The sequence below is a fragment of the Phragmites australis genome, chromosome 1, assembly GCF_958298935.1.
Source record: "Phragmites australis chromosome 1, lpPhrAust1.1, whole genome shotgun sequence".
Lineage (NCBI taxonomy): Eukaryota > Viridiplantae > Streptophyta > Magnoliopsida > Poales > Poaceae > Phragmites > Phragmites australis.
Window position 1 is genome coordinate 17,208,650 of NC_084921.1, and position 72,089 is coordinate 17,280,738.

The 72,089-nt window shown below is 41.9% G+C and overlaps 2 protein-coding genes and 2 long non-coding RNA genes across 6 annotated transcripts in view; 1 reads left to right on the plus strand and 3 right to left on the minus strand.

The window, feature by feature from the left end:
• Positions 1 to 2,324: 2,324 nt before the first annotated feature.
• On the minus strand, positions 2,325 to 3,240 carry LOC133888138 (uncharacterized). The gene is made up of 3 exons (XR_009903715.1): positions 2,993 to 3,240; positions 2,491 to 2,908; positions 2,325 to 2,424 (listed from the first exon to the last, which is right to left on the minus strand). It is a non-coding gene; the product is annotated as an uncharacterized LOC133888138 (long non-coding RNA).
• Positions 3,241 to 3,727: 487 nt separating this feature from the next.
• On the minus strand, positions 3,728 to 4,768 carry LOC133888143 (uncharacterized). The gene is made up of 3 exons (XR_009903716.1): positions 4,631 to 4,768; positions 4,186 to 4,561; positions 3,728 to 4,108 (listed from the first exon to the last, which is right to left on the minus strand). It is a non-coding gene; the product is annotated as an uncharacterized LOC133888143 (long non-coding RNA).
• Positions 4,769 to 9,091: 4,323 nt separating this feature from the next.
• Positions 9,092 to 28,930, minus strand: LOC133911653 (uncharacterized). 2 transcript variants are annotated; one of them, XM_062353993.1, is made up of 25 exons: positions 28,606 to 28,930; positions 25,013 to 25,093; positions 24,219 to 24,318; positions 24,051 to 24,135; positions 23,909 to 23,958; positions 23,767 to 23,832; positions 23,111 to 23,190; positions 22,429 to 22,488; positions 21,227 to 21,326; positions 21,074 to 21,151; positions 20,873 to 20,940; positions 20,725 to 20,793; positions 20,536 to 20,613; positions 20,356 to 20,451; positions 19,604 to 19,674; positions 16,237 to 16,314; positions 16,051 to 16,144; positions 15,478 to 15,576; positions 14,638 to 14,852; positions 14,432 to 14,546; positions 13,678 to 13,809; positions 13,473 to 13,580; positions 13,174 to 13,283; positions 12,939 to 13,031; positions 9,092 to 10,114 (listed from the first exon to the last, which is right to left on the minus strand). In XM_062353993.1, exons 1-25 carry the CDS (start codon positions 28,693 to 28,695, stop codon positions 9,631 to 9,633), a joined length of 2,700 nt encoding a protein of 899 aa, XP_062209977.1. In that variant the 5' UTR covers positions 28,696 to 28,930; the 3' UTR covers positions 9,092 to 9,630. The 2 variants fall into 2 exon arrangements, 1 of the variants encoding a protein (XP_062209977.1); XR_009908680.1 differs by lacking the exons at positions 9,092 to 10,114; positions 12,939 to 13,031; positions 13,174 to 13,283 and having other exon boundaries at positions 14,427 to 14,546.
• A 33,965-nt stretch (positions 28,931 to 62,895) lies between these two features.
• The window catches only part of LOC133911664 (dihydrolipoyl dehydrogenase 1, chloroplastic-like), a 14,877-nt gene continuing 5,683 nt past the window's right edge, over positions 62,896 to 72,089 (plus strand). The window contains exons 1-7 of one of the 2 annotated variants that reach the window (XM_062354008.1): positions 62,896 to 63,347; positions 64,591 to 64,737; positions 65,228 to 65,362; positions 65,910 to 66,027; positions 66,729 to 66,853; positions 69,484 to 69,609; positions 69,701 to 69,781. In XM_062354008.1, the coding sequence (XP_062209992.1) occupies positions 63,054 to 63,347; positions 64,591 to 64,737; positions 65,228 to 65,362; positions 65,910 to 66,027; positions 66,729 to 66,853; positions 69,484 to 69,609; positions 69,701 to 69,781 (1,026 nt within the window). In that variant the 5' untranslated portion in view covers positions 62,896 to 63,053. The remainder of the gene's footprint in view (positions 63,348 to 64,590; positions 64,738 to 65,227; positions 65,363 to 65,909; positions 66,028 to 66,728; positions 66,854 to 69,483; positions 69,610 to 69,700; positions 69,782 to 72,089) is intronic. The other variant, XM_062354018.1, reaches the window with a different exon arrangement.

Sequence of the window (72,089 nt, forward strand, 5' to 3'; positions counted from 1 at the left end):
CCGGCAACGGTAACATATTCTTGTAATTTATAAAACGGACGTGTAATCTTGCAAATATTGAAAAAAGAAAATATATAAATAAAAAAATTTATGGAAAGCTCCCGTTGTAACGTTGGTGACATCCACCCAGGCTTCATCCCAGAGCAGCAAAATTTCCCCCTAGGCCACGGAGCGCACTAAGCGGGCCGATGTGCAAAGGCAGAGAGTCTATTACCGCCAGTGGACCGAATTATATCATCATCCATAGCATGGAGCTTGGTTTCTGAACTTGAGTTTTTTTATTTTTATATTTTTTTTATTAAAAATTTAAATAAATAGATTCCTTACAGGAGAATTTGCAAAACTAGGCGCCTGCAGCCCTCTGAGATGGCGGTTAGAGGAGCTAACCGCCCCCTGAAAGGGCGGCAAGGGGGGCTAACCGCCCCCTTAGGCCCAGAGAGGGTGGTTAGCCACCTTGCCGCCCTCTGAGGGGGCGGTTAGGGCATTTTTTCCTCTAAAAATGTAATTTTTTGTGTAATTGAAGAAATAAAAATGAAGGGGTGTAAGAAAATTAAGAATTTAAATTTGGAGTAGGTTATGTAATAGTCGGAGAATAAAAAATCAGTAATTAGCAGTCGCAGCATTTTACGTGGGTATGGGGTGCGAACGAGGACAAACATAGTATTAAACATAGGGTGAAAATATTACAACACACTGTAACCGCGACGACATGATGAGGAAACAAAGTGGCATGTACGGCTCGCACTAAGACCTACTTATTAGTGCGCCGATCCTAATCATAACATGTCTTAGGGAGGGAAAGTATGTCGGGTTACATTAGGTACTCTCTACTGAGTGCATCTAGGATATTTTCCCTTTCGGAGAGCATCCGGACCTGCCGCCTTAGCACGGCGGACTCTCTCCCGCTTCCTTTCCCTCTCAGCCTCCCGAGCCTGAGCCACGGTACGGTCGTGCGCCGCCTTCCTCATGCGCTCTTCTTCCTCCCGCTTGAGGCAAAGTTCCTCTTGTTGTTGCTCGTACTCCCGACGTGCGTACGCTTCCCTTCTCCACCTCATGTTCATGTCAACCCACTGCTTCTGTGAGTCATTTTGCTCATTGTCGAGCCACTGAATAAAATCACAGAGCGGTAGAGGGGACTGAACAAATGGAACAAGATGAGCGGTTAGTAAAAGAGGGTGCGAAATCGGAAGAGATGAGGCGGATATCTGTTACCGTACCAGTCGATAACCAGTTGTTGCATGTCGAGGCTTGTCATACTCGTAGTTAGCACACATGAAGAAGCGTAGCCCATAGGTGTATGAGATGTCCTGCGACTCGCGGAGCTTACAAAGGTCACCACAGAAGCACATTGGTTGTTCGAGACCTTCAGGTATGGTAGTCCCCCAATGTTTCTTTGGTGGGTTTGATGGAGCTGAGAAAGAAATTGCACTTGAGAGATATGAGAAATGAGTGATGCTTCAACGTAAGGAGGTTCGGCTATTTATAGTTGGGGGAGGCAGGAGCATTGGATTCGCTCGTGAAGAAAGGAGTGAGGGCAGGGGCGTAGCTGGTGGCAGGAGCATAGGATTCCATCTTGAAGAATGGGAAAGTTATGTCATTCATTATGGTCAGAGATTCCACATTTATTGGTACCCGTGTTGTCATTTATTGTTTGAAAAAAGCTAGGTAGTGTTGTCACGTCTTGTTTAAAGCCTGCGCCAGGAGGTATGTGTTATCAAGTCATGGTTAAAGTTTAGTAGTGTGGTCACTTCTTCATTGAACGTGTCTGAATACGAAATGCATTTATGACATGCTAAGTCAACCGTACAAAGTAAACGTGTCTGAATACATAGGAGTACATCACGAAGCGAATATGCATATGTAAGTTACATAAAATGTAAAATGCTACTGCTGCCTCCCTCGTTGCCGTCGCCCGTGCGCCCCATCGTGGTCCCGATGCCGCTGGTTAACCCTCACGTGACCCCTGGAGTAGGTGAGGGGGTCGGGTGGACCGACGTGTCTGGTAGGCCTAGTAGGGACCACCGATGTCGAGGCCTCGTCCTGCGTGGGCTGTGTCCGAAGGGGAGCACTGGAAACCTAGGACCGCTGGAGGACATCGTAGTCAGGTGTGCCCCCGAAGAAGTCACGAACGAGGTCGTATGCGGCGTCGGGGCCAGCCTCATCCTCCTGACTAGGGTAGGAGGACTGTGAAGGCTCCACAGGCGTCCATGTGTACTGGCTGGAGGGGCCTACGAACAAATAATCACGTTAGATACGAACAATATGGTATTGGAAGTAGTAGTAAAAATTGTATAATTGTACCTCCGTGGTACGACGGTGCAGCAGAAGAAGGCCACGCTGTCGTGCCGTAGTATGGCTCGTACGTTGCGGGTGGGGTCGGTCGTGGGGCCGCCGAAGACGGACCGGCCTCGTCACCGAAGTAACCTGAGCACAATATTAACTTATTTTGCTGAAAGTATTACAAACTAGGATGAAGGGTGCCGCCAGTACCTGAGGGTGGACGCACAGGGCTCGATCTACGAGGCTACGTCGAGACTTGTGCAGACGGACCTAATGAAAGTTTAATAATAAGTAAAGGATATTGTTCAATATTATTCAAAAGTATAATTCGTACCAAGTTGCTCCGAGCCTCCATGACCTGGTAGAAGGGGTCGTGTGGGTGCCGACACGGATGAACGACGGTGCAAGTCTGACGGCCGAGACGACTCGGCATGGACACCACTGGACCTGGGAGGCGCCCTGCTACATCTGTGGTAGATCGGCAGGAGGTAAGCTTCAAGGCGCGCGCTGTCTTGTCGAAAACGCGCTTAATGAAGCTCGCAACATCCGACGCACTTAGGTGGTGCCCTTGCCGAAGGCGGTCCATGGCACCAGCTGCATCCCTATGTACATCATAAACGATATCTGTCTGCGGATACGAACAGAAGTAAACAATTACAGTATACGGTTATGTTCGTTCAATATGGACTACTGACTTCAAAAAATAACTTACTGCTAATGCGGCGTCCTCGTCCCAATGCACCGGGTATGCCTTCGTTGTCGACGCGATGTGGGGCCGGACACCCTCTGAGGTGTAGGTGACATGTGTGCGCGTACGTGGAACGTACCACCGTAGGTACTCATTGAAGTTCCGCTCGGTGTGGGGACGAGCCTCCTCCACGACATCCTGTAGCGCTTGGGCCCATGTTGCCACATAAGGGTCCAAGCGCTCTGCCCAGAGATTGCTAGCTGGCTGGCCTTTCCGCGTGTACCTGCATTTGAACCACGGTAAATGTAAGTCACAGTGAAACGAAGGTTGCAAAAACTGTAATTTTGCATATGTACCTGTGGACTTGCACGGGGACGTTACGGATGTGGACGAGAGGGAATGCCTGGTGATGGCCAAACTGCCGCATGACGCGGTGCGATGAGTACTCTTCGACGTAGATGTCGAAGACAAGGGGCGCCTTCGTGAGCCAGTACTCCTCGTCGCGGGTACACAACGGTGACAAACTCAATCCTGCACACGCCTGCACGGCCAAGATGCTGTATGGCTCCCATACCACGTCGTCCGGACGTAGCCTGTCGAACTGGGTACGAAAATGCTCGTACGCGTTGCGAGGCTGCTCGTGCGCCCAGTGTGGCTGCGTGACAAACATCAATACAAATCTTTAGAGGGAAAAAAACACGAAGGAAATTGTTAATGTAAAATACGTACCCGACGACGGCACCACATCGATGCCATAGTAGGCGCGTCCTCGTCCGGCTCGCCGTACCATTCCTCTGGGTACGGGGAGCGGTCCACCACCGGCCTGCCTATGGAGAAATGCTCGTATGACCACAGCTATAGAAGAAGTGGACACCCGGCAAAAGTGGATAGTGGCTCTTTCTTCGTTCATGCGTCGCAGAGCGCCCGATACGTCGCAGCAAGAACAGCAAATGCCCAACTGAACTATGGTACGTCCTCCGCATCAGCGTCTGCTATCGACCAGGCGTACAGCACAAGTGTCCTGTTAACCAGGTGACCTTGGCCACTAGTGAACATTACCCACCCAAACAACCAAAGTAGGAAGACCTCAAAATGCATGGAGATCGCGTATGCATTGGCATGTGGGTGTATGTACGCCGGCTGCAAATATGACTGGTGTCAAAAATGAGCATTACTACATACTATACTAGTATTTGATAGGTTGTATGGTACCGTACCTGGAACTGTAGGATCCACTTCTTCGTTGGCCCTCGTGCATCGGACAAGAACTCAGGCACGTAGGGGGGTGCGTCCGTCTTTCGCTCCACCGGGCCAAAGCGCTGATGAATGTCGTTGATCCAGTCAGCCTGCATATCGATGACTCCAACCACAGCTCCCGCGCAAGGAAGGCCTAAGAGGTAGGCTACGTCCTGCAAGGTCGGGGTCATCTCGCCGCACGGGAGATGGAACGTATGTGTCTCCGGCCTCTATCGATCGACCAGTGCTGCTATCAGCGACCGATCAAAGTAGAAACGACGGGCCACAACCTCGGGGTTCTCCGTCGATCGGGCCTCGACCAACCGGCAAAGCGGTAGGAGTCCGGCCACTGCCAACCTATAAGTGTTGCAGTATATCAATAATATGGAACAACATCAGTGATATGGCAATTTTGTATCAAAGTACCTATGCTTCCATCGCTCGTCTATCGTCAGCAGCTCTCCAGGGCTCCGTGGTTGAAACACTCCTAGCTCTGTCTGGTGCTCGGCGGATAAGAAGCTGCGATGCTTCTTGCCACAGCAGGGTCTAAAAGCTCGGGGGTCGCAGGGTCAGCCATATCTGCATTTGAAAGACATGTACATTAATACATTGTTAAATAAATACAGTAACAATATATTTTGAATGCAAATTAACTATATCACTATATGCAACATTAACGAATATTAAAATGGTACAAAACGAGCACAACACACATAAAACTCACCTAGACAACAGGTGCATCACCTGGTGCATTTTTGGGACAATACTTGTACGTGTGACCTATTTCATTGCACTGACTGCATCGCTTCATCCTAGGGCTAGCCTCGGATTCATCCATATCGTTGCGAATCCGACGAGTTTGTCTTCGGCTCGGTGCGTTCTTCATCTTTTCCAAATCAGGCACATATATTCTTGCAGGCCCTGGATTACTTGTAAAAGTGTCAACAATGCCGTAACCATACAGTTCCTGGTTCCAGGTGTTCAGTATTTGATCCTTCATAAAATACTTTGACACATATTGCCTGGGAAGCATATGGTGCTCCGCACACGCAGCTATGACGTGTGTACAAGGTTTGTGGAGTAATTGTGGCTTCTGACAACTATATATGCATGTCCCACTCCTTAACACACACTCTTGAACATACCGCTCACGTCTACCCCCCTCCGACCCTTATCCCGACACGGGACACTGAACCTGTGCTCCGTAGTGCCCTCTTGATTTGCGCGATGCATGTGGACCTTCTTATTAGCCTTCTCCATATACTCACATAGCATCCGTCCGTAAAGCATACAATTGTCCTCCATTACAACTTTAGCAGCTGTATACCGATCAATAAAGTACTTACAGATCCCATACAAAATGCCTTCTACAATTCCAACTAGTGGTAGGGACCGCATTCCTCGCATGACCCAGTTATAAACCTCTGCAAGATTTATAGTCATTACTCCGTACCTTGCACCACCACTATCGTACAACAGAGCCCATTTTTCATTTGGCTCATTACGTATCTACTGTGAGAAGCTCCTAATAGAAGAGCCTGATCTCTTTACAATCTACGGAGTATCGGTTGGAAGAGGTCCGAGAGCTATTGGTTCATCACCGTTAGGTGCAGCCTCCGCAGTTTGTTTTAGAGTCAGTTCATCAAGTCTTGCCCATAATGCATTGAACTTATGTTGCTGGTTTTGACTGCACAACTTCTTGAAAAGCTTCATTAACTCTTTGTTTTTAAACTGTCTGTAGAAGTTCGCACCCATATGGCGCATGCACCACCTGCTTTTGAGATCGGGCCACTGTGCTGCTACACCCTGTCGCACGCTACCATGTTGCATATCCAGCAAAGCCTGCAACAATCCTGCATGTCTATCATGAATGAGACACACATCTGGTCGGTCAAGAACGAATTGCATGTTTAACCCGCTTTAGGAACCAATACCAGCTATCCCCGTTCTCACTCTCCACGAAAGCAAACCCTAGTGGCAGGACTTGGTTGTTATCGTCGACCCCAATTGCAGACAAAATCTGCCCTTTGTACTTCCCAGTCAGGAATGTTCCATCTAGGCATATGATGGGTCGGCAATATCGAAATGCTTTGATAGTTGCAGTGAATGCAAAGAAAGCACGCTGCAACACTCTTTTTCCGCTGTACTCCACATCAGTAGAGGGGTAATGCTTGATATCATAGTAGCTGCCTGGATTTCTTCCACAAATTATGGCTAATTGACAAGGTAGATTGTGATATGAATCTTCATATGTTCCGAACCTCATCTCAATAGCCTTTTGTTTCGCCCTCCATGCCTTCGCATAGTTTATTGTGTACTGGAACCTTTGCTCAATAGCACGGATTATTGATCGTGGCTTATACCTTTGGTTGTCCACAATCTCTCCGTACATAACATTTGCAATGAAAGCAGAAGACAGGTTCTGGTGGACGAACTCTATTTACTCAATGTGATAATTATGTTCCTTAACTATTGAGCATTGCCAGTAGTCTACCCATTTTTCTCTGAATGTGTGCACCCGCCAAGGGCACTGAGGCACTAAGCACTTCACATCGTACTCTCTTTTACTTGATTTAACAACCTTGAATTGCCTACGAAGAGACAACGACCAGAATTTCACTGCATCAATAACTGCCTCTTTTGTATGGTACATAGCACCCTGTGACACCTCATTCTCATGGTACTGCCATGGTGTCCGGTCAGCCTCGCTAACCACCAACTTCGAAAATTCATGATCCCTCCACTCTGTAGGAACTGGAGCATTACCCTCCTCGTCAGACGAATCCCCATCGGCAAGGCCTTCCTCCAACTCTTCATCCTCCAAATCCATATCTTCAATGATGCTAGGGATGTGCTCCCCTTCATCAGCTACACCCATCGGTTGCAGCTCTGGAACATCACCAACTTCCTCCTTGGACCCTACATTAGCCGCCTCTGATTCATCTTCCACTGCCTCACTTGGTCCTGCTACTGCTTCCGCAGAGTTCACCTCATTTTGATCTTTCAGGTACGCCTCAGCTAACAAAACAAGCGGTAGGCCACATTCATAACATATATCTACATACTGCCTCCAAGTTGATGTGGCTTCGATGGGAACAAGCTCACCAAAATATCCATGACTAGCATGGCTGAGGACAACTTTCAACTTCAGCTCATGTTGCTGCGGATCCAGTTGGAAAAACCGCATGAGCTATTTGCACACACCCACAATGGTCCTCTATTAGCTTTACTAAACCCCTTCATGATATGACGAAATCCAGACAGATCTATACCGTTAGGACCGTACCTAATTTCACCCTCACCATAATATATCTAAAAAAATTAATTTATCTACCATCCCTGGAAACACCCGCAAACATAACCAATGTTAAGACAACAAACTATATTTCTAATTATCGGATAAAATAATTTCTAAATGCTATCCTAGGTTCGCAAATTATCATATACTGTTACATCCTACGTCCACAGGTACAACCCTAATATAGTAAAAATAATATTCTACATTGCACTGCTATCGTACCATTTTCTAAATAAATTTGACAATTTTCTAAACCCTAGGTCATAAATGTCTAAAACCTATGTCATATACTACTACTGCACTAATTAACAACAATAAAAAGGAAAAAAAGATTTACCCGAAATTTTTCTTCAAATCCGCGGCCCAAATGCAGCAGGGCTTTGCCGACCTCTCTTCCTCCCCTCTCCTCTCCTCTCTTCTCCTCCCTCTTCTCAACTTTTTCTTTTTTCGGATTTTAATGAATTTTTGGCCTATTTTTCAGTCTTTTTATAGGAGAGGGCGGCCGGGCGGGCAGCGCGGTGCGGCGGATGGGGAGGCCCCTTACCGCCTCCTGAGAGGGCGGTAAGGACCTCTACCCGCCCCCTCAGGGGGCGGTAAGGGACCGGCTCGGGCGGGCAGGCCGTACCCGCCCTCTGAGGGGGCGGTTAGGTCTACCGCCCTCTCAGGGGGCGATTAGAGGTCCTAACCGCCCTCTGAGAGGGCTGCAGCCGTCTAGTTTTACAAATTCTCCTGCAGGGAATTTATTTATTTAAATTTTTAATAAAAAATATTTAAAAAAAACTCTCTGAACTTGGCGTTGGCCAGCGCCGGCTTGCAGGTCCGGCCAGTACACCACTGGCATGGCCGGCTCTCGGTTCTGAAGGGGTGCACGGAGCCCAGGAAGAGGAAGATGACCACGGCGAAGATCGCACCGTGAAGGCAGCCAGGTACTTGTATTGCGTGAAAATGAACGAGTTGACTCCTGGATAAAAGATGTATTATTTCATCGAATTTCGGACATGAACCGCAGACAATTGGATTGGCAAACAAAAATTAGGATAAAATAATGTCACTTCTGTGTTTTCTTAGTTCTCAAGACCTAAACTTCTGCCATACTTTCATTTTCCTGCTCTATTAGCTTATCTTCCGGACTTGCACCCATGGTATTAACAGGAAGAGTCAAGAGATTACAATCATAATATTGCTAGAGTAAAAAAAAAATATTCAACCAACCTAATTCAGATGGTATTATAAATAAGAAGAATAAAGATCTAAATTCACATCATACAGATTCGTCCATCTGTAATGGAGATCATAGAAGACTCAAACCTGAGTAGTCTAAACTTACATTCACCCCCCTAACTGAGCTAAACTCAATTCATATTGCTAGAGTAAAAGAAAACAGTTGCAGACGACTCAAATCTCAACCTGCTTCGTAAGCAGCGAGATATCATTGCAATTCTCGCACAGAATCAGTCTCAAGCATACATCCAACCATAACCCAGATCCCAGGACACGGCACTTGATTCACTTAGAAAATGTTACCTTACTAGAGATCCCGAATAAATTGTGCTAGCCATGCACAAGCACATTTCTTTTCAAATAAGACATTCTGCATAAATCATTCTATCACGTGAATAGATTATTTATCCAAGACTGTCCAGCTAAAACATGAATCAACAAATTACAATTGTATAGGGTAAGTTAGCACAAACTCTTGCGAAACGCTGCTCACCTGAAACTATCCTTTCCTACTTGTTTTACAACCGTAACATATCAGTCAATGATTGTAGAGAGAAATAGTGGAAAAAAGGGCACATATTCACTGCTCCTCCAGAATCTCAAAAACAGATACAATAAGCTACCATGGCAGCAGGGGCAGCAGGAGCGCGGCCCATTCAATGCTGAACCGACAGGCGTCCCAATTCTCAGTTTATCTTTCCTTGCGGAAAGTTAACTTTACAGGGTCACAAGTCGTAGCTGGAATTTTACTCAAGTTAAAGGGAGGCACGACCTATGTCACCTCCAATCATGCTTCCAGCTTGAGACAAATGGATTCGGCCTTTGGAGCCAAACACGTTCATTCCTATCTGCTGACAAGCGTTGACGGATTGGGTACAGGGACAAACCAGTTGTGGAAAAGGAGTTGTCATCTCACTGAATAAGGCTCTGAATCGCTAGTTTTTGCGGTATTTACAGTCTTCTCAGTAGACATGCTGCCCACATCTTTTATACAATCACCTCCAGATTGTCGTGAAGTTTCTGTGTTCTCTGGGGAATGTTGATTTTCCTCGGAATTTGTGCCATGCTCCCCCAAAATACCATTGGCTTCAGTACTTGGAATGCTTGAGGTAGGCGAGAGAGGGGCATGCTTGTTCTGTAAATCTGTGTGTTTACTAGCCGTACTAGTGACAGCGGCAATTTTAGCACAACTAATTCTGGTTTCTATCTTTTGCTTCTTGCGAACCTCCCCATCTGCATGTTTTCCATCCACCGTGTTCACTAACTTCCGCTTCACTGTGGATATCTTTAAGGGCTCATCATCCTCTGAGGGCCTATCAGGTTCCTTCGGTGGCGGATTGAAATCCTCGTCGTCATCGTCATCATAGTCTACAAGTCCAGCTGATTTAGGTCTGGAAAGGCAGGGATCAAAAAATTGAGACCAGAAGAGGTGGGGATCAAAACATCAGTGAGGCAAGCAACATAAATAAATTCAACTATAGCTTTCGGAATTCTGAATGTGAGCTTGCCATTAAATGTAACAAGGGAAAGCAATAGAACAAGCACATATATCATATCCCACTGTGTCGATTACGGTTTTGACATTTGCCATCGCTTTTGTAATATTTAGACTCATGACACTTGTTCCAAAACTTGTTAGATTCATGCCAGTCCCGTCAGAATCTGTCACCTTCCCTTAAATTTTTTATGAGCTGGCAACCAAAAACATTCCAAAATCTCCATACTACACCAGCCTCTTCTCCCAAATCTCTCTCTCCAGCCGAGCCCCATGTCCTCTCCCCCCAGGTGCTGCAGCCCCAAGCCCGTGTGACGAGCCAGAACAGCGGCCTCAGTGGTGCTCTTCCTGGCTGGGTCCCGGATCTCGGCCAAGAAGGCACCCATGGCTGCCGGAGGTGAGGCCATGCCCACACCCATGGCGGCACCATGCGCGGACGGTCGACGATGGAATTGTAGCGGGCGAAGGATGAGAGGAAGAACAGGCGCAACGCGATCACTGAGGACAGCCCGGACAGGTTCTTGCCCACCGAACCAAAGCTGTTGCGGCCGCCGTCATGGGACGAACTGCTGGCTTTTCGTGCAGCGAGCTGAGGAGGATGAGCACAGGGAGCTACTAACGAGGAGGACGAGCACGGTGAGCTGCTGGCTTTTCTTGCAGCGAGCTGACGAGGACGATCTCTATTCGTCCACACGGCCCGCACAGATTAATCCCACAGCTACAAGAACTAAAAATGCACGAATTCACACAGATTAATCCCACAACTCGCACAAATTCGATGTAATGAACAGAGGAAGGAAAGGGTGCAGCCGTTGATCAATCAATCCAATCGGCATATGGCCAGATCTTCAGTGGGCATGGGCCACCAGCTTGAAGGAGGTGGGCTGGCGACCTGCTCGTACACAAGTTTCACGTTACCGACCGAAGCTCGGTAACCGAGCTGTTGCGGTAACCGAAAAACCGTGGTAACCGCGATAACCGCTTGAATTTTCAAAAAAATTCGGACAAAATTCGTTTGATAAAATTTAAAATTTGGGGAAAAATTCGTGAAATTGACCTCTCAGTAACCGGTCGAATTGGACCGGTTACCGAGCGATTTTCTCGATTTATCAAGCGGTTTTCTCGAATTTTCGGCATTGTCGGTAACCGCTCGGCTTTCTCGATTTATCGAGCGGTTTTCTTGATTTTCAGTGAAGTTCAACAAAAAAACCCAAAAATTATCTCAATCTTGTAAAATCAATAACTAATTCATCTGAGCTTCAAATCAAGTGAAACAAATTTTGTTAGTTTCCTTGTAACATGATCTACATGATAAAAGTATTTATACTCATAAAAACGTTCAAAATTTTCTGTGAGAAATTGTATTTGTTAAACCAAGTTAAATGCATAGTTTACTCTTTGCTAATCCAAAAATCATGAAACTAATTTTGTTAGTCTTCTTACATGATCCTATCTCTTTTAAAAATACATGAACTCATGAATTAGTTATTGTAACATGCAGAATTGTGTAAATGTGTTGCGACTAGATTAATTCATAACTGACCTATCACACCTCAAAAATTAGTGAAACCACTTTTATTAGTTTATTTATACTATTATTTATGTAGAAAAAATAATAGTAGACATGAAAAAGTTAATTACAGTGCCGTTTCTTAACAGATTCACTTTATGCTTGTGAACTTTGTAAAAATCATAGAGAAATTAATAAAACTCTAAATAAAGTGAAATCAATTTTAAAGATCCTATTAAGATACGTTCTACACAAGAAAAATATGTGTTTGCATGTTAAGCTTGTCCTTAACATGAGTTAATAACTGAGCCACACGCTTCAACTTTTTTCATTTTTTTCAAACTTCCTTGTTATAGAATATGATGCAAACAACATTATTTGAAATTGTTTTTCACAGAAGGCCTTAGAATTGTGTCTAGTGTTTTTTAGGATTTTTTTTGGAATTTTTTTATTTTTTTGAATTCAAATTTGGTTACCGAGCCGGACCAAGATGGCCGGTTATCGCGCATTTTGGTCGGTTACCGATGAGTTTTTGAACCATGCTCGTACACGACAGCCACGTACTGCGCGCTCTAGGATGCATGTGTCGCCCAAGTCCGGGATGGGGCTCCACCCGCCCATCCGAGCTTTCTCCACCAGCAACACCCTCCAAGCCACCACCATCCCCACGCTTACCAGCCACACCCAGAACTAGAGTGCCTCTCCCGCTCGCCGCAGTCTCTGCCCTCCTCGCTTGGCACCGGTGCCTGCCTAGGCCTAGGCCGCCACATGGCCCTCCTCCTCTCCCCTTTGGCCTGAACTTCTTCTTGGCAACTCCGCCTTCCTCCCGTGTGCAGCTTGCCTGCCTACCTAGGGGGGGGGGAGAGAGAGAGGCGGCCTGATCTGGTCCTTGCCGGATCCATGCGGGACGAAGAAGAGGGGTGGTGGGGCCTGTCTAGAGGTGAGAGAGTAAGGGCTAGAGAAAAAAGAAGGGGGTAGTATAGTCATTTGGTTTGGTCAAACGGTTTGACTAGACGCCGTTTGGGCTCCAATGGCATTAATCAAACAAGTTTTAGAACCAGTGTCATAAGCCTAAATATTACAAAAGCGATGGCAAATGCCAAAACCGTAATTGACAGTGGCAAAAACCTAAATTTCCCTATATCATAAACACACTGGGAACTCAAAATGATCTGAAATTGTATGTGAAGAAAGAATAAAGACAGAATACCTATCAGCTTCGCTTCCATTGGCAACCTTAGCCTTACTATGTTGGTTCTGTGCATGTTTAGCCCGCCGGCCAGAGCCTGAATCTTCTTCATCACTAAAAACAACAGATGGCGCGTCACTTGCAAATTCACAGTACTACTTCTGAACACAATAGTGCCCTAAAAAGTCTAGTTGACAGGGTCGCCATCCTATATGGCCAATACAATGAAGCAATCAATGACCAAAATATAGCAAACCTGTCCTCGTTGAAATAGTCTTCCTCTTCCTTCTCAAGACCTCTTTCTTCTGCCTTCTTTCTTGTGTCAGGCACGCTAGCACTTAGCCTTGTTTCAGCAGTCTCCAAGTACTTGCCAGAAGAAGGAAGAAACAAAAGATAGGCTATCTCATTCAGTAATATGCATAATAATGGCAAAATGGTAGGCACAAATTAAGATTCTATCTTAGTAGTATGACGATATTATTATCTTTCTTCATCATAAGTTCCACTTCAAAGATATTAACACGGGATGCAATAGTACACAAGTAAAGGTCCAACCTGCTGATACTTGAGTTTGAAGGCTTGAATACTCCCGAAGTGTTCAAATTTTGCAAGTAGATCCCAGAAAGACTCAATTACATAGATAACAAGAGATTTTAGATTTTCCTGCAGGAAGTATCCTATGAGTAAGCCAGAATTCATAGTAGTAACCAAGTAAAAGCCATTTTTATTGTAGTAACCAAGTTGTTCTGAACATATGTACCTTCCGTATGTATTCCAACAATTCAAGTACTCCTGAGTGTAGCATGTTGTATCTATCCCCATTTTCAACAAAGGCGTCAATTATTGGTTTCAACAGGTTGAACTTTACAACATGGCGAATAAGATGCTCATCCTAAAAAACATACAAAATATCAACTGGGATTCAAATATGACAAGGTGCTAATACTAATTTTATCACTTTAAATTGTAATGAGCATTAGTTTACTATCCATTTCAATGGCTGGTGGCAACCAGAAGTGAAGAATTATATGCCCAGCCAATTTTGCTGAGAATCCAGCAAATAAAGTTATAAAACAGTGGCAAATATTGGGATTTAGTTTGACTCAGGAATGAGCTGTAAGTTCAGGCTAAGGTGGCATGCCCAGATTAAAGCAGAAGAGCTAGTATGCTGCAGATACCACCTATTAGCAGTTCTGCTCAGGGAACAGTATGCATAAAGCCAAATTGCAATAGATTGGAAGCATATAATAGCACATCATTGGTATAATCTTAAACCATAAAATGAGATCAGTCAGATTTATGGTACATTGAGGAACATCCAGACATGAAAAATGAGATCTCTAAGAAACCATAAGAGGATTGATCGAGGAAACAATACAGAAGTAATTGAATACTATCAAAAGCCTTCCACTATGTCATGGATTTCAACTGTGCCAACAGTGCATGATTTTAAGGGAACTACCAATTTTCCAATAATATAAAAAAGGAAATTTATAAATTCAATAGTACCCTACATTTCTGGAGATAATAGTACGCATAAACCTAACAGCTGCCACAACCAAAAACTTCTCCCTCCGTCGAGTCAACGTAAGGATTTTCTCTATAGCATTGTTCATAAGAAAGTTGCACCTACAAAATTATTTGATGAACATTTAGCACATGCATAGAAACAGAACAGAAATTTGATAGTATAGCGGAAGAAATTTGCATGGAGCAGTACCTAATTCTGTAGGGATGATGAACTACACAAAAGCACAGCAGTTCACAAACATTTAACAAAATCTCAGGCTTGATTCGATGTACTTCAGCATTTCTATCAACACCAAATGAGTTAGATGTTTTTAGGGAAATGCTCCTCGGAGAACAAGAGAATGCTATTACATCAACCAAATAGTCAAGATGCCTTTCGTAGAAGATCTCAATAATGGTGTCTCTCTGCAGCATGGGAGAGAAGAGTTAGTAGAGCTGAATCTGATCAAAAACAGGTGTGAAATTTCACATATTTGGAACTGACTTCAACACAGTGGGATACAGTAGAATGACCACGATCTACCACTCAGAAAAATAACGAAAATTATGGCAAAATATCCATCAAAAAAAGACAAGTGGCACTGTGGCAGCGATGATTAATGATTATGCCTGAACAGAGACAGTCAGGATAATGTTTGATAGCTCAGATAGCATTATTACTAATTGAAATAGTCGACATATTTTTACTTCTGGTATGAAGACAGCAGAGGTAAATGCAGAAATAATCAATGCAGATGTGCAAAACTTTAAACAGAGTCCACATCATAGGACTTCTATTGTGTTAAAAGTTGGAAACTTAGAGAGGCGAATTACCGTAAGATTGTATAGTAGTGGAGGACTTGAAAATGATTTATATAAATTAATTAAAGAGTACAGAACACCAGAAATGTAGCCCAAATTTGTAAGACTGAATAAAAAAGAGGGCTATTTGTAATTTCAGAAAATATCGCACCCTTATACTCTAACATAGCTCATCAATGGAAGACAACATATAATTTTCCAACTTATTTTGGTAGAAAAGATTACTTACATGTGCACCAGGCACGGTGAAAGAATCCATCAGTATGCGTAGGATTTCTTGAAACTGACAACGCATTTCCTCACCAAAGTCAGCTACCATGCCCTTAACCTGAAATTTTAGTGATTGTAAGCATACATTTGATATGATAGTTGTTACGTGGATCATAACATAGTGATGTTAGAATATAAATTTAGCATCGATATTATGATATGAAACATGGCTAGGAAAAGAAAAAATGATGGTGACGTTGAGAAAAAAAATTGCAAAATCGGTCATCTTTCAATCTTTTGTCAATTACAACCATGTGTAAAGGAACTCCCTGGGGACAGATGAGCACAATCCTTGCATTTAATTAGTATATCACTAGAAGAATGCAGTAAGTTTTACTAAATAAACTATATTTTGGTCATATCCTAAGCCATGTCGTTTTTTCTTGTTTATATAGGGATAAGACATGCACAGTTTGCACTCCACTCCAGCTAAACTCTGAGCAAATGCAGATACTCAAAATGCTACAAAGAAGGGAACATAATTACTGGATGCAAAGCTAACTGCAGACTTAGCAAACCTCTGCTAACTTACCAGAAGTCCAAGAAGAGAATTTCCGTCTTGCTGGACAATATATGACCTCAATAGGTTAGGGTCCTGATTAAGAAAAAGTATAAGGATATCTGTCCTGCATTCATCAAATAAAATACAGTTAGCAGTTAAAGCAAATTGTGCTGCAACAACAAAGGCAGTAATTTAACAGCATTCTTCAACAAGTACCCAGCTGAAACAATTTTTCTGTCTTGAATCTGCAACACATCGGAAATTATTTCAAAAACACCTTCACCCGAAAGATCCCTGAAGGAAAATAGGCGGTTAGCTCATGACGTGCTACTAAGACCTACAATCAGAGTTAACAGTTATCTGGAAACAGCAACAGATTTGTCTTCAAAATCATACAGTAAATTGGATCAGTTGTATGCATTCTATTAGAGGTCATGACCACACAGCTCATGACGAAACAAGGTTACAGGCAATAGACATGATATCCTTGGAAAATATGAAGTTAAATGATAGTGAGGCAAAGCATGGGACTGGGACTGCCAGGCAGTGAAAAATGGCATCACCACCTCAGGCACACCAGTATCATAGGTTCTAGTTCAAAATGCGAGAGGACAAGAGGGTTAAAACACAAACAGCTAAGTTACAGTGAAAGTGCATTGCTTAGAAGGGTATTTTACTCACGAATTAAGCCAACGTTTTGGCGAAAACCATGCATTATTAAATGCAGCAAAATGCTTACAGCCAAAAATGCATATTAACTAGCTTATTTTAAACAATAATAATCTAAACTTTCGGAGAAAATTCTCTGGGACTATTAATCTATTATTGTCCTAGAGGCTAGAGAGGGTGTAGAAACTCTATTGCGATATGCTAAGAATTTTGCATATGCCTATGGCAAACACAGAAAGCTTGCATATATCCTTCAAATTTTGCTTGGGCCCACCCTTTTTCAAGGCACACAAGGCAGAAGTTGTAGAATCAAACATCTTAATGATCTCCACTACTCCATGTGGACCTTTGCCTCTTCAATAAAGCTTACATTGTCTTGCTTCATAAAGAGATGGGCATGACAAGACCTGGAAACTGAAGACCATCTCCCTTAAAAACTGCACAACCAGAATCAGACTACAGCAGATGATCGTTTCCATTGTCCACCCAGATCAAACTGGCTTTCTCTAGGAGCATGCATTTTGGAGAATTTTGCGTATGCAGCTGAAATCATTCAAGCTTGCCATAAAAGAAGCTCTTGCTCTCATCCTCAACTAGATGTCTACAAAACATTTGACTTTAGCAACCGGTCCACTCTTGATTTTCTAATCTCTACCATATAAACACGAGTTGGTTCCCGCGTCATCTCCTCTCCCTACTCTCCACCCATCTAATAAAAACCTCTAAAATTTACCCACTTCTACCATCTACTCTCGTCCTCAAGCCTCCCTGACTCGTTACCGGCTACGGATATAGAACCCGTTTTACTAATGAAAACAAATGAAGATAATCTCCTCCTTTTTAGGATCCCATCTGAAATCAATCTACGGCATCGCTCCCGACGTATTTGTTCGGCAATACTTCTATGGCGCATCCACATCTCCATACCTTGAGTTTCTGCTTGATGTTACCGTGTCCAATGTTTATATTTTCGTTGCAACACAAAGGCACTTACCTAGTAATGTATAAACATGAGCTCATCAATTATTTCCTCTGTTGATAAATGTGCTTGCTTACTTAACCTTCACAAACATAATTCATGGACCCAAACAACCGAGCTTGCTTGAAAACTAGTAAATAAGTCCAATAGATCTACTTTTATCTGGAATCCCCTTTGCACACTAATATAACTACTTCCAGACTATCAAATGCACCCGAACAAACGTAGATTGGATTCGCCAGCTCATATATCAACTGAAAATTTACAATCATTGCATCTATGGAGCTAGTATGCACCGGAAAAATTGACCCCAAAAGCCAGAACTGATGAGGAAAGGTGGTCAATTCACTTATACTTCAACACTCCCTTCGTGTGTAGGCTCCCTTGTGCCTCAAACGTGGAATAAGGGCAAAGTCCATTTTTTTATTTAAATTGCACCGAACATGGCTCAAATTCGATACCTCCAATCAGTTGACCTCAAAAGCCTAAGTTGATGAGGAAAGATCGGCAATTCATTTATACTTCAACAATATTCTAATACAACACCAGTGTTTGCATCATGCAAGGGTACCATGCTAAAATAGACAAGGGTGTTATTCCACACGAACACACGGTATACAACACAAAAGAACCTTGGTACCACATGATTAGTCTACCCTAGCTAAAATACACATCTTGTACTTAGTGATAGAAGAACCCACCACTATTGTTTTCTAAAAGAAAGGAAAGCAAGAAGTCTATTTTCATCCCTCTAACTCTTTCCTCAGTTTAAAACTAGTCCCTCACGCTCAAATCTGAGTAGATATCATCACTCCGTCTGTTTGACTACGGTTTTGACCCACATGGACATCTGACTCGAATTCCAACTGGCTCCCGTACTAAGTTGGCAGTGGGTACCACTTGTCAAGAGAATAACAGAGCATAAGCAAGAGGCCAAGGCATGCCCGGTGTGGCTTTTCGTCCACACACTCTTATTCTCTTCCTCCCTATCACAAGTGGGACCCACAGCCCGCTCAATACAAGGGCCAGTTATCCATCTCTCAATAACCCCTAATTCCCATAGCACGCCTCCCTTGCATCTTCACAGACTGTCACTGACCAGAAATCCATGGGAAAAAAGAAGATACAAGGGGAGGAATAGGGCAGCCTCACCTCGTGCTGCTCGGGCAGCGCCCACTGCGGCAAATAGTAGGGTGGGAGGTGCGGCCATGGCTGTGCAAGACGATAGGAGCTCAGCGAGTTGGATGGTGGCTGTTTCGGTCACCATGGAAGCTATGAATTACGTTTGGATTAGTCCAGCCTGGTCCATTATCAGATCAGCCGATTTGTCTGTTGTAGGCCAATTGGACAGATGGATGTGTCGATTTTGTAAGGGTGTGCCTCGCAGATTTAGATTTTCTATGGTACTACTGGATTGATCAATGCCTTTGGAACATGATTCCTCGTGTGTTATTGTGGGTGATTACATGGTTCCTCATGGGTTGTTGTGGATGATCTATGCAACAGCATGGAAGAAATAAATTGGTTTAACACTATTTGAACAAGAAATTAACTTCAACGCATACAATGCAGTATTCTAGGAATACTTTAAGCTTTATGATGCTATAAGACGGCGTAAGAATTCTACAAGCTTTGAACCAGCTAAATTAGGGATTCAGCTCCATTTGATATTTCCATCATTCCATGACTACCTTGTGCCCACCAATCTGAGTTGTCAGCAACGAGCCAGAAATTTGCATAGGTTGCTGAACCAAAAGAGCTTCTAAATCTAAAAACAATATTTGTTTTTGTAATACACACAGCCTATAGCCATGTGCCTATATTGGTATTTTTGGAGAATTAACACAACACCGTGGCAGTGTTGTGTTATGCCTTTGCAGTCTAACCAGGGGGCACAGTAGAAAGGGAAAATAACTAAAACAAAGGATGACGTACCGAAACAGTCGCAACTGTTGAACAAGTGCCAAACTCTTACTAAGAGTGCAAAACTCGTGCAAAAACAAAACCTGCAAATAGAGAAACATTATCACTTATCAGCATTGTCACCAACAAGAGGCAAAGCATTAAATACTTCCATTTTCAATCCAGATTCCAGTAATTGTAGCAGATAGGCAGGTAAAGCAAGCTAGCTTGCTCAAGGTGAGCATCGGTAATAACGAATGCAAGTGATGAGGTTTTGAAAGATGTTATTAGACGTGAGGGTGAGCCTAGCATGTGGGACCCACATACAAAGGCATTCAGTAACCATGAAATTTTGTGTTGCATCAATCCAAATTCCCTAAATACAATGTGAAACCTAACAGTCCAATGTCCCACAGAGAACAATTAGACTCAGGTGATTGTCACATTCAGCAAATCATATACTTCAAGAAAAGTTAATCCAGCAAATCTTGAGGAAGGACCAGCTCATCCAACTACCCGCTTTTAAGAAACACCAGTAAATCAACATGAATCATTAAGACAATCCCAGTTTTAGTCAACTATAATGTGCATGAATGCCAACTATGCTAAATTGGAAACTTCTCTAAAAATGCAAGGGGAAAATCTTGCCTAATAGCTACATTTATTGAACTATCTAACTCAATTTTGTTGTGGCGATACTAAGGAATTCATGATAATGACTAAAAAAAACAGTTCAAGATGAAGACATCAGGTCATCATTAACAAGAATAAGAATATTTTCTTACCAATTCTCGTTTCGATTCCATGGAAATATCTGATGACCTCATCCTAGCAAATAGTTCTCTAACAAAGTAAATATCATCCTTTAGTAAGGAAATAACCTGCAAGCAGATCAATATGTCATAAGTAACAAAAGGGAGAAAATTTATAACAATAACATCACTGGGGAAGGCTGAAACACTAACAGATGCATTATTTGTATGTATCATTGTGTTCAAACTTGCTAGAGTGGCATCATCCAATATTCGTGGCAATATAACATCCTGCAATGCCAAAAGAAAAGGTCACACTGTAGAACATGCTAAATAAAAAGAATATTGACATATACCAATGAACTAGAAAAAGTTAGCCAGCAATTCAGTAGACAAACTGACCTTAAGATAGCCTATTCTGTATGTCTGATGAATCTTTGAAACCACAGAATCATTTTTAATAGGTATTGCCTACGGGAAAAACATAGTTTTAAATTAAATAACCATTTCTTCTCAACCAGGATAACATGTGCAAGAGAAATCAGAATACCTCTTTGAAAACTATATGATCCTTTAGAAAAGCGCGATGCTTTTGCACTATTGGAACTTCTGGGTCATCTGTGCAGAGTATATCTCATTAAAAATAGAGAAAGCAGCCTCTCATGCATTCCAGTTACAATCAGATAGTACATAATTGCATGCTATGATAAAGGTATATGAGAAACAAGAAGAAACAATGGAGATAACATACATTCAAGGGCGCCTATTATGTCAAGAATAAACTCATCGGAGAAAATCTTGTCAAAGATCAATGGACTGTTCAATAATACTGCAGAATGGAAATCGACAGTAAGTACAGTCTAAAAACTCTAGCAAGCAAACTTTCATTCAGATATGTACTTACTGATTCCCTTGACTAATTTGAAAATCATGTGAAGATCATCTAAGTTTTCTAAATCCTCGCACATTCTGAAAATGTCCACTAGCTTTGGAAAAAAATCACGCTGCAAGAATTTGCAAGTAAAGTAGTTCAAGACTTCACGTCAGACGAGAATAATCATACCCGAAAAAAAATGGTGTCATTATTTCTAAGCATCTGCACTATGCTGCTTTCTCCTAAGTTATAGTCAAACCTCAGGATGTTGATTCACAGGAAACCAACAAAAAGAGAGTCAAGAAGGAACTTCAGCAGGAAAGCACCATCAGTTAATTGATTAAAACCACTCTTATTACAACACTATAAACTGGATTTAGCAGAGAATGTCCGGTCACCATTGTGGAGCTATCTGTAATATTAGTCATTCCATTAACTGATATCATATTTCACCACAATAAACATGAGATCAAATCATAAAATTAAACTCATGTAGTTGGCTTGCAACTATTCGATTTCAATCTTAAGCTTAAGTGAGAATGATAAGTCTGTGAGGCAATAAAATCATAAATCACCATCAGCAGTCTACTTTCTTAAATTACCCACTAGACAACATTTGATCTTCTGTTAGATGAATGTTCAACAAATAATTATATGATAACAAATGTGGATCATACGAACAAAAAGACTCTCAAGGAAACACCTGTATTTGAATAGAAAGACACAAATCCAAAAACTTATGTCAAGATAATTGTACACTAGACGAGTACAAGACATTGTGTAGGCAATACTACAATTATTCAATCAAGAAAAGAAATAGTCTGTGAATTATTTCATCTTAGCCTCAATAAGAGTTCAGATTGACCAGAGGTAACCAGCCTAAAAAACAGCCAACTGAGAGCATATTGATCATGAATGCAACATATGATACAACATCTACACCATGAATGATTTTTCAACAGAGAAACAAGTGAATGCTACAACAATAGGGGGCATCTCCCCAAAAAGTCACTTAATAGACAGAAAGAGGCAAAGTTTCTTATTTTTTATTTTCACTATCAGAATTGAATTGCTGCTCCCAGCCAACATTCCATCCATAGGGAGGAAGGGTGTGTTCGATTTTGATGATTAAATGAAACTCCTATCTTACATGAGAATTAGCACAAAAGCTAACAGCAAGTAAATAAATTTAGTACATGAGACCATGCCATGGCAAAGTTTAGAAAACTTACATCTTGTGTTATCAACTCTGCCACACGGATCTGATCTGTAATGCCGCCCTCCAATATAGTCTGCAGATTTTTATCATCAGTATTCCGAAATTAGTTACAACTAAGTCAAACTTTTAACTGTAAAGCACTTAAGCTCCAAAGCACATATGATAGTCTCCCTACTTATAAAGATAGCCCTGAAACTACTTCAGCGTTCTTGGTGACTGCTGAGTCCCCCCAAAGGAAATAGATAAATATGAGGATAGCGATATCAATGATTTCTTTCAATAAGCAGACAGACTGGCTTGGTTACCGAACTGTTTCATATGATTCCATAGTTCCCCTTTACCCCTATATATCAACGATTACATCTGAAGACAAATAAACAAAGATTTTCCCTTTACACTGATGGGCAAGACTAGATAGCCAGAAGAACAAGGAAACACTTAGAAGTTAGATTCGAGACTCCCAAATTTTCACACATATTCATCAAGGAGGAGATGGGACTTTGGAAACATGATCGGGTAAAGCACAAACCACAATTTTCAGCCAAGACAGAAAGCAAATTACTAGTGTCACAATGTATCGATAAACAGAGTAAACATTGAAGGAAAATGTAAAAGGAACTAAATAGATGTTGCAACTGAGCATGATAGGTAAAATAATAACAGTATCATGAGAAGAACATAGAAACAATTCAAACCTTTATAATTAAAGGAAGATTAGATAATTCAACAGGAGGAAGCACCCTGAATTCACCATTTGCAGAGTGGAATGAATCATCTGCAGGGGAATGAATGATTAGTAAACATAATGCTACTGGAAAAAGCGCTATATCAAGTAAACAATGCACATATGTAGGCTAGACAGCAAGTTGAGCCACAGGATAGGAAACAGTGCCTCAAGATGCACAAGGTGCAGCACCCAAAGTGATTTGTGTGCCTTTAGCAGGAAGGCTCGAGGCACTGTGCGCATGTCTCAGCATAAAAAAGTGTAAAACATGGATCATATATTTAGAACTTCTAATATAAGGTCATCATGAGTTCATCAGAATATTTATTTGAAAAAAATGGAAGCATTGTTTTAATTATCAAACTAACAGTGAAAATTAGAGTAGCAACTGGTCACTATCTACTGATGTAGGACACATTAATATTCTAATAGTAACAAGGCCCTTTTCAACCACATAACACCAAGCAGCAACGGTTCAAGGGTTAGGTTGTGGTTTTTGTGCTGCGCTGTGGAATATACTTTGTTATGGAAATATTTACTGATGCCAGTAAGATTTTACTACTGTGGCTCCAAAATAGATACTTTCAACAAAAAAAAATAATAATAATAAGGGGAAAACACTTTTACCATTTGAATGCAATACTCTACAGGCTTCTAGAGATTCCAATGTTTGACGAGGACCAACTTCAAGAACTGCAGGACATGGTCAAAATGAGAAAAGTGTGCATGGTAGGAATAAACAATTAGCAACAGATTTTAATCAACTCACCACCAAGGTTACTGAACTGCAGGTTTCTCTGAACGTCACATATGTGGTCCCTGCATAGCACCACAAGAACACAAATATAAAATAAAGGGAGTAACTGAAGAAAAAAATGATAATCGCAACATAGCTCTTTTTCTTCAACTACCATATGTAGGAGCATCCTGTAGCTTCCTGGAAGCTCAGTGCTAATTCTGTTGCTGCCTCTTGATCCCTCCATGAAATGATTGTTTCTAATAAAAGAAAATGGGTTAGCAAGCCATGCAAGAGAGATAAATTATTCACTGGAGGATAGAAGGATGATGTGTTAGTACACCTTCTTGCTTTCTGTAGATATCGTCAGAAGTGATGTTGTGGACAAGTAGTGTCTCATTGTCCTCTTCATCCAAAACAGTTAAACCAAGTTCTTTTGAACCCTAGAATCAACCCAAAACTGAATCATGTAAGGTCCCCAAAAGGTAAGCCCACAAATTAGAAATCGATAGCACATCAACAGGATATCATGATGGTATATATTATGAGTAGTTTCTGTTGGTTTTCATCTGTATTGATATCTTTGTACCATGGCGTACTGTTCACAAATCACCATCATAGTATGAGGTATGGACTTGATACCTTGGCAAGGTTCTTTTATAGTTTCCTTGACAAGGTGATTGTAACACAGAGACCTAAATTACGGTGGACCGTGTGGCACATCTGGTATGCGAGTTTTTTCCCATGTTGGGAGTTCACATGAGTTTGGAATTCTGGATAGCATATACACATAAAGGAATCAAGGTAACAACTCAAGTTAACCCTTTTCGGCAAAGTGAGCACAGAAATGCAACTGAGTTGTTACATAGCCTGAGGGGTGGCTTTTGCAAATTTTGGAGCATTGTCATATTCTTGTGCATATGGTTCCACAAAGCAACACATGTATTGGCCTAAAATCCATGATACTGGTGCAATTTCAATATAAACTTTGACCAACACAAAGAATGTTGTCATAAGACAGACATGGAAATATAAGCAGATTAACAGGCAAACAAATTTACTGGATGCTATTGAAGAAAATGAGGAGTTGAGTCAACTTAATAGAGTCATACAAACTGTATTGGCACAGGAACATACCTCAACGTACTCAATAGAAACATGACCTGTTCCTTGATCATCCCACTTCCCTCCATCAGTCAAACGGTATACTTTGACACGCTGGAACAGTTACCAGATGTTGTTACCATCATTTATAGTATGGAGTCGAGGGATAAAATAATATACAGAAACAGAAATGAGACAAATAAAATTTGTTAATAGATACAAGCATGAGTGAGCATTTTGGTTGAAAATGGCAAACTGCAATGGACTTGCACTGCTCAACTAAAGATGAAAGGTAAACCGTGCAACCAAAAGGGCAGGACTTTGACAGCAGCCGGGTGCCAGTTTACAGTTTGTTACTGCTGCATAAACAAGGCAACAAACTACTTTTTTTTATTTCAATGTAGTATCAATTCCATATCTTATATTTCTTTAACCCAGGAATTGCGATGACTCAGCATCAACTACTAAATGATGGCATCAGAAATAAAATGCACAAAACTTTATACAAACTTCGGTTTGCAATGGGATAACTACTGTGAGGAGCATGGCTAGAAGGCATGGCTGAGTGGGATTACGGTTTCCAGTGAGAATGATAGATATAGACTGGGATTAGCGAACAAGAGGGGCTGAGAGGTAGAAAATAAAGGAGAAAGATTTCTTATATTGGTTGCACAATACATTATATGTGTTAACATCCTCTGTAGAGGTGTCCCTAACAAAGGCTGCTAATTAACAAGACTTAAATTCTACTCTTGATCATTTCAGACTCTGAAGACATAGACCAATAGCTAACATAGTCAGGACTCCGATTTTGCTAATTCCTAAAGATAAGGACTTGAACTCTAATCCTATCAATGCTACTGACTCCTACTGTGACTCTCAATGTGGTTAGACCGCTACCCTGCTACTGCTATCTTTGCCGCAGTGCTTCGCCCTCTGGACTCTGCCATAATGTGCACAGCTGCTGCAGCTCCTTGCTGTACCGCTGCTGCAGCTCAACATATGATAGAATACCCTGACATGATGATGCCGGGGCCTCTGTCCAAAACAAAACTTGGTTGTCACTGAACCATGTCATCTGATATGCTCTAGCCCATGGGATGTGATGATGAATGAATCATGACCATCACTCCATCAGTGATCAGTGTTTGCTTAAGAGTGAAACCCCGGTGTCATTGAGCTACATCATCACATAAATGCTAGACATTATATATGATTTAGGAACAAATCATGTCAGAGTTTGCTTAAGCACTCACTAGAGATGTATGTCTCCCTCTTATTTTTCCTTTTCCTCGTATGCTGCAAACCTACACACTAGTTCCCCAAACTCCCACTGCAACATGCGGGTATTCCACTAGCTGAATTTGAGAATCTCCCAGCTAGCATCCCGTTTGATTGTTTGCTGTTACTAGGTAACACAATACAAGGCTGATATGCAGTGTCGAGCAACCATCCTGGCAAGCATCATATGGTGATTAAACTAACTGGATTATCAAACAGCAATGTGGGCGGCATAATTACAGTTATAAATATGATCGTACATCAGCTGGCAGGTGTTGCAAGCTGTTTTAGACAATGCATACTGACACAAGAAACCACCACTGACGGAAGCAACTTAAGTTCCATTTATTCTCTTTCTTTTACGTTAGGCTGCCATATTATGTGGCACAAAGTACTCCCACCGTTTCAAAATAAAAGACCAGCAGTTCTTGCCATCATGTTTCAAATTATAAGGTTTGTATGTAGCTTTAATGATGTCTTCTCTCTTTTGCCCTCATTAATCGTACCTCTCTTTTCATCATGTATGAATAAACACCAAAAAAACTCATCTCTCTTTCATTCCCAAGACATTAACATCATGAACCCCATGGGTCATTTCCATCTACCATTCTCTTGGTTTCATGCGGTCCTTAATCCCCGTGTCCAACCAAAATATGTCTTATAAAAAGAAATGGTAGGAGTACCATCTTTTCAAGGTACTTGAGCCAATATAAGGCTAGTGACCCAAGCATTAATATTCTGCATGAGTTTTCTCTAGAAAAGGAACTACAATACTATTTCACATGCTTCAAGTAGCAAAGGATTGTGGTACAACAATGTTTAGAAGATATTAAATTTGCTCAAATCAACTGCCAGACCTCACTTGGGCAATGGCAAGGCAATCTTCTTTTTGGCGAACTTTGTAATGATTCTTGTTTGCAATTAGAATGCCCCTAAGTGTTTCCATAAGCCATCGACAAGGATCTTTTGGTTTCCAACTACTTTCCACTTAAGTATAGCAATCAAGCATGCATCTTTCCATTATCCGAAGTTACCCTTGGTCAGTTTCAAGATATAGACTGTCATCGATGAAGACTACTCATCTGAATTAATACATGAAGGCTTCAAATATTATCAGGAAATATGCAAATAGAACCTACTTATAACTAGTTTGGAAGAATATATGTATAAAAAGTCATTGTCAATTCTTTTCCAATAAAAACTGAATACTAAAGTCATTGAGGAGGAGGAAACACTTCTTTGTTGAGCCCAAATAATGTGATCTTTGTTCTCCTAATAGCCTAAAACCCTGGAAAAACTGGTGGCATATGCTCTTAATATGCTTTTAGTAAGGATGATGTAGCTTCATTGGTCCCTTTCTTCAATGCTACTTTGGAAATTTTAAATATATTGCCACTAAAGCTCAGGGAGTGCAGCGAGTACTAAATCTTTCTTCAATCAATTGGTTCAGTGATGCAGGCATATTTGGCTTCAAAGAAACAAAATCACACAAGTAGATGTAACAGAATGTCGCAATAAATTAAGATGAAAGAAGCTTCTGCTCCAAGATGTTGAGCTTACAAAAGTTAGATCATATCCACCAAAGATGGACGCGATCTCTAAGTGGATCGGTTCAAATTATATCTCCTTTTTCTTTCACTTTCATAACCATTTTGCATGATTTGAACTTTGTAATAAACTTTCAGTTGGGCAAGCTCTCAAGTCTCCGCGCTTGTTCCAAATCAGAATAAAAGGGTAGTGCTATACGCACTAAAGTAGCCAGAAAGGCAGCAGATAACTTATATGGCATTTTGTCCCGATATGATTGAATCATGCATTTGCTCATGTTGATGAGTGCTGATTTGTATAACTCTCAAGGCACATTTTCTTTTTGTCTAAATTTGCAAAGATCAGGCATATTACATACTGTCCAAACTACTCAGTAACTAGCACCAATAAGTTCAATTAGTTCCAAACCTGCAGCTGCAGGTACAGCAGCTCTTAGAGTGCGCAAAACACCAAAACCCCTTCCCACCTAGCCCTCACCAAGGAACAAATTTTACAACAATTCGCTCGTTATTAGAGTTCACCAAGAAATAAGGATACCCAATCCCCCTCGATAAAATAACAAATTGCCAGCTCCAAGAGCAGTAAACTCGGATCTAAAGCACGGTTGGCCTCCAGAAACTCCCCACCTCCCCATGCGGAATCCCAACAGCTCCCTGCCGGAACCCACTGCACCCTAGCAAACGAGAATCGCCACACGCGACGCACGCAGGCTGGCCTATCGAACAGCCGCTAGCGGATCTGCCAATCCTAAAGCTTTCGGAACCCTACAGAGCAGCCAAGAAGTAGGGAGCCCTCACCTTCATGCTGCTGTTGTGCGCCGCAGCCACGGCCGCCGCGGCGGCGGCCTCGCCCCCCGCCTCCGCGTCCCCCCGCTCCTGCTCCGCCATCCGCGCGCCGCGGTCCTCCGGCGTCTCGTCCCGGAACCTTCTAGGGGCGGGCGGAAGCCTCGTCCGCCGCCTGGAACTTCTTCAGCAGGTCGAGGGCGCGGGCGGCGAAACCCTAACCACCATCAACGAGCTCCGCTCCCCACTCCGCCCTCTCTCGCTCCTCGGCTCGGCGTCGCCTTTCCCCTTTTACCCCTCCGTTTTTCGTCAATATTTTTGCGTGCCCGTCTTTGTTATGTTTACACCCTCGCATTAGAGAAAGGAAATGGCGTGCTAAAAAATAGAGCAGTGAAAGGAACCTGTGGGGGGGGGGGGTGAAAGGACCACGGTGCTGTCCGGTACGTCACGTTCGGATATTGCTCGTCGGTACTCCCTGAGAAAAGACCCATTGTTTTAGATACAGCACATAAGTTTAATCACTGTTTTTTAGGGTTTACGTGGATGCAGAAGGAAAAACCATGTGAAAATAAATCACAAAAGGGAAATTTTTACGTGCACATGACATCCTTGTCAAAACCCGTGGATCTCCCCTTGTTGTTTGGAAGAAAAGGGATAAATTTTCCCAGAAAAAAGGGGAAAATAAAAAAAAACCAAAAAAAGTGCTACATTCTGCACAATATCAAAGGAAAAATCCCAGAGAAAAGAAAAAATCGATAACTCAGAAAATATCAAAGGAAAAATCAAAAAAGCGCTACATTTTGCACAACCAACGATCAAATCGACATTCAAGAGTTCAAAAGTTCTAGTACTTAGTACATGCATCCATCCGATTAATGTGCAGCAATAACCATCGGTTAACATCCAAAGCTACGATCAAAGTAACATAGACAGATCCTTTCATGGTCCGCTCATGGAGCAAGAGAAAAATAGACATTCACTGCGATGCGCTCTTTCGGAGGCCAATAGTGAGGTCAGAGAATAAGACTGGCGATAAATAGATTTACCTAAGGAGGCGAGGATTAGGACAACAGGTGGACATATCTCACATCTCGAAGGCCAATCACAAAGGAATCAAGCTCCACGTACTAGGACATAAGGAGGTGGTGCGCAAGAAGGATGGGCCAAATTGCTAGCGCCACCGAAGGTGATGGTGGTTAGGCTCGTGTGGAGGCGCAAAGCTGCTAGACGATGGTTACGACAACAAATCGCGAGATGGACAAGGCAGCGCTCGGGATGGGGAGATTTTTTTTCAATAGTCGGGAGATGTTTTTTATTTTCCCTGTGGGTGGATAAGTATTGGGTGGAAACGACCGAGGAATTGTTGGCCCATATGGTATCCAAATGGCAGTCTGGGATAACAGTGAGAGCAAAACCGTAGGTCGGATTGTCTCCGTGGAATGAGCTAGGATCCTAACGGGATATGAGTCATCCAAATAAGCACTTAGAGAGAAGAAAGAGTTTTACTTATGACTCATAAAAATTATTATACTCACAAAAAATATGTACTAAATACAAATATAGGCAGGAAACCAAATTGCATTAGCTTAGTTCGTTTGGCAAGCTGAGTCAGCCCATGAGTTACTTGTTTCAGTCCCTCTTAATCTTTTTAATAAGATCTAGAGAATTAAACCAGTAGTCTTTATTCTAATACTTCCTCTATTTCAAAATAGACGGTATTTTAGAGTTAAGCACATGTATTAAGGTGAAAAATAAAATAATCATATTACCCTCTTTTAATATCATTTATTATATGATAAATGAGACTTGTATTAGGAAGAAAGTTGCTTAATGCAGAGGGTAATATTGGAACATTTGGCTAAAGTTATATTAAAATTGTAGAACGTTATGTATTTTGAATATTGTAGAATAAATTAAAAGTTATCTATTTTGAGATGAATGGAGTATGTTTATAAAATATGGTATAACTAAAAATATGAAATAGATTTTCAAGAATAATATACTTATAACATTTTGAATATTCAAAACAATATTTGAAATATACACGGCCTAAAACAACTCTTTGTTGTGAGTAAGTAACTGATGTAAGTTTTGGTTAGGGATAGATAAGATCATCTTATTGTATTTTGATAACTCTAGTGCTTGATCGATATTCTGTTGAGAGCCAAAACATGTTTAATTAGCTCTCATCTTTAAATTTTAGTATATAATATTTTTTAAATTGTTCAACATAGAATGACTTTAAAGACTTGTAATATATTTAAATTACTTACACTTTTTTATGTCTTGATGTAATGAAGCTTATTGTAAAGGCTTTTGTTTCGATCTTGGTCATAAAACACATACTGGGACTACTCTGATTGTTTTTACTTTAATCATTTAGTGGTTGTGATTGTTGTTTTGAGATATGGGTTAGCATGTGGAACATCGAGAGACAGGTATGTGCTAACTCTCATCTTATTGGATGGTCAGCCGATTGATTAATTCAAATACAATTTGAATGGTTATCACTGTACCCAAGCTCATCAATGCTCGATGATTCATGTCAACTATAAAAGTGCATGCAGTATGCGGAAAATGGTACTCACAACATCTTTTTGGAATGAAGCTTGTGTTCTTGAATCAAATCAAAAATAGGTTTGGCGCTAAGTTCATATATTATTGATTCACGATCATTTGACATTTTGCTATATTTTTTTTTGAATAGTGCATAGATCATGTTAAAGTAACAACTATGATTACAACCCTGAGTTTACACGTAGGATTCGGGAGATTAACTAAATTACATAAACACAAGATCTCACCTTCAAGCCTGACATGGTTCTGACCCTACCAAGCCATCGCCCAACCACCACAAGAGCATGTGGAAACAAAGAACACCAGAGACAAGACACAAAGGATCTACCAAAACAAAATGAAGAGGCTCTAGACTTTGGAACGCTGCAAGAGATGTGTGTAGACGAGCACATCCTCAATATTGATCAACTCCAGTACACGCAAGATCCTATGAACGAGCATTGGCTGGCATCTTTGCTTCTATGACAAATCAGCAAGTTGACGCCATCAAATAAGCCATTGACCCAAAACATAATTCCAGCATCACGATTGAAATATCAACAACTCGAACAAAGGAGCACATGAACCAAGGGAGCAAAGTTCTATCTAACTCATTCACAATCAATCTGAGGGAGACATACCTTCCCAGATCTTCATTGGAGAACTTGCATAAACCACCATTACCGTCGAAGACATCGAGGAATCAAAAGTCCCTAAGTGCACCTGTCTCCATAGGAAGACAGACCCTAACCTACTAGATCTAAACTATTAGGGGACTTTATTTAGAGATTAAATTACTCAACTATATAGACCCATAGAGAGGTGAGGTCCCCACTCCCTCTTACTGTCGACGAGATCGTTAGAGGAGGAGAATTAGGGATACGAGGGGAGGTGACGGTGGAGAGCTCCAAGTCTCACAAGAGCCTGAGGTACGCTTGCCATTAAAAATATTCAATACGGTTATTTTAATGGGTGGACCTAACATTTTGCTTTATATTTATAAGGCATAATGCAAGGTAGGTATCCTATGTGAGTTTTGGATAATTGATGATAAGTGATTAAGGGACTAATGAAGTTAAATACATTTATTAATAGGTATTAGTCCCATGAAGAATTTATATGATACTAGGAACCGTCAAAAAGGGAAAATAGAAGCTGCATGTGAATACTCTATAGATTTAAATTTATTTTACTTTTGAATTTGAGTTTAGGAATTTCGCATTATCAAGAAGGATGCGTGTAGATCTACTTGAAGATGTCTTTGTGATCAAAGTACCATTTTAGAAAGAAAAAAAAGAGACACAAAATAACCCACGAACACCGGAAGTTCCTGTGCAACTTGTAAGTTCCGAGTTGCTGGAACCTCCAAGTGGAGCTCCAGGTAGGGTTGTTCGGTTTGGTTTTTTAAATCCAACCAGGAAGTTCGGGTAGCTGGAACCTCCGAATTGAGTCCAGGCAGGGGTGCTCAGTTAGGGCCTTTGAGTTTAACCTAAAAGTTTCAGGTTGGCCTGGAAGTTTTGGATGCCAGAACATTCGGATTGTTTCCAAGTAGGGGTCCTCAGTTGCTAAGTCTATAGCTAACCCGGAAGTTCCGGGTTAAATCCGAAAGTTTCAGGTAAGTCTAAAAAATATTATAAAGACTAGTTTTTAGGGGTTGGATCGTATAAATACCCCCATCACCCCTGTCTTTCATTTGCTGCTAAACTACCTTGAGACAAAGCATTCAAAGCCCCTTTAGAAGCCCTCTCACTCCTCTTATCTTTAATTCTTGCAAGGATTTGAGAGTTGGGTTGAGATTTTGAGAAGTGGTGCTAGTGAGCGTCATTCTCATCTTTGAGCACTTGAGTTCATCGTCAAGCCGTTTCACATCGCGTTTGTTGTGTTTGGAGTTCATCCTCCTAGACGGCTAGACGTCGCCCGATGAGCACTTAAGCTTGTGGTGTACCATAGGATGTTTGTGAAGGTTCATCCTCTCCTCCGTGAGGGAAGAGGACATTGAGTAAGCCCATGTTCAATCTAGATGATCGCTTGGTAAGGATTAGGGTTGAAAGAGATCCGACACTTTGAAGCTCCTCAACGGAGACGCAAGAACCTCAAGTGGATGTGTCTGAACTTTGAGAAACAAATCTTTGTCTCCTTACTTACTTGAGTTCATATTTATTCTAGTTGTGGGCAATTTGCCCGATTTACTTGATTGTGAGCTTGTGACTACATGAGAATCGTAGAAAAAGCTTTAGACATCATTTGGAACATGTGGTAACCATTAGAATCAATTAGACTTTTTTAGAGGCACTTTAATTTCAAATTCTTGTTCTGTACACGGATACTCTGAGTTGAGCTTAGAACTTTCGGAACATGGAAGTTCCGGATTGAACCCGAAAGCTCCGGGTTCTGTTAATCCGCTGCAAAGTTTTATTTTGTAGGAACGCCTATAGACCCCCTCTCTAGGTGACTTCAATTGGTACCAGATCCTAATCTCCTACAAGGCTTCACCACTTAGAGAATTAGAAGATATTGACATCCAGGGAGAATAGTTTGAAAAGCCCGAAGAGTCTGAAGGATGAAACATCGGGCAACAGTAAGAACAAGTGAGTTGAAATAGGTTTGAACTATAATAAATTAAATACATCTCATTCTTACATTTTCGTGTCATCCGGGTGTGCTCCGTATTTTGATGGCACATATTATACCGTTTTGAGGCATAAAATGAAATTGCATCTAATATCTCTTCATCCAAGTATTTAGAATATTGTTGCATAGGTTTTGTGTTGCCGGCTGAAGACATGGAACTCACCTCCGAACAAGAGTAAAATCTTCACTGAAATGCTCAAGCCTCAAGCGTACTACTTGGTGTTTTGAGCCCCGATAAGTTCAACAAGGTGGATGGGTTTGAAGATACCAAAATAATATATGACACACTTCAAGTCACACATGATGACATCATAAGTGTAAGAGAATTAAAAATAGAGTTGCTTGAAGGAAAATTAGAAAGATCCGTGATGGAAGACGATGAAACCCCTTAAGTAATGCATAACCGTATGATGGTGCTAGGGAACAAGATTAGAGAGCTTGAAAGTAAAAAAATTAGGTGACCACAAGGTGATGAGAAGATTATTGAGAGCTTTCACATTGAGGAATCCCACCTTGGTAACTCTCATCCACGAAAGAAGATACTCACACCAAATGATATGCTGGGTAGAATTTTTGCTCATGAGCTCGTGGAGGAGAAAGCCAATGAAGTTAGAACCTTGTCAGGCAAAGCTCGACCTCTAAGACCAAAGATATTACATTGAAGGCAAGCAAGATCAAGCAAAGTGAATAATCAAGCTCAAGTGAAAAAGAAAGCTCCGATGATGAAGAAATTATCTTCTTTGTAAGGAAGTTTAAGAAGTTCATGAAGAATGACGGCTATAGCAAATACAAGAAAGACAAGTTCAAAAGAAGACCATCTAAGAGGGCTTGCTATGTGTGTGACGAGGTTGACCACTTCATCATTAGATATCTTAACAAAAAGAAGAACAAGAACAAGAAAGAGAAGAAGGAAAAGCCTTATAAGAAGGATAAGTACAAGACCCAGAAGAAGATCTATTCGGGTCAAACTCACATCGGTGAGGAGTGAGACTCTAACTCCAACTCTGACTCTGATGATGAAGGAGTTGCCACCATCGCCATCCACTCCTCTCCGCGGATAACGTCACTCTTTGGCGACATAAGTGACAACGACGACACTCCTAAGTGTCTCATGGTAAAAGGGCGTAAGGTAAAATCGCTACATAAACTCATAGATAGCGATAGTGATAGTGATAGTAGTTGTGAATTATTCCTAAAAGGTCTAAGTAAAAATGTTATGTATAAAATAAAATAGCTAATGGAAATAATAGAGAGTCAAGAGGATATTCTCGAGAAGAAAGAGGACTTACTCATCCTTGAAAATGAGAGAAAACTTAAACTCGAGAAGATTCTTGCTAAAGAGAAGGGGAAGGTTGAGAAGTTGACCAAGCAATTAAGTTTGCCAATAAATCTATTGCTAGTCTAGAGGGTAGCAATATCACACTTTAAGAGAATTTTAATTGTTTAGATGAAACTTATAAAACTCTTAAAGTGCAATTTGATACCCTTAAGAATATCATCTCTTCATCTAATGATGCAACATTGCTCTCTAATGTGTTTACTAGTCAAGGTTGCTCTCGCTGCTATAATATTAATATAAATGCTTGTGCTACTAATGCTCAATCTTTACAAGCATTATAAAAGGAAAATAAGAGGTTAAATATATTGATCAAGTATGGTTGTATCAAGACATACAAATCCAAAGATGCCCTACAAAAGATCATAGAGGTCAATAATAACAAGCAAAAGAGAAGGCTTGGGTTTAATATGCATGTGATCAAGCAGAGTGAACGTGTTGTGGTGAATGACAAGGAATGGCTAAAGTTTGTCAAGGAAAATGGAAAACCATATACTCACACTATACAAGTCAAGGGACCCAAAGGACATACACCTCAAGCTACCTTTTATGCTTCTTATATTTTAAAAAGGAACCACCGTGGTAAAGTAGTTGCTCTATATGTTGGTGCTTGCACAAAAGATCACGTGGAAAAAAGGAATGTGTGGGTACCAAAAGTTCTTGTGACTAACATGAGAGGACCCAAACACTTTTAGGTACCTAAAATAAAAGCCTAATTTATTTTGTAGGCATACTTCTCAAGTGAATCAAGTTGTGTGTTTGATAGTGGATTCACTAATCATATGACCACAAGGCCATTGGAACTTCTCCACATGGATCTATTTGAACCAATTGTCTATAAAAGTATTGGTGGTAATAAATATGGCTTAATTATTATTGATAAGTTTTCTTGTTTTACTTGGGCATTCTTTTTGCATGATAAAAGTGAAACATAAGCCATATTCAAGAAATTTATAAGAAGAGCTCAAAATGAGTTTGATGTGAAGATAAAGAATGTGAGAAGCAACAACGAAAGTGAATCCAAAAACACTCAAATTAAAGACTTTCTTAATGAGGAAGACATTAAGCATTAATTCTCGGCACCCTACTCCCCTAAACAAAATGGGGTCATTGAGAGGAAAAATATGACTGTCATAGAGTCCGCAAGTACCATACTTGATGAGTATAAGATTCGAATCAATTTTGGGCGGATGCCGTCAACACCGCGTGTCATGCCATCAATTGGTTGTATCTCCACAAAATCGTAAAGAAGATCACATACGAGCTACTCACTGGTAACAAACCCAATTTATCTTACTTTAGAGTTTTTGGAAATAAATATTTTATACTAAATAAGAAGGTTAAAAGTTCTAAATTTGCATTTAAGGTTGATAAAGGTTTTATGTTTAGTTATAGGTCAAATGCCTACGTCTACCGTGTTTTTAACAAGATCATCGGTTGTGTTAAAATCACACGTGATGTAATATTTGATGAATCTAATGGCTCTCAAGTAGAGCAAGTTGATCTAAATATTTTAGGAGATAAAGAAATTCTGAGCGAGACGATCAATAAGATGGCAATCAGTGAAATCAAGCCTCAAGAATCCCAAGAGTTGCAAATGGCCAAAAGTAATCAAGATCAACCCTCTTCATTAACTCAAGTGGAGCCACCTACATCAACTCAAGATCAAGACAAAAGTCAAAATCTAGCTCATGGTAACTCCAATAAATTCCTAGATGATGATAAAGAAGTGACAGATATTCAACTTCAATCCCAAGTGCCACATCCAAAAATTTATCAAAGCATCCAAAGACATCACCCGGTTGACAACATTCTTGGTGATATACAAAAAGGTAACCACTCATTTAAGAATTACAAATTTTTGTGAATATTACTGTTTTGTTTCCTCTTTGAAATCTTTGAAGGTAGTGATGTACTTAGAGATCTAGATCGGGTGATGGTTATGTAAGAAGAGTTTAATAACTTCAAGATGAATAAAGTCTGGTTGTTGGTGGAAAGACCCAATTAAAATATGATTAGCACTAAATAAGTCTTCCATAACAAGCAAGATGAAAACAGGATCGTCACAAGAAATAAGACATAATTAGTTGCTCAAGGGTTCACACAAATAAAAGATTTGGATTTTAATGAGACTTATACTCCCGTAGCAAGGCTTGAGGTAACTCGCATATTAATTGCCTATGCTACTCACTATGATTTCAAGTTGTACCAAACGAACATGAAGAGTGTATTTTTTAATGGACCAATCTCTGAATTGGTATATGTAGAGCAACCATCAAGATTTAAAGACTCCAAGTATCCTCATCATGTGTATAAACTCCACAAAATGCTCTATTGGCTAAAGCAAGCACCTAGAGCACGATATGAATATTTTAGGGATTTTCTCATAAAAAAGGACTTTGAGATCGGCAAAGCCGATACTACTCTCTTTATTAAAAGTGTTGATAATGATTTATTTGTTTGTCAAATATATGTCGATGACATTATATTTGGTTCTACCAATCAATCCTTTTGTGAAGAATTTAGTAGGATTATGACAAAAAGATGTGAGATGTCAATGGTAGGGGAGTTGAAGTTCTTCATTGGATTTCAAATCAAACAACTAAAAAAGGGACATTCATATGTCAAACTAAATACATCAAAGACATGCTCAAGAAAATTTTACATGGAGAATGTCAAGCTCATTAAGACTCCCATGCAAGCAAATGGACATCTAGATCTCAATGAAGAATGTAAGGTTGTGGATTAAAAGATATATCGCTCTATGATTAGATCTTTACTTTACCTTTGTGCATCTAGACCCGATATAATGTTTAGTATGTGTATGTGTTCAATATTTCAAGCCACTCTAAGACAATGTCATTTAATGGTTGTTAAGAGAATTCTTAGATATTTAATTCATACCTCTTACCTTGGCTTATGATGTCCTAAATATTCAACCTTTGATCTTATTGGCTATTCGGATTCCGATTATGCTGATTACAAAGTGGATATGAAGAGTACTTCGAGAATTTACCAATTCTTGGGTAGGTCTTTGGTTTCTTGGTCCTCAAAGAAATAAAATTTTGTAGTCCTATACACCGCCAAATCCAAGTATGTTGTCACGGGTTCTTGTTGCGCTCAACTACTTTAGATGAGGCAAATCCTGAGAGACTATGACTATAATATGACCCCAATTATACTTTTGTATAACAATGAGAGTACTATAAAAAATAGCTAATAATCCTGTGCAACACTCAAGAACCAAACATATTGACAATCGACACCACTTCTTGAGAGAACACTCAAAGAAATGGGATATTAATATTCGTCATGTGAGAACCGAAAAACAATTAGTTGATATCCTCACCAAGTCACTAGATGAGGAAAAGTTTTGCGAGTTGAGAAGTGAGTTAAATATCCTATATTCTCGCAACATGTCTTGATGTGTTGCATACAATTGATTATTTTAGTTTAGTAGCTTTTATAGCTAGAAGTTTGAGAAAATCTTCTTTTAAGTGCTATTTTTAAAAATATTTTATTCTTTGATCTTATGATCATATTTTGCTACTTGTGATCACTGTTATGTATTATTATTTGTTGGCTGATCACAAGCGGTAAAAGTCTCTTATATGTCCAACTCTCAAATCTCTCAACCAGATTGAAACTTAGCTCAAAATATGTCTCTATCATCTTCTAGGACCAGGAAGTTCTGCCCTCAACCCAGAAGTTCCAGATTCTGAAAGTCGCTGGCTCTCTAGCTATCTCTGTCGAGTTGATAGAACTCGGAAGTTTCAGGTTCACCCAAAAGTTTCAGATTCTATCAGTTCACTAGAAGCTCCGAGTTCTCCTCCGGGTGACCCCTCTTGGTTTCTATCTCTGACTCAACCTGGTGATTCCGGGTTACATCCGGAGGTTCCGAGTTCTCGGGTCTTTAACCCTTACCCGAGAGATAACTCTTGCCTCCATCTCTCATTTGTTTCTTTTCTATCTACCGGCTCTCCTCTCTCTACGAAGGGCACCCCCATCGAAGATCCTCGTGTTTCTCCATCGAAATCTCAAGATCTTCGCCCAAGGTATCCCTCCCTAGCTTAGATACTCTCAATCCTCCGAATCGACTCCAGTTCAACGGTTGTTCCTCAAGGTACATCTCAAAACAGTTTTTACTGATCTCTCAATGCCAAGCTTTAGAGTCAATTTCCTTTGGTATTTTGGTTCCTTATCTATTCTTGAATCATGTTCCTTAAAGGTTTAAAATTCCATTGATTAAATTCCTTAAAACCCTAAATCTTGTCCATGCTCGGGCGACCCGGAGGTTCCGGGTTGGCCAGTGACTACCATCAAGATCATATTTCTCAATTCCAATACTTGTTCGATCTTTTTCCTATCTCAAGCATGTCATTCATACATATCTCAAGATAGTGTGAGATGAGACACGAGAGGTTTTTTGGTCAATATTACCAAAGAAGAACAAAGAGTTGACATAATCCTCTAGTTGAAGCATCAAGCGATTCAGAAGGAAATGGCAGTGGCAGTGAGCATGCACAACATGGGCCTTGCAAGGCTATTCGGAAAGTTCCATTATCTTAGTCTAGCGGTATTCACATTGATGAGATGGCCTAAACCGTCAATATGGGTCATGGTGGTACTTTGCCACCTAAAAGAGGAAAAGGTGCATGCAGAGGAAAACAAAAGGCAGTGGCTTCTAGCTCTCGAGCTGAAGATGAAGTGATAGAAGAGGATATGGGGGAACAAAAAGGAAGGATAGTGTTGTCACCCTTGAAGCTTCACAAACCTTACTATGAAGGTGTGCATCTTGGTCAGACACCCAGAAGAGTAGTAAATTACATGAGCAAGTGAAAGTGCATCTAGGTCCCCTATGTGGGTTTTGAATAATTGATGACAAACGATTAAGGGACTAATGTGTTTATTAAAGTTATGAACGGGTTTTAGTCTCATTGGGGAAGTTAAACGACGTTGACATCCCTCAAAAGGAAAAGAGAAGCGACATGAAGTTACTCATTAGGTTTAAATTGTTTTTATTCTCGAACTTGAGTTTAGTAATACCGTACTATCAAGAGAGATGTGTTTAGGTTGACTTGAAGAGGTTTCAGTGCTCAAATGACTCTTTTCGACTAAATATGAGAGATACAATCACCCCACAGACACCGGGAAGGTCTTAGTTTTTGTTTGCACTCGGAGTGTTCAGGTTGACCCGGAGTCTCCGGGTAACCGGAACCTCCGGGTAAGGCTCTGGCTAAGGGTGCTCGGGTTGAACCTAAGTTTGACTCCGGAGTCTCCGAGTTGACCCGGATACTCTGGATTCTGTTCAGTGGCCCAGAGTTTTCAGGTTAGACTTTGAGTCAAGCTCTCTGTTTGGGCCTGAGTGCCTAACTCGGAGTCTCTGGGTTGATCAGGATACTCCAAGTTATGGGAAGGTCCGAACCCTTCGGATAGGGCTCCAGACAAAAGTCTCTGTGCCATTTTCGAAGGCCAACCCGAATACTCCGGGTGAACCCAGATACTCCGAGTCAGTACAACAAGAATTGTAATGGCTAGTTTTGGGGGGCTAGGTTTAAACACCACCTTCCCGCTTTTATCTAGTGCTGTTGAACCAACTCGAGACAAAAGACTTCATAGCCTCTTTAGAGCCCACCCACCCTCTAGTGCATTAACTCTAGAAAGGATTTGAGAGTTTGGGTTGGAAAGTGAGATTGAGTGCTAGTGAGCTTAAATCTATCTTTTGAGCACTTGAGTTCATCGTCAAACCGTCGACTCACATTCGTTACTCTTAGAGCTCCGAGCTCCTAGACGGTTAGACGTCACCCAGAGAACACACAAACTTGTGGAGTATTCCGGGAAGTTTGTGAAGGTCATCCTCGCCTTCGCAAGGGAAGAGGAAGGTTGAGTAAGCCCTGAGCTCGATCTTTGTGGTCTCTTGGTGAGGATAAGGGTTGAGAGAGATCCGACTCTTTGTGAGTAGGCCTAGGCGTTCGGGTATACCTGAAATTTCGGTCTGGGTATTTCAGCTTTTTTGAATTTCGGTCTTTTGAAACTAGTACCCGAAAAATGGTTCAAAAATTTGGTCACCAAAAATTCGGGTACCCAAAATTTCAGTTCGGGTACCCGAAATACCCAAAATACCTTATTAGCATAGCATTTCAGCATCATTTCATATCAAGACTTGTCCTGAGGACTCCAGTTTTCAGTAGAACGTACTGGGTACGCCTTCAAAAACTATTACAATGTTACCTAAACTGAGGGCCCATATTTCACCTCCTAACCCAAAAATCAATATATGAACTAACACAAAACCACTAGTAAGCAAACCATGAACCTATCTATCACTCTGAGCAGCATCCAGAACTCACAATTCATAAGCACATGCCAGGGAATCCATTTTTGACATGAACAAAATCAGAAAACCATGAGCATTTAACCACGAGCCCTAGATGAAGAAGCCACTTATACACTAGCATCAACCTACCAATACAGCACAAACCAAAGCAACAAATAGCCACACTTCAAGCTTCATAACAAATTATGCTCTAAAATGTACACATCTCGAACCGAAATTGACATCCAACTACATATATAAGAGATCAAAGAAACCGTTCAAATTTAGCTTCACATCCCAAACACAGATCAACCAAGTTCAAGAAGTTGAGGGTGTAACACAAATGGACTTGCTTGCTTGTGACTCAACCATCAACCTTGCGCTTACCTTTCCCCTTGTCACTAGATTCTTCAATAAACTCTGAAATGGAACCATTGCAAGGAAAAAAATTAATAAACTTAAACAATTTCTTCAAGTGGGAAATAAAGTCATAAAGGACATGGAACCCAAAATTGTTTACCTTTTTCTAGTTCGGCTAATTGCTCCATGTTCTCCTGGATATTGATGGGAGTGGTCAGTCACAGCCAGTCTTGTGTACAAACAAGTGCTTGCAGCTTCAATGGAGTAAGTGAAGTCCTGAAGTCATCGAGGATTTGGCCACTTGTGCTAAATGCTGACTCCAAAGCCACTGTCGATATAGGAATTACTAGCACATCACGGGCCAAGCGTGCCAAAACTGGCAACCTTGATGAATTTGCCTTCCACCATGTTAGAATGTCAATTTTTTTGTTGTGGTCTTCAATATCTTTAGCAAGGTACTTGTCAAGTTTAGAATTGGTACTGCCACTTCCACCACTAGTCAGCCTCAACCTTTTTGCAGTTAGGGACTTCATCATACCTCCTTGGGCTTCCTTTGGTTGTTGGGAGTCACTGACTTGTGTTGTTGCATCTGGTGGAGCATATAGGTTCTTGTATTCATCAAACAACTCACGAACACATGATTTAACAGCAGCCCAAACTTTCTGTCCAATTTCCTCACCGAACATCTCCTCAATAGCTAACTTAGTGTACTCAGATAGCTTATATCTTGGATCAAGAGTTGCACTCACAAAAATCAGCAAGTTCATATTCTCCTTCTCCTTTCCCTTCCCCTTCTCCTTCTCATTCACATCCCTTTCATACCAATGTCCCCAATATTTATCGTATTTATCTTTCATCCTCTTACCCATTTCTGCATGCAAAAAATCAGCACTACTCATCCAATTGTTAATCAAGATATGGACTTCACCAATCTCAAAAAAGAAGTTAGAATTGTGACATGCAGAGTACCAGAAACACAGAGGGTGAGATCATGAAAATGACCAAGGAATTTTGCCATCTTCTTTGCATTCTCCCAATCACTTTCATCTGGATGCCCAAAGCCTTTGTTCTCTTCATCCAAATCAATTGCATAGTACGGATCTTCATCCAAATACCTTGCAAACACCTTCTCATAAGTGATGGCAGCTTTCAACATAAGATATGCTGAGTTCCACCTAGTGCATATGTCTAGGTTCAAGAATGCCTTGCTGTCCACCTTCTCTTCCTCAGCAAACTCCTTGAATTTGACCAACTGAGATGCTCCATTTTTTATGTATCTAACAGCACCATAAACACGCTTCACCGAAGTGTCCACTTCTTTAAGGCCATCTTGATCAATCAGATTGACAATGTGTGCAGCACATCTCATATGAAGAAACTTGCCTCCAAGTATGATAGACTTCGCGTTATTCAATTGCTTCTTCAGGTAAGTTAAACCACTATCATTAGAGATAGCATTATCAATTGTGACTGTCATAACCTTATCTAACCCCCATTCCACCAAGCATCTATGCAAGTTCTTCCCGATGTCCTCCCTTATGGCCCTTTACTTGGAAGAAGCTAATGACCTTCTTGTGAAGCTGCCAATCATTGTCAATGGAATGTGTCGTCACTGTCATGTAGCCATCTTGTTGTTGAGAAGTCCAGCAATCAGTGGTCAGGCAAACTCTTTCACAATTCTCTTTGAAAAATTGCTTCAGTTTTGCTTTTTCTTGAAAATAAGTGCTAACAATGTCCCTGGTGCATGTCCTTCGAGATGGTAAATTGAAACATGGGCAAGCTGCAGACATAAACTTTTTAAATCCTGCTTTCTCACCAAATACAAAAGGAAGTTCATCTTCTCTAACCATTTCAGCAAAAGCCTGCCTAAGCGCCTCAGGATCAAACTTCCATGTGCTAACACCTTGTCCATGAGTTGCTTTCAAAGTACCTTGCTTCGGATCCTTGTTGAACTTATGGGGGTTACGCTTGCAAGTATTAAAGTGCTTGCGCATTGAGGATGTACCATTGGTGGTTGTATTAGCAGATATTTGGTGCTGGCAATACTTGCACTTTCCCTTCTTCACTACACCATTGTCATCCTTTATCTTGATGAAATGTTGCCACATTTCTGATCGGGAAGCCATCGGTTTCCTTGCTTTTTTCTTATTGCCACCTTCACCCTCCTTCTCTTCTCCTTCACTAATTTGAACCACCTCATTCTCACTGTCATTGTTCTTTTATGTACCATCCTCAGTCCCACCATCTCCCACTCCGATACCAACATCAGGTTTAGAGGACATCCACAAAATAAAATGAGCAAGAACATCAATTTTGGATCCTGTATAGAACTATTGAACTACAAATTAAAATGAGTTATTGAACAACTACTACTATTGCCTATTGGTCAACTGCTCCTGCTAATCTACTACTACTACCACCACTAGTGAACATACAGTTTTATGGAATTGTGCAAAACTCAATGAAAAGAAAAGAAAAGGCTCGGTCTAGCATTCTCTAACTAATTTACAAAATAGACAACAAAAATAGGGAGGAAATACAATGTTTTGCTATACTGCTAGAACTTTAGAAGAGAAGGTGATGGAAATAAGGCATACATTGCAAGATTCGAGGGAAGCCGTCATCAGGCACTCAGGCGGACGGGAGCGCGTCGTCAGGCACTCGAGCGGACAAGAGCGTGTCGTCGGGCACTCGGGTGGACGGGAGCGTGTCGCTAGGCACTCGGGTCGACAGGAGCGCGTCGTCGGACACTTAGACGGATAGGAGCATGTCGCCAGGCACTCGGGTGGATAGGAGCGTGTCGTCAGGCACTCAGGCGGAAGGAAGCGTGTCGCCAGGCACTCGGGTCAACGGGAGCGCGTCGTGGGGCACTCGGGCGGAATTGTGAACGGGAGCGTGTCGCCAGGAGGACGGCTGGACGGGAGGTGGAGGTAGGAAGGCGGCACGCCGGCACCTAGGGTTCTAGTGCGGGCGTGGAGAGCAGGTGCGAGCTGCGAGGTGCGGGGTGGAGGGAGTCTGGTGGTGGACTTGTCAGGACCCTAAACCCGGGTTCCCTTGTGCCTCCTGTATCAGTCCCTGGATCAAGTAGCTGATACACACAGAATTCAACAGAATGATATCAAATACATACTTCTAATATAAATAAGTGAAATAAAATACCTGAAAAGTGAAAAGATGGTCTGGTGGACAAAAATCTATAGCAGACCAGCCAGGCAGAAGAGCCTACAGTACAGCGGAGCGAAATGACAATGAAACCCAATGCCACAGGCAACTCGGGTGTGGACGCGACCTTAGACTTCTTCTCTTTAGCTTCAGCTGGGTTGAGGCTGATCTCCAACTTAACAATTTGAAAGCAACAAGATTGAGTACAGAAGGTACTCAACAAGTCCTATATTACTTCAAGGGGGTTTATAGATGCATAATGGATATTTCAAGGATAAGGCTTTACGGCATAGTTTTGAGTGTAAAGCAGGTTTTATGCAAGTATCTAGTTATATTCTCCACTGTTAACCTTTTGAAATAAATGTAGCAAAACTTTTGAAAACAACTACATGCATCTTCTGTTGGTATTGAGTATCACCTCAAGACCCCAACGTATTAGAAGGTAAGCTGGTAACAAAGCTGTCAAAAGGGTTTTAAAACCAAAACCAGGGTAACAAGTTATATCTGAGGGTTTTCGGTCCTAGGAGGGGCTATACCTCACTCCGCAGTTCCTTTGATCACATCTAGTGTACCTCTAGTACTACACAGCTTCTGGCGGATAGAGCCAGGAACCACCTCACATGGACATGTAATCCACACACTCACTCATCAAGACACACGCTCCCGAAGTCTAGTCAAAAAGGTTCTGCCTTCGCATGTCTATGACCGTGAACATAACTATTCGAATAGATTTATACTCTGCAGAGGTTGTACAACTTTACCCATACGATATGCTCAGTCTCCAACCGTTGCAAGCGGAGGTGCGAATCATACCGAGATTCTCCAAACACCTTTCCTGCTGGGCTTTTTCACGAGACACGCCAAGTCCCAGAGCTGCATGTTCTGAAGGCCAGCCTCCCTTTTTAAGCCTAAGCCGGTCTCTGAAACCTCCAAATAGCGGGACAGATACACCCTTGGCTGCTCGTTGCTCTCAACCTCCTGGTATGATGCCCAACTCAGTCTGGTGAAGTAAAAGTCAAGTCCTGCCCATTCAGGACGTATGGTTGCACAGGGTCGCTAAGGCATGGTGGAGAAATGACTCGGTCCTTAAGCGGTCGTGCCAGATATCTTCATGGACAATGAATACCATCATGTAACTCAAGCCCCTAAGAGCATCCTCCCCGGAGGACTACTCTACCTGCCCGTGTCAAAACAGTTTTCACCCATTTTTATACATCACCCTCCATGTCCCATATGACATCAAGGATTTCACAACCATCATAGAATTCACAACCATCAAAGAAGCATGACATATGAGTTATCATTAATAATAGTAAATTTTTCTCCGAAGAGAAGTGTTTTAAAAGTGATATCTTCGAGGAGACGTATTTTAAAAGCGACATTTCGGAGGAGATGTATTCAATCCTAAGCATGCTAGATATCAAGGCGTCATCTATCGTTAATATATTTAATAATAGGTATTCCTAGGGTGATATGTATTCTGGATGATAACATGTATGGCATGGCCGAGTTGATAGAATTAACTACTACAAGTAGTTTGAATGAAAACGCAATATATAGCACATGCGATAATAAGTCCGATTTTAGTTGATCATGTATATTATTTGAAAACATAGATTCAATATGATCAAGGAGATAGGACTTGCCTTCCTGAAGGGTCATTTTATGATTGGTCTTGTCATTCAAGTTTTCCAGGTTCTTCTTCATCGCTGGATCTTGCCTTCAGTTCCTTCCTCGCGTTCTTGCTTAGAACCTTGACTTCGAACCAACGCAGATTAACGACAAAAGCGCACAACGACTAAGCAAATGAACGCCAGAACAAAACCAAATGAAATACCAAAGCGGAAGAAGAACGACGGAGAAAACGACGAAAGCTAAACCTAGCGGAAGACAATCGGTAACTCTAAGCAATACGAAACTAATACACAAAAATAATGGGATAAACTAGTGAAGCTAGGTTAAGTTGCTAACTTAGTTATTTTATCACTTAAGAGAAAACCTGAACAAATCACAATTAACTAGATCTATGTTTATTATATTACTGTCGAAAGGCGACAGCTAGAGATTCTACGTGTAAGTGAGTGCACGTATACTCACATAAATATATGTGCAATACTTATGTCTATATGCATGTGAGCATGTATACGTATATACATAATTACAACCCTAGGGAATTAAACTATAAGTGCTTTAAGTGTCAGATTAAACATTTTAATCTAAAGTACTAAATATGGTTATTTAGCAACTAATCTTAATTACTTAGTGTTGTTTAATTGCCATACTAATTAAGTTATATTTAATCTATCATAAAAGCATGCATGCAATTAATTAATTAGGTTAATCTATTCTTTGAATCTAATTAATTAATTACTAAAAGGGTATTCAATTAACTAATCACCGATGTTAAATTATTCTATCATATTCTATTAATATGTATTTATTTATTTAGCAGTTACATGGGTTAATTAATTACCTTAATTGAGTTAAGATTAATTTGTAATCCATCACATAAAATATCACATGAAATAACAATATATTGCAACATTGGTTAAAAGATTGATCTAAAAAAACTACCCTTTAACTCATATGATGATTAATCTACACTTTAGCTAGATTAATATAAGCAACTTATATATGATTATATCTTAAACATATTTATGGAATTATCTAAACTTGACTTTATTTATTAAAACAGAAAATCTAAATCTAGATTAAACGCCGTGACACGAAATAATTACCGGATGAGAAAATAAACAACTCCAAAATTTACAAGATTTGTCCGAACGCTAGATTATGATTTTAGAGGAATATAGGCGAAAGAATCTCTAAAATCGGAGTTAAAATGGATCAGTTACGGATGTCGGAAGATTTGCTGAAAAGGAAAATCCTAGAAATTGGAAAATGTCACTGTTTCGTGAACTCAATTTACGAGGCTGTGAATCGAAGGAGATCTTGTGTGGGAGTTCACGGTGCACCAGTCTTGCGGACTTGGTCCGTACCTCGATGGACTAAGGGTGGCTAGGTGTGTGGTCCTCCATGGACCGGCCCTGTGGACCGGCCTGTGGGCCCACGAGGCAGTAGGGGGAGGCTAAAGATAAGGCCGACAGGGCCATTTTGCCTGTGTGGCTCAGAAAGAGGCGGAGAAGATCGGAGTGAGGGGCCGCGGCGGCGCCAGAGGGAGCGGCGGCGGAAGAAACGGCGGCACCGGTGAGAGAGGAGGAGGCCGCAGTACGGGGAGAGAGAGCGTGGCGGCCTGGCGGCGGGCCAGTTGCAGCGCGGGCGGGAGGCGCGCTGACCAGCTGCGGCGTGGCGCACGGACGGTGGCCGAGCGGCGCGGCGGTCAGCAGTGCGGGCAGTGCGGCCGAGGGAGAAGAGACGACCACGGTGAAGCAGCGAGATGACCGGCTGGAGGGCGGTCAGGCTTCTCGACCGAACGCAACAGAGAGAGAGAAGGCCAAAGAAGATGGTTCGGCGGCGATGGGACAGCACGCACCAGCGGCGCAGCGCAATGCGGTGTGGCGCACGGGAGGACGCCAGGCGGCTCAGCGCGCCGGGACGGTGCCGAGGGGCGCGACCGAGCGGCCGGCGGTCTGGACAGCGGCCGAGCAGAAGTGGCTGCTGGCAGGGGCAGTGTGCATGCGGGTGGCGCTGCGCGGCGCAGACCAAGGGCTCGAGGGCGGCGCTGCACTACGGCGGCGCGAGTCGGCAACCGGTGTAGAACAGCGCAGCACAGCGGAAAGAGAGAAGGGGCCGAGAGATTGCAGAGAGGAAGCTCACCGGGATGGACAACGCGCGGGTGGCTCATGGGCGGCGCAACTCGCACGGCTGCGCGCTTGGCGGCGGAACGCACGGCTGGCCGACACAGCACAGCGCACGGCCGAGCCGCGAGCACAGCAACGGTGAGCACGGCAACGCAGGGTAGCTCAGCGCGACGGAGGAAGGACATGTGGATGCGGCGACGAGGTGCTGCTATTGTGCTTGTATGCATGTGTGTGTTTGAGCTGTTGCTGGGAGAGAAGACCAGCGTTGGCGCTACTGTGCTTGTGAGGTGCTGGTGCCGTGTGTGTGCATGCCTGTGTGTATGTATGGTGGAGGCTTGCCTTGCAGTGGAAGGAAGAGAGGAGAAGAGGAAATGGTTTTTGCCTGCTTGTGAGAATGATCAGAGAGAGAGAGAGAGAGAGAGAGAGAGAGAGAGAGAGAGAGAGAGAGGGAGAGCACAGAGGGAGGGGATGGGCTGGTGCTACTGATCAGAGAGTGGGAGGCATGGTCTACTGCTGTGGGTGAGATAGAGGAGAAGAGGGGGTGGCCGGTGCAGATGAGATCAGGGAGGAGTGATGCACGGTGAGCTGAGAGAGGACTGTTGTGCATGATGAACAAAGAGAGGCATGGGTAAGGGGATGGGCTGAGAGAGAAGGAGAGATGAGAGAGAATGTGAGAGAGGGTGATTTGTGTAAATATTGATTCAAATTGGAATGGAATGATTCAATTTGAATGCAATTGAATCGAATGGATTTGTTATAATTCAAATGGTTGTATTTGAATATGTAAATAGAATGTGTGATGATTCGATGAAGGTAGGTGGGTTCAAAATGAATTTATAGCAATTCAATTTGAATAGCTCGAATTGAATCGGATTGGTATGAATTGACAAGATATTGCAATGAGAATTAGATTGAAAATGGATCGGAGTAAATCAAAATGAGATTAAATTGACATGATTTCGGAATGAGGATTTAAATATGAATTTGGCTCGGAGATATTTGGGATTAAATTCAAATAGGAGTATTTGAATTCGGATCTGAATTTGGATTTAAATTTGGGTTTGAGATAGGATTGGATACTAATTCAAATAAGTTTATTTGAGTTAGGATTTGGATTCGATTGAGTTTCAGATGGGAAGAATCTAAGAAATAGACTTGAATTTGAGAGAGATTCAAATTCCAATCTCCACTCAAAGAACCATAAAAATAATTAAACCAAAATGCATATGATCAATTCAATGCAACGACTTATTTAGAAATTAACTTGGCGCTTTCTGAAATACTTAGCCCAAAATAATATATTTGAATATATACATACGAGTATATATATACATCAAATATATACTTTCTTGATTTTATACTAGTTTAATAATTATAAAAAGTTTTAATTTAGAGCGAATTTTGCTATATTTTTATATGCTAAAATTTAGAGTGTTACAGGACTGGCGGTGGGTGTGGGCCTATGGGGCGCAATAGGCCAGTAGGGGGCTGTGCAACAGTGCAAGTGCAACTGGGTCTGGGCCAAAAGCGCTTCGGGTATTTCGGGTACCCGAGGTACCTAACCGAAACAACCTAAAATATTTTGGTTATCTGGGCCTCATACCCGAAATACGACCCGAAATTTCAGTCTTCGGGTATTTCAATCTCGGTCTCGGGTATTTCGGGTTCGGTTTTGGTCTCGGTTTTTTTTTGCCTAGGCCTATTTGTGAGCACCTTAACAAAGACGTACAATCGTTGGATCTGAATTTCGGGAAAAAAAATACTTGTCTTCTTCACTTTCTTGCATACTTTCTTGTTCTAGTTGATCTTTTAGGCGGTTTGCCCCAATCTACTTGTTTGTTAGTTTGTGACCCCAGGTGGTTATTGAAAAGAAACTCATGCATCAATTGAAACATGTGGTAACTCATAGACTCAACTAGATTTGCCTAAAAATTCATAGTTTTCGATTTCCTGTTACTTCTGGACTATTCGGGTTCACCCGGAGTATCCGGATCCTGTACAACCCGGAGTCTCTAGATTGACCTGGAGTATCCAGACTTTGTAATTGAATGTGCATCTAGGCCCCCTATGTGGATTTTTGTTTATTGATGACAAACGATTAAGGGACTAATGAGTTTGTTGAAGTTATGAACAGATTTTAAGTCTCATTATTTAAGATAAGAGATGTTGGCATCCTTTAAAAAAAAGAAGCGGCGTGTAGTTACTCAATAGGTTTTAATTTATTTTATTTTGAATTTGAGTTAAGGATAGTCGTACTATCAAGAGGGATGCATGTTGATAGTCTTGAAGGTGTCTCAGTGCTCAAAATATAATTTTAGAACCAAAAGTTGAGAGACACAATCACTCACGGACACTGGGTAAAACGTTTTAGTTATCTGAGCCCGGAGTCTCTAGGTGAACCCGGAAACTACAGACTCTGTTCAGTTGGTTGGAGCCTCCGAGTGAGACTCCGGCAGAGAGTCTTAGTTTGAGTTTGAGAAGTTCAACACAGAGTCTCCGGGTTGACCCGGATACTCCGGTGTCTGGTATGTGGTCGAAGTCTCCGAGTGAGACTCCGCCAGAGAGTCTCGGTTAAGCCTTTTGTGCTTAACCCGAAGTCTCTGGGTTAGCCCGGATACTCCGGAGTTCTGTTTGTAGTTGGAGTGTCCAAGTGAGACTTCGCTAGAGAGTCTCGGGTAGGCCTTAAGTGCTTAACCCGGAGTCTCCGAGTTGGCCTGAATACTCCGGGTTCTGATGTCTCCAGACCCTCCGGTGAGACTCCGGACAATGTTTTTACCATGTGTTACTCGGAGTCTCCGGGTTATCCGGGTTAGTTCAAAATACTCTATAACGGCTAGTTTTTTTAAAAGTGAGCTATAAATACCCCACAACCCCGTCTTGTGCAGCTGCTGAACCAACTCGTGGACAAACACACTCAAAGCCATTTAATAACCCTCCTAACTCCTCTAGAGCTTTAATTTGTGCAAGATTTGGAGATTAGATTTTGGGACGTGAGATTGAGTGCTGGAAAGCAAAAATCCACTCTTGAGCACTTGAGGTCATCGCCAAGCTTTCGATTCGCATTCTTTTCTCTTGGAGCTTTGAGCTCCTAGACGGCAAGGCGTCACCCGGAGAGCACCCAAATTTATGGAGTGCCCCAGGAAGTTTGTATTACCCTCTTTGATTTGAGTAAGAACCCTCGCTTGATCTTTGTGGTCGCTTGGGAGAGTAAAGGATTGAAAAAGACCCGGCTATTGTAAGCTCCTCAACGGAGACGTAGGCACCTCTTTGTGAAGTGGCTGAACTTCGGGAACAAATCCTTGTCTCCTTTACTTGGTTGCATATTTACTTGTTTTAGTTGATATTTGAGGATTTTCCTGATCTACTTGTTTGTGTGCGTGTGACTACAGGTTGTTGGTGATAAGGTTAGACTTCTTTTAGAACCTGTGGTAACTTATAGAATCACTTAGATTTACTCGAAAGTTCATAAGTTTCAATTTCCTGTATAATCCAGACTATCTGGATAAGATCAGAGTATCCGAGTTCTGTATAACCCGAAGTCTCTGAATTCAGTAATCTGTTGCAAAGTTTTTAAATTTCAGGAATCGCCTATTCACCTCCTCCCCCCTCTAGGTGACATCTCGTACATTTTAGTAATACGCTGTGAAGTTTTAAATTTCAGGAAACACCTATTCACCCCCCTCTAGGTGACTCACATACATTCAACAAGTCTGGCAAATGCAAGAATGAAAGATATGAAGATCTTTTTATGTACGAGAAGAATGCATCAGATCCTTGGTTCTAGAATGACTTCCAATCTAACTTCTATGAAACCATGATCTTCTCAAAGAAGAAGTTTGTCACTCACATGCAGTGGATATATTGGAATTATATGGCAAATAAGAATGTTCCTTTCTTCAATGAAGTCATTACCGCTTGTGAGCACCTTTTATGTATGAGAAGAATGCATAAGATCCTTGGTTTTAGAATGACTTTCAATCTGACTTGTATGAAACCATGATCTTCCTAAAGAAGAAGTCTGTCACTCACATACAGTGGATAGATTGGAATTATATGGCAAATAAGAATGTTCCTTTCTTCAATGAAGTTATTACCGCATGTAAGCATAAGAGAATCAAGCAAATCATGAGATTTTAGTATAATTGGAGTGTTGAGGTGGTTGCACAGTTTTACACTACTCTCCAAAACTATGAATTGGATGATTGAAAGTGAAAGGTACAAGATCAAATACTATACCTTTGGTCGTTTCTTTGGGTTCGATGTTCGTGACACTAGCAAGTCAAATATTCATATTGAGCAACAACTCACCACCGATGAAATGGATTTCATGTATGATAACAATATTGGTGCAGTGAAATATGGAACAACTAAGGGCATGATGCCATTATACAAATATCTAAATCTCTTGTTTCGCACCACTCACTCTCCCAAAAGTGGTGATTCTACTAATGTGCAGTTGATTATAATAAATATGCTTGCTAGGATGTCAAATGAAGGTGATCCCTTTAGTGTGGTTGATTTCTTTCAGGAAGATATTCTTACCACATCCCACACCCCAAACAAGAGTTGTGCATATGCTCCTTACATTATGTTTATGATAGAAAATGTGACAAAGAAGGAGTTTTGCAAGGAAGTCAAGCATGAGCCTTTGAGAATAAGGTTGATGAGCACCAAATCAACTTCTATGCCATCATCTCAACCGTCTTCTCAAGTAGCTCCTAGGAGGGGTCCTTCTCATACTTCATGCTGGTCTTCATCCTCTTCATCGCCAATTCGTGTTATGTTAAAAGTAATTTTCAATGTGTGCACTCACAAATTCGAGAGAGAAAGAAATGAATTCACAGTTGAAATAAGCTTCTTTCTCTAGCATATGGGGCCCACATGGGTGGCCAACCATCCCATCTCCTCTTGGGGCAGTAGCCCCCACCCACTCCCTCACTCCCACCGTGCTCTCCCTCACTCCCTCCCATTTCCAACCAGCCAAGGAGAGAGCAGACCCCGATCTTTCAAGCTCTCTCTCTTTCTCCCTTGATTCCTCTCTCTAGAAGCCGAATCGAGGTACGAATGTGGTATCCACGCGATCACTAGCTCATAAGCTTCCCATCTATCCAATTCATTTGCGTTTTCCCAGAAGATTCGAGCTGTTCTTGATGTTCTTTGCATTTTTGCTTGAAGCACGAGGAACCACGGTTGGACAACTCTTCTTGGGTGATTTCTTCGTTTCCTTCATCACTTGATGGTCACCAACCTCCACAAGCACCGTGGGTAAGTCCCTTAGGCTTCCCTTAGCAAGAATGTGTGAATTGGTGGGTCGATTTTGAGTTTGGAGCTAAGTTTGCGGAGTTCTCGAGTTCTTGAGCTTTGGAGCAAAAAGAGAATTCAGATAAGATTTGTTCTAGGAATTATGTTACTGGGTTGGTGAGTGTTGCTAGATTGGTGAATGAGTTATACACTCTATGAACTATCTCAAACATGTTTCCATTTGGTTTGGAGAGGCTAGCAAATCAAATCAGCCGAATTTTTTCCCTTGGAGCAACTTATCTGGACAACCCGAATAGCCCAGGTAGCCTAGTGAAAACCCCGATGATTTGTGCTAAAAAATTGTTAGGGTTTATGGTGTAAGTTAAGTCTAGAACCCTTTATATAGTGTGTGTGTATATATATATATATATATATATATATATATATATATATATATATATATATATATGTTTATGTATGATATATTTAACATGCGAGTCGAATCGGCCCAAGAAGATCATCGAGAAGTGCAAGTCTTCCTAATCCGGATAGTCTGGGCTAAACTAGAGGGTCCGGATTAATTTGATTTAGATTTAGCAGAGAACCCTCGCTTGGAGCCTCACCCAGATATTCCAGTCTAACTTGGAGGTTCCGGACTTAGCCCAGACCTTCCGAGTTAATTCAAAAATGGGTAACCGAGAACCCCCGTCCAGAGTACAACCCGGAGGTTCTGGAACCCGGAGGTTCCGAGTTCGACCCAGAGTTTTTGACCTTCTGTTAGCTTTCTGAAATCGTTTAGATCGCAAAGTTTGCTATTATTTCACATGTCTTGCACTTTTAGCTTGTTGTTATACATATTATAGCATACATTATTGCACTTCATTCATACTCATCATTGCACATGTTGTTCTTTAGTGAATCAGGATGTAGAGCATGACGCGGTTGTGATTGAAAGTGACACCGAGCCACACGGGTTTTGTAAATTCTGTGTGGGTAGCATTAGGCAGCCACCTGAGCAACAAGGCAAGCATCTAAGCATGTTTCTCCCATTAATTTGGATCATATATGTCTAATGTGATAAAATATGCTTTATGTAAGTTATGCATGCTATTGAGTCGATATCGGATCTTGTATGGATAGAATCTATGTTGATGCATTATACCCTGTCTTGAGCTATTGGTGGTCTATCTCCTTGTAACCGAGATTTAACTTGATGATGATCTAATTTAAAAATTAACTGAAATACTTGGCCATGCATAAATTCTTCGGTATAAGTCGAGTGGTAGTTCAACCCCGTTCGCGAGCTATAGGCTTTGATTACTATCACATTGGTAACAATGTTGGGTTTATGGTGTTGGTTTGTTGAGTATTGAGGATGAGGCGACATGTGGGCAGTATTTGTGAGGATCCCGACCTCGAGTTCCCCTGTGCCTCCTATATCAGTCTCTGGATCAAGTAGTTGATCGCACAGAATTCAACAGAATGATATCAAATACATACTTTGATAAAGTAAAATAATTACCTAAAAAGAGTAACATATATTTTTGTGGACAAGAATCCACAGCAGACCAGCCAAGCAAAAGATCCTACAGCGGAGTAGAGCGAAACGAACGATGCAACTCAATACCATAGGCAACTCGGGTGCAGATATGACCTTAGATTTCTTCTCTTTGATTTCAACAAGGTTGAGGTTGATCTCCATCTCAACAATATGAAAGCAATAATACTGAGTACGGAAGGCACTCAACAAGTTCTATACTACTTCAAAGGGTTGATAGATGCATAATGGGTATTTCGATAATAAGGCTTTATGGTATAGTTTTAAGCAAGCAAGTTTTATACAGGTATCCAGTTATATTCTCTGTTGTTATCCTTTTGAAACAAAGGTAACCTGGTAACAAATCATTTGAAACTATTTAAAATAAGGTAACCTGGTAACAAAGTATTTGAAACAGTTTAAAATAAAGTAACATGGTAACAAAGCTTTTAAAACAATTTTAAATCCAGAAAATAGTAACAAGTTATATCTGGGGATTTTCGGTCCTAGGTGAGGCTACACCTCGCCCTGCAATCTCTTTTATCACAATTGGTGTACCTCTAGTACCACACAGATCCTGACGGATTGAGCCAACAACCTCATCACACGGACATCTAGTCCACACACTCACTCATCAAGACACACGCACCTAAAGTCTAATCAAGCATGACTATGCCTTCGTATATCTATAACCATAGACACGGCTATTTGAATAGTTTACACTCTGCACAGGTTGTCCATTGTACCCAAACGATATGCTCTACCGCCATCCGTTGCAAGCGGAGGCGTGAATCATACCGAGACACTCCAATCACTTTTCCTGTTGGGCTTTTCTACGTGATCCATCAAGTGCTTCAAGTCTCGTATAGAGGGCAAACCCCTAATTCGATTGGGGCGGAAACTCCTTCACGCAGAACCTGAAGACACTTGGCTCAATGTTGTCTCCTAGTCCTCCTAGTATGATGCCTAACTCGGTCCGGTAAAAGAAAAGTCAGGTCTTGCCCATTTAGGATGTATGGTTGTACGGGGTGGCTAAGTATGATAGCGCAAGATTCAGTGCTTATACGGCTAGGGCAGGCATTTTCCATTGGCATTGAGTATCACCTCAAGCTCCAACGTATGAGGTAGACTCCAACTTTCAAAGGACTAACCCGCTTGCCCCCACCAAAATAGTTTTTGCCTATTTTACACATCTCTCATCATATCCCACACAACATCAAGGGTTTCATAACCATCATAGAATTCACAACCATCAAGGATTCATGGTATTTGAGTTTAACATTGATAACAGTACATCGATATATCTAAAGAGACGTATTTTAAAAGCGACATCTCCGAAGAGGTGTATTCCATCCTAAGTATGCTAGATATCAAGGCATCGTCTGATGTTAATATAGATAATGACAGGAAATCCTAGGATGATATGTATTTCGGATGAGACATTTAAGGCATGGAAAGTGTTTGATAGGATTAACTACTACAAGCAGTTTGAAAGAAAATGCAATACATAGTACTTGCGATGATAAGTCCAGTTTTAGTTGATCATATAGATTATTTGAAAATATAGATTCAATATGATCAAGGAGATAGGACTTACCTTCTCTAAAGTCTTCATTTAAGCCTTGGTCGAAGTCTGGATCCTCTGGGATCTTCGCGATGTCTTCCGGTTCCACAAGCGCGACTACGATTAATAACAGACTAGTAGAGAAGAAACAATTAACACAAAGTGAAAAGACAAATGTGCCCTAAAGGATACAACACCGTGATAGATAGGTAGATCTCGAATTTAGATAAATTTGGATGACAGAATCATTGAAATCAAAGTTGAAACGAAGGAGATATAACTATCAATTTTTTTTCCTGAATTAGAAATCCTGGAAAAAGAAAAGATGTACTATTCTGCGAACTCAGACTACAGAGCTGTGGACCGGTGGGAGCTATAAGGGGGGTGCTTCGTGGACCGATGCAGTTGTTGCGCTATGGGCACGGTCTATGGCCGGTGAACTGGAGGGCGGATTGGGTCGCCAGTCCACCATGGACCGATGTCCATGAAATGAAAGGTGACGGGGCCCACATGTTAGAGAGGGAGGGAGAGGGGCCGGTGGATTCATGGTGGCTCACTGAGAGAAGGGAGAGGCGACTGGGAGAGAGGAGGGAGACCAGAGTGGCGTGGGTGCCAAAGTGAGGAGAAGACCGGATAGGCTACCGGGAGAGTGGGCTCACTGGTCGGGACAAGGAGGTGGTCAATGAGAGGATGACGCTAGAGAGAGATGGCCAGAGAAGAGGGGGATGGTGGCCGACCGGCAGAAAAGAGGCGACAGCGGCTCGGCCATGGTGTGGCCGGGGAGAGAGCGCCGGCCGGGGCGAGATCCGGCGGCGCGAGAGAGGAACACCGGGCAGTGGCAGGGCTTCTCGGCCGGGCGGAGAGGAAGGCAAGCGCACGGAGGAGCAGCATGGTGAGATGCGGCGTGGAGCTCGGCACAAGCATGAGTGGCATGGTGCGGCATGCGTGCGAGGAGCGATGCACGCACGAGGGCGGCGCAGCCGAGCGGCGCGGATGACGCACGCTGGGGGCACAACGGAGCAGCGCCTAGTCGAGCGGTGCAAGGGGACAACGGCAGCCTTGGCTGAGTAGCGGCGCAACGAGGGAAGGGCGAAGCAGCGGACCGTGCTGGACGACGGCACGATGTTCACATGGGCGACGCGAAGGTCGGGACGGTGGAGTGAATGGAGGAGGGAAGTGAGCTCATCGTGGTGGATGGCACGCGGACGGCAAAGCTTCTGGGCAGCGGGACTACAGCGACGATGATGTGTCTGCGTGCTTGAGGCGTGAGCAAGGCACTGTGGGGGGGGGGGCTCAGGCAAAGCTCGCCAACGACAGGAGTGAAGGAGCGGTGCGGTGCGATGCTCATGGATGCGCACGCCGACTCAGTGGGGACGACAACACGATGGCTAGACGGCACGATGGAGCAGCGGTACGGTGGCAATGTGCATGTGTGTGTGCTCTATGGTGGATGCGTGTGTGTTTGCAGGGGCAGCACGAAGAGGAGCAGAGAGCAGAGAGGCTATGGTTTTGTGATGTGTTGGTGCGTGTGCGCTCGTGTGTATGCCTGTGTGTATGTATGTATGGGGGAGGTCTTATACAGGTGAAGACCAGAGAGAGGGAAGAGGAGGAGGAGTTTGGTTCCCGGTGAAAATATCAGAGAGAGTGCAGGGTATGGAAGAAGGTGGCCGGTGCAGAGCAGAGTAGGACTTTTGTGGTGGATGAACAATAACCATCAGAGAAAAGATCAGGGAGAGGGAGGATTGCGAAAGAGCATTCGAATGTTAAATTCAATTGATGTAATTGAATTTGAGATGGATTTGTTAATAATTCAAATTGAACAATTTGAATTGGTAATTGGATTTGGAAATATTCAAATGGATGTATTTGAATTTTTGTAAACTAGATTTTAATGATTCAAAGGAATGTATTCAAATATGAAATCGAATGTATGATGATTCGATGAATGACTTGAAATTGTAGTTGGATTTATAATGATTCAAATTGAATGATTTGAATTGAATTGGAATGAACAAATCAATGAATGACTTGGATTCGAATTGATTTAGAACAAGGATTTGAATTAGAGATTGAATGACTTTGGAATGAGAATTTGAATTGAATTGAAATTCTGAAACGATTAAATTGGAAGTATTTGAATATAATTCGAATGATCTAAATTGCATTCGGATACAAATTTGATGATGATTTGAATGAGACTGGCTTTGAAATATTTGGGATTAAATTCAAATAGAAGTATTTGAATTTGAGATTGATTCAAAAAGAATATTTTTGGATTGTAAGATCGATTTTCACGGATTGTTTTGGATTAGGAAATTACCGAAAGGAATTAAAACATATTCGAATTTGAGAGACAGTCAAATTCGAATAGCCACACATGAACCATAAAAGCAATAAACCAAAATGCATATGCTCAATTTATTGTAACAATTAATTTAGATATTAATTTAATGACATTTGAAATACTTAGCCAAAATAATATATTTGAATATATGCATATGAGTATATCTACATCAAATATATATTTTATTGATTTTATACTAGTTTAATAATTAGAAACACAGTGTTAGGGGTGTTTCTCCTGCTCCGATATGGAGTTCCTCGGGGTAGGTTGAGAGAGGAATTCGGACACCGTAGACCGCTTGCGTCGCTTAAACATCGATCATTGTTGCAGTTGGCTCTAGCACTTATCGTACTTTACCGCATGTCGATCTAAGGTAAGATAGGTCGAATATATATGTAGATGTAATCATTTGAGCTTACACATCGACGGTGTGAGCAGGCATGCTTGTAAGAGACACTTGAGATTGCTTTGAGAGTTAACCTAAGTGGGCTCCGCACCTAGTGATGCCTGATTCAAATGGTTAGGACTTATTAGGAAAGGTTGACACGAGTACCCCTTTAGATGGACCTGTGTGGTCACTCAAGTCGTATGGTCCTCGAGTCTTATGGGTAAAAGTTATACCCCCTGTAAGGTGTAAAAATATTTCAAAATATCGTGCCCTTGGTCATAAGCATGCTTTTGTCTATTTGTAGCAGCCGTAGAATTATGAGTTTGTTGTGAGGTGGTTGATGAATTGAGATGTTTCTTTACATATGTTAGTACTATGATTCCTTTTACATATATGTTCAGTTGATGGTTATGGGTTAGATAGTCATGTTGGTTAAGTCTAGATGCTCACATATATTTTTGTCAAATTGTGCTTTCACATATAAATTTACTTAACCATGTGGTCGTATTCTTACTAACATGCTAATTCATAATTCTTGTAGTTGGGTTATTTATAAGTACCCAATATGGATTAAGTCTTGCGAGTACCTTCATACTCACGCTGCTGTTTCAAGTGCTATTGATGAGAAGGAGCTGATCTTTGGCTTCTTCACGCCCGCCGAGGGTGGTAGCGGGCACGAGTAGGCAACTACTCAGAGGTCGTGATTTTGTGATAGAGCATAAGGGCATATGACTCAATCCTTCTTTTGTTGTTTATAGTTTTTGTTTCCGCTATAGAGTTCTCTTTTGTTTAGGAGTTGATTAGTTTCAGTCTACTCTTAGCTCTCTTTTGCTATAAATTATAAGAAATTATGAATGCTTAAGAACTTATAATATAATTTAATTACTCTCTCTTTATTAAGTTTTGTTGTGATGTGATATGTTAGAAAGACATGTGTTTTGATCTTAGGTACAAAACACGTGCCAAGACTACCAGAGCGGTACTCCGATTAATCATTAAAGTCATGATTAAGTAAATGATCGATTTAATGATTAATTAGAATACTGTTTGGACAGTTCCTTACACGGGTAAGTTCAGAAAGTATTGTAATGACTAGTTTTTAGGAGTTGGGTATAAATACTCACGCATCCACATCGTTCATTTGCTACTGAACTACCTTGAGACAAAGCATTCAAATCCCCTTTAGAAGCTCTCCCAAGTCTTCTTGGCTTTAATTCTTGCAAGGATTTGAGAGTTGGGTTGAGATTTTGAGAAAGAGTGCTAGTGAGCATCATTCTTATCTTTGAGCACTCAAGTTCATCATCAAGCCATTCGACATCACGTTTGTTGCTCTTAGAGGTTCGTCCTCCTAGACGGCTAGACACCGCCCGACGAGCACCCAAGCTTGTGGTGTGCCTCGAGACATTTGTGAAGGTTCATCCTCGCCTCCGTAAGGGAAGATGATATTTGAGTAAGCCCAAACTCGATCTAGGTGATGGCTTAGTAAGGATTAAGGTTAAAAGAGATCCAACTCTTTAGAGCTCCTCAATGGAGATGTAGGAATCTCAAGTGAGATGTCCGAACTTCGGGAAATAAATCTTTGTCTACGTGCTTACTTGAGTTCATATTTATTCTAGTTGACTTTTGGACGGTTTGCCCGATTTACTTTATTGTGAGCTTGTGACTTCAGGAGAACCGTGAAAAAGTCTTTAGACATCATTTGGAATATGTGGTAACCATTAGAATCAATTAGACTTGCTTAGGGACACTTTAATTTCGAATTCGTGTTCTGTACCCGGATACTCCAGGTTGAGCTTGGAACTTACAGAACTCGGAAATTCCGGATTGAACCCGGAAGCTCTGGATTCTATTAATCTGTTGTGAAGTTTTATTTTATAGGAATATCTATTCACCTCCTTTAGGCGACATCTTGACATTTCAGTACCAAGCCAAAATTATGCAATATCTCTTGCTTAGGGAAAAAAAGGTGTTGAAGCTTAAGCTTCGTTGTATTTTACCCCTTTATACTATTAAAAATAGATTATCGGTATATAATTTAGGTATCTCTAACTTTTTCACTAACATGATCATGTGGACACTTGGCTATTGGTAATAGGATCAACTAGCACACATATATCATGTCTTATAAAAGCTTATGCGTAACATTTACAACAAAAATAGTGAAACGAAAATAATTAAATATCTTGACCATTAGAGAGATCAATTATATTATTGGCAGCGGCACAAGAATTTATAGATCGCAACATTTCTTTTAGCATGAGCTAGGAACAAATCTCCATTGTAACACGAACAAAATAATACGCAATAAGTGAGAACTATTGGTGCAAGAAGTTTAAAAACTACTCCAACAAAATTAAAACCTTGCTCCAAGCATCTAGCCATGAGGGTTACACCTGCTTGCATCTCATCAAAGATGTAACTTGGCGGAATAGAATAAGACAGAGGGAAAATAGGGTGGTAGGGGGATATGGTAATATGGAAGATGGTTGCATGGAAGAGAGCTGATCAGTAATTGAAGTTGTCCATTGAATAAAGGAGGATGAGAAGTAGAAAGGGAAGCAAAATGTAGCTGGTGGGTTATGTGATGGAGCTAACTTTTTATATGATGCCATCTAAATTTACTGTTATTGGAACAGTACCACACTAACCTCTTGACTTTAGCTTGCCTCAGCTAATCCATAGACAGGAAGCGATACATGACGGTACTGTTTCTCTTGAGCTATTTTGTTTCCGGTATAGACTCGAAGTATGGCCCCTTTAATTTTCTCTTTTTAATTTAACTTTAATTCAAATAAATTCATCTAATTACATAGAAAATTAGTTCATTCTATCTACTATAATTTCACCAACTAAACAGAAAACCAATTCATCTCATCTATCTAACTAAACAGAAAATTAAATCATTTCATTTAAAAAAATAAAAATAGTCTTATCTCATTTAACTTTGCTCAGCCATCGACGGATAAGAAATATCAATTATACGATCACAACAATTCCCTATTTTTCGTTATGCCATGCTCTAGCTGGCACCTGTATCATCAAAACCATCATCCATCAGACAGTCATCCTCTTCAAAACAAATTCTATAAGATTAAGTTTACTATAAAACTTACTTCCCGTCACGTTCCCTCCCTTGCTTCGAATCCTCCGCCCGTCTCCAAAACCCGCACTTCCCCCAGCCTCGCCGCCTCCGCCTCCCTCGACTCATCTTGTAGGCCTCGTCCCCACTGCCTCTCACCCTAGTCCCCACCTCCTCGCGCTGCCGCCATGTACTCCACGGCCATGTCCCTCTCCGCGGCGGCGGCCGCGGTCGCCGGCGGCGCCTCCTTAAGGCCCGACGTGATCCGGCCGGCCGGGCTCCGCTTCTGCGGCCTCCGGCGCGAGGCCCTCGGTCTCCGCTCGCTCCAGTGCTCGCCGCAGGTGTCCGCCAGGCGGAGTGTGTCGGCTGGGGCTGCGGCAGCGGAGAATGGCGCTCACGGGAGCGGCGGATTCGACTACGACCTCGTGATCATCGGAGCCGGCGTCGGAGGTCACGGCGCCGCTCTCCACGCCGTCGAGAAGGTCAGTTTCGCTTTCGAAGCGATGCTAGCTCTCCTCGGGAGTGTGTATGCGTGGTGGGCGCTGCTGCCGCTGTCACCGTGATCTGACAGAATGTAGATCGAGAGATGTTGGTGCTTACGCTCGAAACTCGTTTGGATTGGCTGAGTTTACAAAAGGAACGGAAAAGTCACAGGCGTTGGTTACTATGCTGATGCTAAATCTGGAAATTTGTTCAAGTGATATTTACAGATAGTAGGAGCTACAGGTCTGCTAAACCTCGGTAGCAGTGTAGTGAAATATATGTGTTGGTTCGGTGGGCTTGGTGCCATAGCTCTGTAGCTTGGAACTAGTGTGTTAAATTACTAATTTTAGATTGGATGGGACTTTTTACTAATTTTAGACTGGATGAGACTTTCTCTGAGTTCAAGTTTAGGCTTCAGGAAAAATAAAATCATAGGCTTTGGGTGCTGTGCTGGCACTAAACCTGGAAATTTGCTTAGTAAGGTAGGAGCTGCAGGTCTGCTGAAACTCAGTAGGAATATTGTGGGATACATGTTTTGGTTCAGTGGCTTGGTGTCTTTGAAATGCTAATTTTGGGCGATCCTATAATTAGATTGTTTTAAGAAGGTCTTTCAGTAGTTGAAATAACAATGCTGTAGTATTTACATATCAATATCGTGGAAATATTCATAAGAAAATAATACAGAAACATGCAATTGCAAGGATGCCCTGAATCTAGGACATCTCTTGCTTGGTTGTTACTAGAGCTTGGAATTTTTCTCACTCAAGAAGTTTTTGTGATGGTGAACTTTATTGTTGAGATAATTTTGACTTGCTATATACCTCTGATGGAAACATGATTATGGTCAAATTTCTGTGGAAATTACCAGAGTGTTGAGTTTGGTTTGAATATACTTGAACTGTGGTATTATATTATTTTCTATTTTCTTTCAAGTAGTATTGCTTTGCTAGTTTTGATGGCTGCAGCAAGAAGTTTTACTTTATATATTTTCCCAATCAAATGTTTAACTTGTCTAGATGGCAGTAGACACTTCACACCTGTGACCTAACAATTGTGGCTAGATTTTTAGGAGTTATCCTGTGAATGAATTGATGATAGATCTGTGATCGGTACAAAATTTGATAGATCCATGATCGGTACAAAATTCCAACTTGTACAGACATTGAGCTTTATCCGTGGTGATAACAATTGAACTATCCCTAGCAGTATTGCTAATGATTTTGTGAAAACTGACTTGTGCAGGGTTTGAAAACTGCTATAATTGAGGGAGATGTCGTGGGTGGGACTTGTGTGAACAGAGGTTGTGTTCCATCAAAGGCTCTTCTTGCTGTAAGTGGTAAGATGCGGGAACTTCAAGATGAACACCACATGAAGTCATTGGGCCTACAGGTGATACTTTCATACTGGAACAGCTGATTGTTGTGCACGATTTGATGTTTTGAACAACGATGTGCAAAATGCACGTCCCAGTCAAGTTGAATCTCTCCTGTGTTAATTGTTTTACTGTTAATACATCTATTTCATCCAACAATTAACAAGGTTTCGATAGACTGTTTTAGTCTTGTAGATTTTAGAACAAGAATAAATAGTAAAGTTTGCTAGTATCATGGTAACTATTGTTCTTACTTTATAGATAATCAGCGTTGAGCTCTGCTAACGCTGCATGGGTTTATTTTGTTTTCCTTTGGTTCTTCAAATTAGATATGATACCTTGTCTTTGCTTTAAATATATGTTGGCTACTTGCCTTGCACTAAATAAGATTTTGGAAAGAAATCAACCAGCTATATACCTTTTCTCATGGACCATTGGTGTGTATACTGTTTTTTGGTGTCAGTTATTTGCCCTGACCCTGCTAATCTTTCGTTATGTTTGTAACAGGTTTCGTCAGCTGGATATGACAGGCAGGCTGTTGCTGATCATGCAAATAATCTTGCCTCTAAAATACGCAGCAACTTGACCAATTCAATGAAAGCTCTAGGTGTGGATATACTAACTGGTTTTGGTACAATTGTGGTAGGTCATCTATATCTTTCCCTTTATTCATCTTAAAATCAGATGTTTTTCAATTGTTGCAAAAAGCAGTGTTCATATCTCCTGATCAGCGTATAAACTTCACTTCAACCTGCCATTCTTAGCTACCAAAGGATCATACTTGACTGAATTGCAGGTATTAACCTGCATCCTAAAAATCCTCCTTTCCCAAAATTGTTATAAGACTTGTATATGGTATAGTACTATCATGATTAAAACTGGAGTTGTCTATTGCATCTGGGTTATTTAAAGACTCACATGCAGTAATTATCAAGTTGGTAAGTAGTTATATGAGACATTAAAAAGAGCGGTTCAGGAGTACAATCACATCTACCTGAATAGGAAAGTTGAGTCAAATAACCTCCTTATCGTTTGCGCAAAATCTAAAACTATTTACATTCTGCTATATAAGAATGTCAGGTATAAACATCACAATGATCTGTGTGTATTGTATAGTTTGTTCACATGCTGTCGAGTATCACTTGTAGTGTTGTAGTAATCTAAATGTTTCTGTACCTGATTCTTGTAGGGGAAGCAAAAAGTGAGATACGGAAAAGTTGGTTTTCCAGACAATGAAATCACTGCCAGAAACATCATAATAGCGACCGGGTCTATTCCTTTTGTTCCAAAGGGCATTGAGATAGATGGTAACTACCGTTTGCTTTGGAACTTTAGTTCTCCAATATAATTGGCCTAGTGAAATGAAAAACATAGCTCTAGAAACCTTGAATGCTTGAGATAATTGGTTTCACATTTTACTTTGTATTAGTGTAAGTCATGTTGAGCTGCATGCTGAAAGAATAGACAAGTATGCCAATCTTTGCTTGAAAAAGAGTGCTTTCATTCTTTTCCTTTTTGGTCTCATGCAATGTGGTATGGTACTAGTTTGATATATTTTCACACAAATCTAATTTTGTTTTAATATTTAGTTAAGTTTACACGCTAGTCTATTTGTTGACCATCGATGCAGGATAGCATGCATTAAGCTAGTTGTAGAAATTAGGTCAGTCCCTAGGCACTCTGTTATGTTGGAATCATGAGTGACTAGAAATGAAAACCGAAACTACCAATTGTTCTTTTGGATGATTATACGAGTGCTCTTTCTTTTTGCTGTAAAAAAAAAATGAATCAAGGGATTTGATAACAACTACAGGAGAAAAGAGATCTAGGTGTCCTGCTGTTGTGCTATATCTTGATACTGCATGGTATACAGTGCAGGTGTGCTAACATCAATTGCTACAAAGTTTCAATGCTCAATCATATATGTTGTGTATTGCATCTGCAATGTGTTATCGGTCATTGTATTATTCTGGTAAAAGCTTGCTGGATGGTTTTATACTTTATGCAGGTAAAACTGTATTCACTAGCGATCATGCACTTAAACTCGAGTCAGTCCCTGACTGGATAGCTATTGTTGGAAGTGGTTACATTGGACTTGAATTCAGTGATGTATACACAGCTCTGGGAAGTGAGGTACATGAACAATTATTGCAATGCATGATTACCTAAATACATGCTTAGGACAAGCTTGTCTTGGATGTTAGTTTAGCATCTGTTCCTTTATGGTGCATAGTGGATACATGGTCTCACTCAGTGTCGCTGAAAAGAAGAAAAAAAACATATGCACTTGGTGGCCTAATAACAGTGACAAGCGATTAATTGTTATGCGGGCGATTATTCAATATGTAGTTATGCACATACAACTATGCATTTACAATTTATTAATAAGATTATGATGGTGCTACCACCATACATTAGTATGTAAGCTATAAGTTATTTTAACTAGACGAGGGATACCGAACCTTTTTCTACTTTCACTTTCATGCTAGAAATATATTGCTAGTATAATACATGAAATTGTTCTTAGGTTAACATCTACATGATACATACTACATACAATATCATACTGAGATAATGAACTAATGAATTATATTTAAATGCCAAATAAGCTATCGTCATGGGAAAACAGCTACATAAATTGGGAAGTATGGGTGACTAATCATTCATGCCCACTAGATGTCCCCTAAATACACTATATGTGATGGTTTACCCATCTCCAACCATTAAGCAAGTGGCTAATCAGCATAAGTAGCTATTTTCTACCACACTTGTCTCATGAAGTCCCACCAGACCCATATTAGTGTATTTGGAGGGCACCTGGGGCTTGTTTGGTTTGTGCCCCAACTAACCTTGCTAAAATTTGGTCATGACCAAAGTAAGGCATGACCAAAATTGTGGTAACGTGTCGGTGTTTGGATTGTAGCCATACCAATCCATGGGCAATGCCAAAATATGGTGGTGCTTGGCTTGTAACCATGCCAAAATTTACCAAAATTGTGAGTATGACATGTGGGGCCCACATGTCACTAACTTTTTAAGCTCCAAATATGGCTAATATTGGTCTTGATTTGTAGATTTAATTGCAAGAAATACAGCAGTTCAAACAGATCACAAATTGGATATACAGTTTAGAAAATATAGTCATTTGAAGCTTTTGCAGAAGGCACTACGATCTTTGATGAGCACTGTGGTCCGGGTCACAGCTATGACATTACTATATGTCATTTTGCTGGTCAGGTGCGAGGTAGAGCATGCCTTTAAATTAGTAGTCGTGTTGGTGCGGATACCAGACCTTCGATCAAAGGCCAAGGCGAGCGGAATTGAAGGAGAAGCAGCTCAGTGCTAGTATAGATAGGTTCTTTTTTAGTGAAAAGTTAGTGCCATTCTTTCTTTTTCTTAAGAAGAACGTAAATCAGAGTCTTTCTCTTTGTAAGCTATTGGTTCAGATCATGATAGGAAGGGCGTCCTTTGTCTTGTTCATTTAGTGAATACTCAATAGCTGCCTGCTTTTGGTCCTTAGCCCTAGCTTAGGAAATTGCCCCAGTTTTGGATGCCGACTATTTCTGAAACAGAAGCGGATGGATGGTGCTGATCAAACAATTAATGCACTTTATGTAACCACTCAAGAGCAGCCGTGTCAGGATAGGATGGGCTGCAGCCACACCAAAAAATTGGCGAGCATTTCGTTTGCCTGCAGTGCGCCCACGTTTTGGCTGGGAGTTGTACTGGGCAGTGCCAAATGTTGTTGGTGTAGCCAAATGGTGGTAGAGAACCAATTAGAGGCCAAAATCTGTGGGCATGACCTACTTTTGGTAGGGCTCATCAGGGCAACAAACCAAACATGCCCTTGGTGTCCTTAGACTATTATTCGGCCAACCCTTTTCTATCCAACAATCATAACAACTTATTTTTGATTCATCAATTAAAATTCACTATTCCATAGCGTTAATGTAATGGGGTAAATTCTGTGCATGACCTTTGTAAGTAATACTTTCTTGTATGCTGCAACTCTCTATTTTAGCATGGAAAGTGCCGTAACAGAAAGCATGCTTGGTATTTGTTATGTTGTGAGTTAACAATGATTTAAAATTTGTATACTAGTAGTAGCATTAGCATATAATACACACAATTCTTTTCAAACTTCAGATACAGATAAAATAATTTTGACTATTTGTCCATTTGTTAAGAGCATAGATTTCTTTTACTGCACTATATCTAAATAATGGCAAGGCGCAGAAGATGAACTAATGGCTTATTGGTGCCCTGGTGACTAGCCATATTCACCATGGACCCTTGCCTCTCCTAGTTGTGATCAAGAGAGGGAAGGGACTCTAAGCAATCACCCCTCTCCATCTAGCTGTCACTCGTTAGTGTAGAAGTAGACGGAGGCTGAGACATTGAGGGTGAGATCCAGTTCAGTGAGGGTGAGTGGGCCGGTGTGCTTTGCCAGCCTATGAGCCATCTCTCTCCTTTTCTTTTATGATTTTGCACTGGATGTTTTATGCATATTTGTGGGCAGCCATTGTATAAGATATCAATGGTCTAGGCACCAGGCTGGCCATGCTCCTCATCGCGGCCTTTTTCATGTTTCCTGAGTCTGATGCTAATGCTAAGTTCAAAGCTGTGGTGATTTAATTTGACATTATAGCAGAATCTGAATGTGAGGATGAACATCAGTGCTTCATTATCCATTGTAGTACAATTAAACATTGTTTTCGTCAGATGAAGTTTCATCTGCACTAACACAAATTTTGATTGAGCAGGTTACTTTTGTTGAAGCTTTTGATCAATTAATGCCTGGTTTTGATCCTGAGATTGCAAAATTGGCCCAGAGGATTCTTATCAATCCTCGGAAAATTGACTATCACACTGGTGTCTTTGCAAGCAAGGTTAAATTCTTCATTTCAAGCTTTTTTAATCACGTGGAATCTTCAGACTCTGTTGTATAATTTTTATACCTGGAAATATTCATATTTTTAGATCACCCCAGCAAAGGATGGCAAGCCTGTTTTGATCGAATTGATTGATGCTAAGACGAAAGAGCACAAGGAAACACTCGAGGTAAAACCGTAAAAGACAGTAGAGATTTCGTTTTCCCCCTTCAGTTCTTTGTAGATGGTTTCAACATACTCTTTGGTTACGTGCATCACTGTGTTGTCAATCAAATACATGTTATCAGCCTAGGTCAACCTGTTTTATCTGACATGCTATTTACAAACGAATCAAACTGTTAGGTCAAAATACATGTCAGAATAATGTGAGCAGTATTTAACTATTTATTAGTTTGACATTTTGGCAATCCTGTGCTTTTTCTGACACGGGATAGGCAGGCACTCCCATAATATATTTCACTTGATCTCTTATTAGCTAGAACCATGGTTAGCTTGTGGATCTTATCGATGGTATGATACACAATATTTCTGATTTAATTGTACAGTCGTTTGTTTTTGTTAGACAGCTGCATAGTCACATGCATAGGCGCATGGGCCATTGGCCCATTATGGCTAATTATAGATTGATTGCTGTTATATTAGGCAAAGAGATCCCACGGTGGTTATGATTCTATAAACCAGCCCAGGGTCCTCCTTGCCTATATATGTACCCTGCCTATTGGCCTCCTAATTCATCTAGCAATTCTAGTGCCATACAATTGCTTTCATGGCATCAGACGCCTAGGTTTTCTCCTTCCGCTGCCCTAGCCCGCGCGCCTCCCGGCTGCGCACCCTTCCCCGCCCCCATGCCTGGCTCTGCTCCACCCGCCTCCTCTGCCGCCGATGCCGAGGCAGCCCTCGCGGCCGAGCGCACTTGCGCCGCCACGGCTGAGCGTGCCCGTGCTGCCGAGGTCGAGCGCGCCCGCGTTGCTGCGGAGCGCCGCCGCCAGCAGGAGGCTACCCGGGCCGCCGCTCTCCAGCGCGCCCAGGCCGCCGAGCAGGAGGGTGCGGTCGTGGCCCAGGAGCGCGATGCCGCCGCCGCCCGCGCTCGCGACGCCCTCGCGCGTGCCGCCCAGGAGCGGGAAGCGGTCGAGGCCGCCATCCCGGCAGACGACGACGCCGCCTCCTCTGCCGGCGCCGGTGGCGACGGTGGCTCCCCTCCGTCGCTTCTGGACGCTCTCCTGGCGCACGAGGCCGCCGCTATCGTCAATCTCCACGCCCAAGCCGTCGGCGTCCATAACATCCGCGCTCTCGTCCCCGCCGTCCTCGACATGGAGTCCAACAACTACACCCGCTGGCGCCACCAGATGCTCCTGGTTCTTGGGAAATTCTCCCTCCGGCGCCATGTTCTTGCTGATGCCGCCGACCACACCTACCCCGACTGGGAACGCATGGACTGCGTCGTCATGACGTGGCTCCTCGGCACAGTCTCTCCCGATCTCGAGGAGATTGTTCGGGACGACCATGCCACCGCCACTGCCCGCTCCGTCTGGCTCGCCCTGGAGCACCAGTTCCTCGGCAACCGCGAGCAGCGCGCGCTCTACCTCGACGCCGCCTTCCACAACTTCGTCCAGGGCGATCTCTCCATCACCGACTACTGCCGCAAGTTCAAGTCCATGGTTGATGCCCTGGGCGACTTGGGCGAGGTCGTCACTGATCGTACGCTCGTCCTCAACATCATCCGCGGCCTCAACGAGCGCTTCGCCTCCATCGGCATGCACCTTCAGCGTGGGCGCCCGTTCCCCACCTTCCTGGAAGCCCGGAACGATCTGCTGCTTGAAGAACTCAACATGGCTCATCGCTCGGCGCCTTCCCCGACCGCCCTGATTGCCTCCGGCACTGGCGGCACTGCTCGTCAGCCCCCCAGCGCCTCTCCTGGAAACGGCGGCCACTCCAGGAATTCCGGCAAGGGCGACAAGCGCGGCACGCGCGGCAGTGGCAAGGGCAAGGGGCGGCAGTCTGGCATGCCCGCCCCTGGTCCAGCTCCTCCCGCGCCGAACCAGCAGCATCCTGCGCAGGCTCCGCCAGGCGGTCCATGGCCCAGCTTCTACAAGCCCTGGTCCGGTTCCATCAGCATGTGGCCTGGGAATCGTCCTCCCCTGGCTCCGCTGCCGGCTGCTCGTCCTCCTCTGCCGGCCCCTCCACCTCAGCCGCAGGCTTTCATCGCCGGTGCCCAGGGGCAGTGGGCTCCCCCCCTCGGCTACTACCACCCCACGGCCGGCATGCCATCCTGGAACGCGCAGGAGCTGGCTTCCTCCTTCAACACCGTGTCGCTGACTCCGCCTCAGCAACACGACTGGATCTTCGACACCGGCGCCACCTCGCATATGACCTCCGATGCCGGTACTCTTTCCCACACCTCTTCCCAGCGGTATCCTGTTCCCTCTTCCATTGTTGTCGGCAACGGTGCTTTACTTCCCGTCACCTCCACTGGCACA

Excerpts from the sequence above, each read along its gene's own strand:
- LOC133911653 (XM_062353993.1), bottom strand. The coding sequence starts at position 28,695 with ATGGCGGAGCAGGAGCGGGGGGACGCGGAGGCGGGGGGCGAGGCCGCC. Across the intron at positions 23,191-23,766 it reads TAGAGTATTGCATTCAAATG|ATGATTCATTCCACTCTGCA; the intron begins GTAAAAGTGTTT and ends ATTCCCCTGCAG. Across the intron at positions 16,315-19,603 it reads CAACAGTTGCGACTGTTTCG|GGATCTTTCGGGTGAAGGTG; the intron begins GTACGTCATCCT and ends ATTTTCCTTCAG.